Source organism: Microtus pennsylvanicus, chromosome 13 (assembly GCF_037038515.1).
Source record: "Microtus pennsylvanicus isolate mMicPen1 chromosome 13, mMicPen1.hap1, whole genome shotgun sequence".
Taxonomy (NCBI): Eukaryota; Metazoa; Chordata; class Mammalia; order Rodentia; family Cricetidae; genus Microtus; species Microtus pennsylvanicus.
In genome coordinates, this window is record NC_134591.1 from 53,732,313 (window position 1) to 53,803,815 (window position 71,503).

At 51.1% G+C, this 71,503-nt stretch overlaps 1 protein-coding gene across 1 annotated transcript; it reads right to left on the bottom strand.

Annotated features, from left to right (window-relative positions):
- Window positions 1–13,633: 13,633 nt before the first annotated feature.
- Foxo6 (forkhead box O6) lies at window positions 13,634–34,151 on the bottom strand. The gene is made up of 2 exons (XM_075946175.1): window positions 33,263–34,151; window positions 13,634–15,775 (listed from the first exon to the last, which is right to left on the bottom strand). Exons 1-2 carry the CDS (start codon window positions 33,674–33,676, stop codon window positions 14,510–14,512), a joined length of 1,680 nt encoding a protein of 559 aa, XP_075802290.1. The 5' UTR covers window positions 33,677–34,151; the 3' UTR covers window positions 13,634–14,509.
- Between the last annotated feature and the right edge of the window lie 37,352 nt (window positions 34,152–71,503).

Sequence of the window (71,503 nt, forward strand, 5' to 3'; positions counted from 1 at the left end):
TGCCTTTTTTTCTTAGCCAGTCACTTCCCACAGGAGGCCATTACTCTCTGGGGAGCCCACAGCAGCTGGCTACCAAACATACTGTCTGGTTTTGTCTCAGAAATGTGTCCCCTGCCTTGGCACCGGGACTCTTGGGCTGGGGCCCTGGCTCCTCCCTCCTCAGTCTGGGCGCACAAGGCACTTTCTTTTCCTTTTGCTTTCCTGTCCTCCCACCTCTCTGCTCTGCCCTGGGCTTGGCTGAGCTCCTCTGTCTTTCCCCAGCCTCTGCCTCCATCTCTCCCTCCTCCCCAAATGCTCCAGTACTCAGATTCATTCTCTCTCTCTCTCTCTCTCTCTCTCTCTCTCTCTCTCTCTCTCTCTCCCCACACTTCTGGTCTGGCCATACCCCCACCCCCGGCTCTGAGATGTCCTTACTATGGAGAGGTAGAGGTGAGGCCCCTCCAGGCCCCGGGTCTCTGCAGGTTGAGAGAATAGACAGTTGTTGCGGGTGTTGATTGCAGAAAGGATATCTGGCAGAAATAAGCTGCTTTTTCTGCTTCAGTGACGACTGTTACAATCAAATTGTCCACAGACAATTAGTGGAGTGGGAGAAATAAGAATTAGATTTCTAATTATTTTCCCAGTAAAAGCCTCCCTGGACCTGTGGGTAGAGGGGGAAGGGCTTCTCAGTGAAGCTCACAAGTGCTTTGGGGCCTGGCATCCTTCGAGCTAGGGGCAAGGGCCCAGGTTGGAGTTGGTGGAGCTAAAGGGAGATGGCCCCAGTCAAGCCCTCAGCACCTCAAGGAAGCAGAGAAAGAAAGACCTTTGCCTCATGATCCTCAGGCTACTCGAAAGAGTTGGCAACTGGAGACTTGGCTCCTAACATCAGCCTTGATACCATTTGCTACTGGTTCCCATTTTTGACCCTCATTCCAAAAGTTGCCAGGTCATGGAGTTGTGTCAATGGGGCTAATGAGCTCCTCAGACGAGGAAGATGTCCTGAGGCCCCGGGCCCAGGCTCACACACTGGCACTGTATCTCCTTCCATAGCCCTCTGCCCCCGGATGTCCACCTGTCTCTGTGGAAGGAGGAAGGGACTCAAGGAAAGAGAGCAAAGCCTCACTTCCCCACAGGAGCCTCGGCTCCCACCCCTGTAGACGTCAATGCCAGCATCTCCTGAGGATGGCAGGCAGGAGGACAGCTCCTGACTCCCGGGTCACTTGGAAAGGAAAGGACGGTCTGTCTGGTTTGGCTGATGTTCTCCAGCACCTAAGGCGCGGTTCCTACACGCCCCGTGTTCTCTAGTGCACTGCTGTCCTGGTGAACCTACTGACTCCGGTGTTCTGAGGACAGGAGAGATAGGAAAGGGGTGTCTCTAAGAAACAGCTTTAGGAAGCTGAAGGGAGGGATGGGCAAGCATTTAGCAATCTCAGCTGTGCCCAAGAGCTCTGGGCTGAATGGCCAGGCCCACCAGACCCATGCTTCATCAGGACACCCCTCCCGCTGAGACAGACAAGCTAGCAGGAGAACATGGAAAGAGGACAGGCTCAGGTTTGGGTCTGGGCTGTGCCCTTTCACGCCACTTAGAACACTTCTACTCCCCACCATCTCACTGGCACTCAGCTTTCCTCTCTGTAGGATGGGAAGAGGCAGTGGCAGCTTTCTGGAATCATCTTGCAGCATGGTTTTGTGACCATGCTTTGCACCTGGTGACATGCTTTTGAGTCTAACAATTATTGTCCCAACCCCTTTGACACGGACACCAGCCCCCCAACACACACACACACACAAGTCCTGATCCTAATTTAGAGTCTTCAGACAGGAGTGCCCGGCCGTCTCAGCACCTTCAGGCCTGACTCCATTTTGATAGGGAGTGTAGGCCTAGCAGGCTACTGTCCTGAGTGTCCAGTGACCATTCACACACTTGCACACAGGTCTCATACAAGTGATTCCTGTGGTCACCCACAGTCACCCACACACACCCTTCCTGGGCCAGCTCCCTCCTGTATCCAGGAAGAAGCAACCAGGCGACTGCTGTCCCTAAGGGAAATGAGGGGAAGCTTGAGTCCCATCCACCAGGGCTGTGCAAGCCAGCTGTGGATCTGGATTGGGTGAGGGTAGCTACTTTCAGCTACACCTCCGCTGTATCTCACCATCCTACCTCTGGGATGAGCTGTGTGGGCTCAGCAGGGAGGAAGTCACCTGCCTGGGATGACAAGCCCCTCTACCTGTATTGATTTACTTGCTAGTTGGCCTTCTTTGATAGGGACAGGGGCGCTTCCCCCACCACCCATCTCTTTCCCCCCCCATCTCAGTTTCTCCTCCTGTCTCCCTGGATCCCAGGTCTCTGAAGCTCTGGGCCTGGGTCTCCCACACCCTGTCTGAGCTATGTAAATGTGGTATTTCCCTCTCATCACCCCGGCTGCCTGCCTGGCTCACATTTAATTTGATCCACAGAGGCGCCTCTACAGAGTCACTCATCAAAGCTTGAAGACAATTAGGTGAATGTCAGGGTGGCCTGGGCTCCACCGGGGCAACCAGAGTCTGGAGCTGGGCTGTGGAGGGTGGGGGTCGGAGGTCGAGTAGGAATCTTGGCCACCCATAGGGTTTGCCCAGGCCCAGTGGTCTCCTGCTGGGGGACCAGAAGTCTGAACTGCCCTGTATTAGCAGGCCTGTCCTGCCCGGAATCCTACTTTGAAGCATGTGTGGTGCCCCTACAGTGGAGGACTCCTCTTCCCGTCCCCACCCAAGGCACAGAATGCAAGAACTAAGGTTCGGTGGATCTGAGTTCCATATTGGGTCAAGGTCCCCTGAGAAAACCACACATTCTTTTCTCAGACACTCCCTGGCCCTGCCCATGTCTGCTCCCACAGGGTCTGTCTGCTAAGCTAAAGTCCAACCTTTTAACCCTCCTCCTTGCCTGTCTGCCTCTCCAGGGTTTCTTTGTAGCTATGATCATTTTGTGCTGTTTCTCCCCGGTTCCCACCGCCTTCCTTCATCCTCAGACCTCTTATCTTGGTCCCTCCTCGGCCCCCAGCCTCCCGTAGCCTAAGCCACTTCACTCTAATTTGCCATCTCCACCTCTACCGCTGCTGCTAATGCTGCTCTAAGGGACCATCCCTCTGGATGCCTCTCCACTGCCCCCTAGCTGGCCCCACCTCTCTCATCGACCCTTCTGGTTATTTCTCTCCCACACTGTTCCTACCAGGCAGGCTGTCAACACATTTTCTCTTCCCCCTTTTAATAAACGATACTAATAAAATAATTTATTTTTGGTTCTTTTGTATGTGTGGTGTATGCCTACACGCGGAGGCCATGTGTGCCCACATGCACATGTGCGGAAGCACGAGGAAGACACTGGGTACCCTTCTCTATCACTCTCTGCTTTATTTCTTTGAGACAGAATCTCTCATGGAAGCAGGAGCTCAGTTTTTCCAGCAAAGATGGCAGCCAGCAAGCTCCAGCAACCCTTGTCCCCCAACCCCTAGCACTAGGGTTACACGTATATACAGTCATGCCTGGCTCTTTACATAGGTGCTTGGGATTTTAACTCAGGCCCTCAGCTTGAGTAGCAGGCACGCTTATCCACGGAGCCATCTTCCTAACCTTTAAAATACCTTTAAAAACTACTTTCTCTTAATAGCCCAACTTCTATCCTATTCTTCACTCCACAGAGAAGCTTCTAGAGAGCTGTCTACATGAGATGTTTATCCTCTCCGGTGTTCCTTGGCCCACTCCAGTGGAAACACCCTTGCCAAGGTCACTGGTAACTTTCCTCTCTCTGTTCCTGGTCATGCCTCAACTGGATGCCAAGATATCCATGGGCACTGCTGACCTTGCCTTTCCTGTTGGCCCTTAGTGCCCTCATGATGCCTCCTGGAGTCCCCCACCCATTCTTTCAGGGACATTTCTAATGCCTCCTCTCCTTGCCTCACAGGGCTCCAGCCCAGGCCCTGCTCATCCTTCCCAGGACCCGGGTCATATACTTCAGCCCAAGGCTTCAGAAACCTTCCAAATGCCCATGGCCTGGGGTCCCTGGTTCTGGAACAGGGCCGTTTTATGAGCTAGGGACCTGACCACCCACCTATAGCTCATGGCACTGCCAAACTCTTCAAAATTCTCACCAAACCTTCCTTCTTACCTCTTCTCCTGGCTCCCCCAACTTAACGATTGAATGAACTACCAACTCTGAGTCTCCCCAGACAGAGCCTCCTTCTCCCACCCTTCCATTTGGGGTGTTGAGGAACTGTCTCTGAGACTGCTCTTCCTGTCTGCTTAGGCCTCAGAGTTCCCATGGTGCCCTGAGGCACCATAAACTGTCTACCTTTGGGTGTTTATCATCCTGTTCCCCCCATGGAATGACATTTTCTTTCTTGCTTGTCCAAATCCATAAATCCCTCCTTCCCCCCTTCTTCAAAGTTAATCTCCAACCCTTCCCCGGGAAGCCCCCAGTTTCGGCCCCAGATGGCCTGACTGACTCTCACCCAAGCTGGGCATTCAGGAGTCACCTCCACTCTCCTCCACGGTCAGACTCCATGGGATTGCCCAGGTTACCAGTTCACCAGTGGGCCATGTGATTACCCCTAACCAATGAGCTGTGGACAGGGGTAAAATGATACCTACCTGGCCAGCCCACAGACGAGCAGGTATCTGGTCTTCTTGCTGTGATAAATCTTCAAGACCATGCAGCCAAGAACACCAAGTTACCCCAAAAGGAAAACAACGAGAGAGAGAGAGAGAGAGAGAGAGAGAGAGAGAGAGAGAGAGAGAGAGAGAGAGAGCGCCCTGTTCTGCTGCAGGCTTGGCCTGAACAAATAACAAGCTTGTATTCATATGCTAAGATGGGGGAGAGTTGTTTGTTTCCTCAGTCTTGTAACAGGCTACTTTCCCTGTGGGTAGCCAAGGGATGATCCTCAGCTCCTCACCAGGTGGGTTAAAAGTCTTACACTCTCTGACCGCCTACTGAGTGCCAGACTCATTGTGTATCACCCAACTAGAAGACCTTCCAACACAGCAGGGCTGTGTTCAGAGAGAAAAAGACAACTCTACTCAGCTGCTGGGCTTCTGGGCTCTGGCAAAGTCTGTAGTGGGAGTCACTTGCCTGGAGCTGTGAGTTGTAGTTTTTTTGTTTTGTTTTGTTTTGTTTTGGTTTTTTGAGACAGGGTTTCTCTGTATCTTTTGGAGCCTGTCCTGGAACTAGCTCTTGTAGACCAGGCTGGCCTCAAACTCACAGAGATCTGCCTGATTCCGCCTCCTGAGTGCTGGGATCAAAGAAATGCGCCACCACCGCCCAGCAGTAGTAGCTCAATTCTGTCCAGGTATAAATGTTGAGAATTTAATTAGTCCCTAGAGAAGGAAGAATTGGGGCTTTGGAAAGGGGAACCATGACTGTAATATACTAGTGTTAATATCGTAACTGTGACCTCAGAGACATTCATGTACACACATGTGTGTGTCAAGCACTAAACCGACCACACTCCCCAGATACCCATTTGTTTCTCTCAGCAGCAGTCTATGAGGTAGACATCCTCACTCACAAACTACAGACAAGGGTGTGGAGGCAGGGTGGAGGTAAGGAAGTCACTAAGAACAGCAAAGCCAGGGCTCGAAACTAGGATTTGGCTTCAGTATTGTGTTTCTCACCCCCATAACAGGGGTTCCTGGGACAGGGGAAATGTTGCTGGATTTGAGCTGTCAGGGCTAAGGTGAGGATAGAAGTTGATAAAACTGGTTTTCTGTCTGTGTACAGCTCTTGAAGGGGAGGGCAGGCACGAAGGCCAAGCCTCCCTCCCTCTTCTGCTACAACCTTTGCCTTGATGCATGCCCTAGACTGTTCTGACACCCAAAAATAGCATAAGAACGAAGCCAGAGGCCATCCCTTCTTGTGACACAGGTGGGAGAGACAGATGTGGTGTGTGTGTGGCGTGGGGGGGGGGGGGTTGACTTCCGATAGCGTGCTCGGGGAGAGTAGTGTGTAAAGGGGTCTTTGGAGAAAAAAGAGAGGATGGAGAAACAGGTATAGATGCCATGGGATACTCACCCGCCACTGCCAGAAGCCTGCTCGTATTGGGTGTTCCTGGTAACGAGAGTCCAAGGCTGTGCTGTGAGGATGTGGGTGCGGAGGTTCCTCAGCTCCATGACACCTCATTCCAAAGACAGAGCTCAATTAATCTCATATCACCCTACTTTGCAAATGAGGAGGCTAAGGGTCTGAGGAGCTGACTGCCCAAGGTCACTCCACCAATGAGCAGCAGCAGCAGTCCTGGCAGAGTCCCCATTCAAGCACTGCGCCCAGCTCCAGCTGTTCCCAGCAGTGCCAGTCTTGATGAGAGAATTCCCCGCGTCCCCAAGGAGACCTCCTACAGTGGGATCAGGTTACCTGGGCCTCCTGCAGCCAGGGTGAGCCCTTGCCTCACACGCCCACCCGTGTGCTAGGGACAGAAGGGAGACTTTATGTGCAATCTGCCAGACTCTCCAGAAAGCACTTAGGTTTACGATGGGCATGAAATTGATCGCCAGTTGGCGCGGCCCCCGCTCACTCAGTGCCAGCCTCTCGCTGGCAGGAGGCTATCCCCACCCCCACTTTCAAGGAGCATCAAAGCCGCCTGCCAAGGCCCCTTGTGAGGGTCCTTCTCCAGGAACAAGTGCAGAATGGAGGGAGGAATTCTGCCCAGAGGCCTTTCCACTGTGCACACCCCCCTCATTCGCCCCGTGAGAGTTAAATAGCTACGTGTTTTATGCCAATTGCAGCCTCTTCGGCTTCCTCTCTAACGAGCCGATGCTTTCAAAGGCCCCACTAATTGGTGTTTGTGCCTCACACGCCACGACACTTTGATAGTCACTTAGGACGATGGTCCATCTATCACAGCCCTGGTAGAAGGAACCTGCTCACCTTGCCGCACCAGGGTTCCCAGCCTGTGTGCCCTGGTGCATGCACACAAGTATGGGTGTGTGTCAGTGTGCAACGTGAGGACACACAGTTGTCTTCTTCCCTGTAAACAGGCCATCTCTGTCTGGGCACACCCCGTGCACATGTGCACAAACACTCCTTGGAGAGTAGCTCTTGTGTACCTGTGTTTGTATGTGAGTGTGAGGGTACATGGGGATGTGATTCTGCATATGTGCTCAGTTTCCTGGGCAGAAGGATCTGTGTGCACATGCAGCGGTGTATGTGTGTTCGTACATGTACATGTTGGGGTGGGGGATGTCTCCCTATGGGCATGTCCATGAGAATACTTGCAAGTCTACTAAAGAGGTAGTTCATGTCCAGTTGCACATGTGGATATGCAGGCTTGTGTCCCTGTGTCCCTTAAGCACAGGGGAAGATGTAAATGCCATGGAGGGCGTGCAGGCAGGGTGCTGAGCAAGTCTGGTTCCCTGTGTGCCTCAGTGCCTCTGTGTGCCTAGGCGAGTGTGTATGTAGCCTCTGTGGATGGTACACAGAGGCAGGTGGAACACCAGGCCAGACCCAAGGCTTAAGGCTTTGCTCTGCCATTTTCTAGCTCCACCGTGTTGGTTACTTGCAAAACCTCTAGATTTGGGGTTTCTCATTTGGAAAATGGAGGTAATAGAAATATTTACCCCATCCTGTCATGCAGACCAAATGGGAAGCGCTGGTGACTGTGTGAGAAACAGGACCTAAGATATATCTGTGTACCAGCCTGTGTGGGGCCGGTGGGTGGCGCACACCTTTAATCCCAGCACTCAGGAGGCAGAGGTAGGTGGATCTCTTTGAGTTCGAGGCCAGCCTGGTCTACAGAGTGAGTTCCAGGACAGTCCGTTAACACAGAAAAACCCTGTCTCAAAAAGCAAAACAAAACAAAAGTTGTGCCTGTGTATAGGGCAGCTAGGACAGGCTCTCCCTCTTTGGTTTGTTCTTCCTCCCTCAGGCATAGACCTTCCTGGGGGCTTGCTATGCAGCCAAGGGAGCTGCCTGGATACTTGGGGAAAGAACTAGAAGAGTGATGGTGAAGGCCGGCCGGGCCTGGAGCCATCGTTGGCACCTCTGAGATCTTAGTCACTTTCAAAGTGAGCTTATGCTTCTATTACCTACCTATTGCACATGGGAAACTGAGGTACAGAAGTAGGTGGGAACCAGAGAGAGCAGGCTTTGTTCTCAAAAGCCACTGGCTGTACCTCTGATTCAGGAGGGAGATGAAACATGCACGCTGTCTCACACCCTACACATAGCCCTGTACGTCCAGAACAAGGGTTTCTTCATTGAACCTTGGCCTGGGGTGCATGCCTTGGACTGTGAGGACAACCTGTCCAGGAGCCAAGCCCTGTGCTTCTCTATAAGCAATTGTAAACAGCTCTGCTCTCACCCCATCAGGTACTCACAAAGAAACCTACCCAGAAAGGACGAGGACAGGAAAAAGGCTAAGGCAGAGCCCCTTGTGCCCTAGAATATAGTTCCTACCTTCTTGTTTCCCTTGTTTACCACGCTGTCCCTTAATTGGTTGTACCTGCCAGGTGGGTCATGGCAAAGATGGGATCTACCCATAGGCAGGTCACAGGTTCTTTATATCCACCTAGTGATCAGTTAGGTGATCTATTGTGCTACCAAATGAAAGAATGGCCCCAGATCTGGGCCACACTGCCTGAGATTGTAGCTAGTATATGTCCCTGTTTTAGTATGTGCATATTTTTTTTGTTTTTTTTTTTTGCTTATATTTTTCAGAGTAGCTTTTCTAAAAAATTATTTTACAATTGAGAATTAAGACTTTAAAATCTCACCCATCTACAGCCCTGTCAATTGGCATTGCCATCATTAACACCCCAAACTTCGAAAGTCTTCACCTGCTCCAGTATTAGGGATGACCGCGCCCACTCCCACCAATCCCTATCCTTCACTGCCCCCCTTCCCTAAATGTCTCTGGCATGTCCCTAAAACAAAGCAGAACTGATCCTCCACTGTGTAACCTTCACTTCAATCCCCTTGCCTCATGCTGTTCCAGACTCATTCTGGCAGCATAGGACACAAACTCTCCCTGGATTAGGATCCCTCCCCTACTACCAACAGCCAGACAGAGCCTGCCCTGAAGGACCCTTGTGTTGGGCCTGGGCCCTGAAGTCTTCACGGAGGCTGGCAGCCAGCAAGGGGAGCAAAAGGGACCCAAGGGGCTAGTGGCCCTGTCCTCCTCGGGCCTGCCGCCCCACCCTCCCAGCCGGTGGCCTGTCTGCCTTCCTGAGCTCATTAACTGCAGGTCACCGTTCAGCAGGAAAGACAAGGCGTGGGTTCTGCAGGCGTTCATTAGCCGTGAGAGGAACAGTGTGTGTGAAATTAGCAGTCACCTGAGGACCTCGATAATTTCATAATTAGGAGGCCTAATGGCTCCAGCTCTGGATGCCAAATGACTTAACCCCTCGCCTGCTGGGCCCCCAGCCCCCAGCCCAAGGCTGCAGGGGAGGGCCTGCAGGAGCCCTTCTGTTCCAGCTCCCTTCCCTAGTGCCAATCCTGTTCGTTTGTGTCACCCAACATCCAGCACAAAGGCTGGCAAAGACACAGGGTTCGCAAGGGCAAGGTTTATGAGGTGAATGAATGAATGCATGAATGAATGAACAGGTGTCTAGGTGGGGAAGGCACTGCAGCCCCTGATGCTGCAGGTGCTCAGAGAGGAATGCTGGGGGTGGGGGTGGGGAGCGAAAAGAAGGGTGCTCCATCTGCATAGGAAGTGGGTGACTGAGTGCAGGCGTGTGTGTGTGTGTGTGCGTGTGCGTGTGTGTGTGTGTGTGCGTGTGTGTGTGTGTGTGTAGACACGTGCGTGCAAGCATGAGGTCACACACATGTGGATCTAGGATGTCAGCTTCTAAGAACCTTGTGTGTGGCCGTGCCCAGGCTGCCATCTGGGAGCATGTTCTGCTGCCTCCTGTCTCTGTGGCAGGACCCAGGTGCCTTTCTCCATGCCAGCCCCTCTTGGCACCACCTGAATGACCACATCCAGAATGTCTATACAGGGAGCTTGGGGCATTCTTGGCCAGGAAAGGAGTCCTAGGGGGTTTGCTTTCAATCTTCATTTGCATTCCAAGTGCAATGTTTTCACTTAGAGAGAATATTTATTTGGAATTCTGAGAAGCCTATGCTAATACTGGGGGACTAAAGTCACAGTCCTTAGCTCACAGGGAGTTAGGACAATTTCCTGTGACCCTTCACCTTTCCCAACCTGTCCTCATTTTGCCGGACCTTCCCATGGCCCTGAAGAGGCAGGCACTGGTGGAGGGATGGTGTCCTGCCTTATTCCCTGAATGGTGGAAAGGAAGCAGCATACTGGAACTGAGTAAGACCAAAGGGAAGGAGACCGGAGAAGGGAGCACAGATGAGAACAATGAAGGACTACAGAAGACAGGGGGGATCAGGAAGAAAGGGGAGGAGGAGAGAGGATAGGAAGTCTGAAGGAGGTGAGAGAGGGGAGGAAGGGGAGGGAGGCTGAGAGCATTATCGGCACTTAAAAAGCGAGCAGCTCAGTTCTTCTTTGGCACAAATAATGGCTTTTTATGAATAAATCATGTGTCAGACGCCTCCCAGGGAGTGAGCATGGAGGGGGGCGCGTCTGCTGGGCTCCAAGGCTGGTGGGGAGGGCCAGTGACAGACCCCCAGCTGTAGGGGTGTTGCTCCCTCTCCTGATGGGGCCCAGAAGGACAGGAGCTGTCTCTGAACTGTCTCTTGAGCTAGCCCAAGCTGGGCAGAGCTCAGTTATCACTCTGAGGTGGTAGCCTGGCTCCCTGCTCATGATTTGGGCTGGATCCCAGGGCTGGAGTGTCCCTCTGCCCTTCTGCTCCCACAGACGGCAGAACAATCCAGAAGATGTTTCTGGCAGGGGAACACCAGCCTGGTGCTCCCGAGAGAGAAGGATGTGCCAAGTCAGGCAGACACACCCAGAGAGCAAAGCACGCGGTGCACATGTGGAGATGCAGGCAGGGCCTCCACACATGTGGGCACACTCAGAGGTGGATCTGCTATAATTCACGCACTTGCATGCACATATACACACTCGGCAATATGTATTCAATAGAGACCTCAACCCCCACCCAAGTTGTTCACTAACACACACACACACACACACACACATACAGAGAGAGAGGCAGGCCCACACAGACAGATGCATACGGAGCTACATGGACACACACAGACCTGCACATGCACACCAGCAGCAACCCTCCGTCAGCCCAGGGTGAGGGTAGCTCTGCAGCCCATCTGGAATCCAGACTCAGTTGGGTTGTGTCTGAGTCTTAGAGTTGGGTGGAGCTGGGACATTACCCCAGCAGTAGAGGCCTTCCAGTGTCTATGGGCTCCCCACTGAGCAAAGACCCCAGCACAATAGTAAGGTCTCAGCTCCTCCGCTCTGAACCTGAACCTATGTGCTGCCGGTCTGGAGCCCCTTCACTCTTCTGGCCTCAGCCATGTCCTGAGGTGGAGGTACTATAGGGAACCTGGGCATTAGAGGCGTGAAATCAGGGCAGAGACTGGCCCTATCCTTTGCTGGTCGTGTCACCTCAATAAAGCCAAGCTTCTTTGCCACCCAAACAAACCTACAAGACAAGCACTGTTGCCTTCCAGATAAAAAAGTTGGGGGGGGGTGCTCCTGGTGATGAGAGGATAGGGTATTCTTTCTAGGACCTGCCAGTCTTTCATAAACAGCAAGGACCTCTCTGTCTCAGCCTCCTCCCCACTCCATTGCTTAGCGGGTCTTCTCCGCTGATGCCAAAGGAGTTCTAACCCGAGTGCCTCAGAATGCAGTCAGACGCCAGAGATTTTTGGTCTATCCCACTCAGCAATGCCCCCCAAGCTTCCCAGCACCCCACAACAATCTCTTTGCTTCTGATTCTCTGAACTCCCTCTCCCTTTCAGCTGTCTTCCTGGGCTCTGACCTCCCCCTATTCAGAAAGATATCTGCAGCCTGACATGATGCCCAAAGCCTGCGAATGCCATTCACAGGGTGAAAGCATCCTGAACTTCCCTCTTCCAGATCCTCACAGGCAGTTCCCCCCAGGGTTGCTCCTGTCCCCGCGATCCCCATCTCAGGGAACAACTTTCTAGTCAGGTACCCGGCATCACTGAGTCATCCATCCCCTTACTCCACATGCACCCCACAACCAAGTCACAGACATTCCACATGCAAAAACACGCTTAATCCCTTCAGGTCACTGCCCTCCCCAAAGCCCTGGCAGTCACAATGGGCACCTATGTTCATGCTGACTGTTTTCCTCGACTGCCTGCTGGAGACTCTGCCACCAGCAGCTTTTCCATTTCTAAGTTCTAGCCCAACTCAATTGCTTTTGTTTCTGGAATTCATGAACTTCTTGACTCTGGTTATGCCATTTCCTGTCTAAATCTCTTCCTCTCCCAAGGCCAACCATCCTTCAAGGGTCAGTGGTGAAAGCACTCCACAGCATCACCCCCCTCTCCCATTCATTACAGCCTTGATCATCTATTGTCACTTCACCCCTCCCAATACCCAGGAGCCTCCAAATGTCCCCAAGGCAGAGATAATGTGCTACTCTCGGTACAAGAGCTGGCTTGGAATGGGTTCTCACTACCTTCCTTCCAGACAAATGACCAGTGCAGGATCTGGCTACTTCACATCTTCTCCCATTTACCTGTGATGGGAGGTAGATGCTATAGTACAGGCCAGGCCAACAAGGCTACAGAGGGTGAGCTGAGCTTGGGACAGTTAATCATCGTCAACTTGATTGGAATTAAAAATCACCCAGGAGACACACCCAGAGGCGTGTAGATGAGGCTGTTTCCAAAGGGGTTTGACTGGGAAGGGAAGATTCACCCCAAAGAATGTGGACAACAACTGTCCTCACAAGCTAGAACCTCAGCTGACTAAAAAAGGAAGCAGCTCAGTGGGTAGAGGGGCTTGCCACCAAACCTGAGGGCTGCAGTTTGATCCCCCGAACCTACATGGTGGAAGGAGAGCCACCTCGGCAAACTCGTTCTGACCTCCACATGTGTACTGCGGTGTGCAAGTGCTTGTGTGGAAAGAGGAAAGTTTGATTTGGGCACCAGCATCCTTCCAGCTGCCTCTGCTTCCTGACTGGAGATGCACTGTGAGCAGCTGCCTCGTGCTTCTGCCGCCTTGCTTTCCTTGCTATGATGGGCTTCGCCGTCCAAGTGTGAGCCCACATAAACCCTCCCCTCCTCCCTCCCATCAGTCAGTTTTGTCTGGGGCTTTGCTACAAACTAACATATTGCCCTAGAAAGGAAACTGGACTAATTCCTGCAAACGCCTGTACTCCCAAGGCTTTTTTCTTTAACCACTCCTGACCTTTGGAGAATTATTTTCTCTCTCTGACCTTGTGTTCTCATCTGTGTAATGGGAATAAAACTCAGGCTAATACAGTTAGCTGGCAGTTGCAGATTCTCAGTAAACACCTGCGCCAGGCTCCCAAACCCTAAGGCTTGATTCAGGAATTTCTCCAGGCAGGAAACGTTCTGCTTGCACGTGTTCACAAAAAAACAGGTGCAGAGCTCCACAAAGACTATTTCCAGCATCAGGAACTCAGTAGGCGCTTAACCAATGTGCAGCTAAGTAGATCTCTGGCCATGTATCCAGACAAAAAGCACCAGCAGCAACAACAGGGACCCTGGCATCACCCCCTAAAAATCCCTTTCATCACTACCCCCACCCCTAACCCAAGGCGCGGAAAATATTTAAAACAATTTTATTCATGAAAATATGCTGTACAATGCACTCTACACGGCCTCGACACGGCACACACGCACACGCACACGCTGACGGCACAGCCACAGTACACTGCCTACGATACGCACCGGGGACGCCGCACCCACCGCCCGCCCCGACCGGACACTTATAAATATGGGAGAGAGGGGCCAGAACTGGCACGGAGAAAGGGGTGTCGGATTTGGGGGCTGGATCCGGAACTGAGGCCTGCTGGAGAGGCTGTGACCTGTACTGCAGGAGTGTGGGGTTTACTGACAGGATAGAGGAAATGCCAGGACCGGTAAAGATGGGAGACACTGAACCATAGGGTAGCTGAGGACCGGAGGACTGAGCAGAATGGATGACCAAGATAGGTGTGAACGAGAGGGTTGCTGGCTTCGTGTGGTGGTCCTATGGCCAGTGAGGGAAAGTGTCATTTGAGAACCAGGTTGGCGTTGGGTGGGCTATGCGGCACATTACTGCAAAGGCCCAGCAATGGGAACTGAAGATCCAGAATCGCCCCTGCCCCACTTCCTAGGTGGCTTCAGGTATCAGCATCCACAGAGGGCCATCCGCCTGGATCTTTCCCACTCTCACCTAGCTGGACCTCAGCTACCTCTCCCAGGCTTCCGGCCCCAGCAGGAGGTCTTAGGAGTTCGAACAGGATTAGCCAGGTGTACCAGCCGTTCCCTCCCACCGCCCTCTGCGCTCAGCTCCGAGGGGATGTCTCCAGCTGGGCTGGGATTGCCTCCTGGTTCCTCCCGTGGAGCTGGGTCGGGGGAGTGGGGACCCGGGGATCGGGATGGGAAGACAGAGGCCCCTTGGGGACGGGACTGGGGCACCCAAGTTGGGTAAGGAGGCCCTCAGCCCGGCACCCAGCTCTGGTTAGGGGGCGGCGCCCCGGCCAGGCCAGGGGGCGGCGGAGGCAGGGCTGAGTCGAAGTTGAAGTCCATTTCGTCGCTGTCCATGAAGTCGTTGAGGATAATGGACTCGACGTCACACTCGAGGCTTCCGCTGAACATGTCGAGGTCCAGGTCCGCCGGGAAGCGGTCGGGTCCGGCACCCAGCGGCCCGGCTGCAGCAGCCGCATAGGGCCCGGGTAGCGCGTCCAGTAGGAGGCCACCGGGCGGACCCCCGAAGGCTGCGGCATGAGCCGGTGGGGCCAGACCGGCGGCGCCCGCCTCGCCGGGCAGCGTCATAAGGCTGATGGGGTGGGCTAAGGCACTGCGCGAGGGCGCCGGCGGCGCGTAGGGGGCCGCTCCCTTGCCGGGATAAGCGGCCGCCGAGCCAGCCAGCGCCAGCTCCCCGGGCGCCCCCAACATCGGGCCGGGTCTCGGTGCGGGCGGCGGCGGTGGCAGCAGCGCGGGCAGCGCCCCGGGGCGAAAGGGCGTGGCGGCGGGAGCGAAGCTGGCTTGCTTGTTCTCCTGGATTGTCTGCATGGGCAGACGGCGCAGCGCACCCAGTGGCGGTGGCCCGAAGCCCCCGCCCCCGCCGTAGGCGCCCGCCTTGCAGCCGCCGAAGTAAGCGGGAGTCCCGGCGCGTGCCCGCGGCCCGTACGCGTCCTGCGCGCCGTCCAGCAGGGCGTCCGGCAGCCCCGCGACGCCGCCACCGTGCAGACCCATCGGGCCTCCCAGCTCGGCCAGACGTGGTATCTCGCCCGGGCAGCGCGCACCCAGAGCTGGCGACAGCGCGCTTGCGGGACTCGGGTACATGAGTGGCGAGGACGGTGCCAGGGCCTCCAGGGCCTCGTCGTCCTCCAGCTCGGCCGCCTCCCCGAGCAGGGGTCTCCCGCTGCCGCGGAAGTCGGCCCACGCCTCATAGTCGTCGCTGGCATGTGAGGCCGGGCTGGTGGCCCACTTGGCTGAGGCCGATAGGGGCCCTGGAACCGGTGCGCCAGGAGGGCTGTCGTCTGGGCTCCGCTCCGGCAGGTGCAGCTGCTTCTTCTTGCTCGCTTTGCCCTTGATGCGCAGGAACTTGGCCCCGTTGTCCATGGACACGGCCCGGCGCCGCGGGGTCTTGCCAGTCTTTCCGCCCTCAGGGTTCAGCATCCACCACGAACTTTTACCAGTGCCCTCGTTCTGTACACGGATGAACCGGGTGTGCAGCGACAGGTTGTGCCGGATAGAGTTCTGTGGTCCGAGACAGGGGCATGGGTGGCAGAAAGAGGAAAGTGAGGAAGTCAAAGGGATCAAGGGGAAAGTGGTGGGAAGATGGGAAGAAAAAAATAAGGGGCGGGGGGGGGGTCAGAGGAGGATGGGAGGAAATAGAAGGATTAATGGAGGGTAAAGGGGGGGTAGAAGAAGAGAGTGCAGGTGTAAGTACCATGTTGGACAAACCCAGAATATCTACCCGTTACATCTGTCCTCAAAGATGCCCTCGTCCTGCCCTGTCCCACCCGTGTAGATACTGCCAGAGGACAGGGCTGGGGCTTAAGGGCTATGGCCCACTTTGAGCTCTACTTTGAACCTGTGCCACCCCTCAGCAGGGGAGTAGGACCCCATCTCCCAAACTCAGCCAAGCCTCTGGAGGGGCTGGCTAGACTGTGAGGTCCCCCCCCCAGTAGATTATGTAAGGGCTCATGCCACCGCCGCGGCTCATTTGTCCGCCCCCCTCCCTTCCCAGCCTGGCATGGAGCCAGGAGCCCGAAAACCCAGGGCTCCAGAAATCAATCTCGCGGTGACTGATTAAGCCCTGTTTAGAACTAATTGCTCTTTCGTGTGTGGGGAGAATAAATTACCTGCTTTAATTTCGTGTCTTTAAAATGCAACTGCAGGTAGAGAGGACTGTTAACCCTTTGTGGGAAGGCCTGGCCAGAGAAAGCGGAACAGGCTGCGGGGGGGGGGGGGGGTCCCTGGACAGGTAAAAGCCTATAAGCCTGAGACTTTTTGGAAATTGACCCCCAATTCCTCTAAGTGCCTGTAAACTCCAGAGGCCCAGGACTGACCAAGGAGACCTCAGAGCTATTCATGTTCAAGAGGCTGCCTGTCCCTCTGACCCATCCGGCTCTGCTCTGCTCTCAAAGCCCCTTTCTCTTGAGACCGTTATACAATTTCCCACACATTCCCCATTTACAGACAGCTTCAAACACGCAAAGAAGCTTGCTTAAATAAGGCTCCACAGAGCCTGTCTGCTCTCCCTCAGTACCTCCTGGCCTTTACCTCTGCCACCCTGCCTATACCCTCATCTGAATCTCTATTGTGTCAATTGGGAGTGCCCTTGGGGTCATCATGTGTATTGGACAGCCTTGTCCAGAGTTCCGAGGTGAACACGCAGCTCCACCAGTCCAACTTCCACAAAAATCTGGCGTAGAATCTCTGCTGGGTTCCCTGTCCGGTAGCCTTGGCCTTCCTGATCAGTCACTGATTGTTGTGCAGACAGCATGGGCTTGGGTAGCCGAGGACGGGGCAGGATGCCTGGCTATCTGGCCACCTGGCTGTGTAACCATGGCTATGCATCAGTCTCTGAGCTACTCTGAAATACATGTTGTAGTCATCACCATCTCTTAAGGCTATTAGATCATTCCCTGAGCTAATGGGTGTGGTTTGGTGTTGTGAACGCTCCAGGTACTCCTAAGCCTCTGTCTGGTCAGTACTTACCCCTAGACTCAACAGACCTGCTTGGTCACCATCTCCTGAACACCAAGACTTAAGTGCAGTTGTGCTGGGCATCAACCACTTGGGGAGGCCAGAATTACCCTCTTTCATCTATCACATGACAGAGGTCCAGAGGCATGATGTAATTTGCCCACAGCCCCACAGCTGGGCAGCGACACCAGGCAACACTCCAGCTCTGCTCGGGTCATTGGACCTGCTCTTAATTTGCTAACCCACCTAGGCACACCCTAACCACTAATCTTCCAGGATTCTCCCTCTTGCCTCCTGTCCCCCAGTCTCCAGAGATCCTTTTTCCTATCCATTATTATCTCCATCATCCCAGCTCCACCAGGCTGGCTGTCCATCATCTCTGCTCCACCAAGCTGGCTGTCTCTGGCACTTTATGGACTTGGGAGGCAACAGCTGGAGCTTGGCAGCCTTGCCCTGCCTGGCTTCTCCTGGGGCTCTGTGAGGAGGGGAGCTGGACCCCCAGGGAGTGATGTTCCCTCAGGTAGATACTCCCTTCCCTGGCCCGCCCATGCACCTGGCTCCCTGCCCCTCCCCCACACCTGTGTTCAACTCCTAGGAGGCCTCAGTTCTCTTCCCCTAGGACTATTGGTCTTGCCAGAAGCTCCACCTCCCACCTTCCGAGTCCTTCTGGAATGGAAGTTCATCAGGCAACACTGTTTTATGTAGCTCAAGTGCTGCGAGGGAGAGAGAAAAAACACTGCCAGGTAATTGCACCTAGATGTACCAGTCCATTTGGCCCTGGGATCCCTAAGTACTTATCTCTCGTAATCATTATGCCAAACCCTATAGGGTCAGGATTGGGATCCTTAGTTCCAAACAAGGAGGGTGTGGCTCAGAGACTGTGAGTTGCCAAGATCACGCAGCTTGTCTGGCACAGAGCCAAATATGATTTCAGGTTGGTCTTTGTGGAGGACATTCCATTCTGCGATAGGCTAGGGAAGGTCAAAGAGTTTGCAAAGACTCTTAGCCGGTGCTCACATGTTCCTCAATCTTCCCATGCAGCTCATGTCCAAGAGCTGCCCGTGTGGAAGGCTGGGTGTGGGCTGCAAGGTCAAGACTGTCTACAAGTTCTGTGCTTCCTTCTTAGCACTTTGCAAGTGCTTCAAACAAGGTCCTATTCTTTTTAACCTTATAAAGGCCCGTGAGGAATTGTAGCTTTCTCCCCTTGCCTTCACCCTGGACTCAGACAGGAGCTGGGAGTTCAAGCCCCGGTCTCATGTCATGGCTCTCAGAGCCCAGGGAAAAAAAGAGTTTATCCAAGGTGGCCCAGGACCTGGTGTCACGGGTTATGCCACCCAGGCCTCCCTAACCCCAGCTTGGAACTCCTCCTACCCACTCCACAAAGTCTGACCTAGGAGAAGTCTATCCTTCGCTCCAGGGCTGTCTCTTTACACACCCTGATGACCTGGGCCAGCTGCGCTCTGTGGAGTTTTCCAGTTTGACACTGAACAGTTTGTGAAACGGTCTCATCTAGAAGTCTGCAACTTTTCTCCCCCCCTTAAAATAGGATTCTCTTTTCCTAAATGAAATCTGATGTAAATCTGAATCATCAGACACTCAAGTCCTCAGCATGGGGAAGCCCCGCCCACTCAGCACCTTCACTCTCTATGAATGAGGCCCCATGGAAGGGTTCTGCAAGCCAGATGGATGGGGCAGCTGAGCTCAGCGGGGTGCCAGGCTTTGCTCAGGTTTACCCAGAGAGGTGGCTTGGAGCTGGCTTGGGGTGGGGTGGAAACTTAGGCCCCTGAGTGCTAAACTGAGCTCTGTTCTAGATGTGCACCAGAGCTGTGCCCCTGAGAGAAGCCCACAGCCTGCATCCCAGCCTATCTCCTTAGGGCCTAGACACCTGGTGCCAATCAGAGCTCCCAGCCAAGAGCCAGTGGCAAGCACTGATGACAACTCTGGTTTGCCCACAAGGCCTCCTGGGAGGCCAGAGGCCATGAAGGAGGTGGTGAGGGAGGTAGAAGAGGGAGATGCCTCTGCCAGGCAGCAGTAACCAGGGCTCCCTCTTGGAGTCGCTTAGCAACCCACCACCACAGCTACAGCCCAGGCATGCCCAAGTTCCCCTGATGCCCAGGGCTGGGCTCAGCTTCTGGGGCCTCCCACATCCCACATGTACGTCTAGGTTTGGCACGATCTCTTCGGGAAGATAGGACCTCCCTGATTTGGAGCCCCAGGGAAATGATGTAGGGGCAGAAGAAAGGACAGTAGATTATATTCATGCCTACCCCATTCTTCCTTAGAACCTGGGCCTGGGTGAATACCCTACTGGGGCCCACCCACTAGGGAGAGAAGCCTGACAAGAATGGCGTATGGCCAAGTGCATGGGCTCTGGCACTCCAGATGCCAGTTTCAGCTCCAACACACACAAGTGGTTCAACCCTGGGGCGAGGTACTGTGACGCTCCAGTTCAACAGCTATGGCTGCCACCTTTGGTCCCCTGCAGCATCTTCACAGCGATGCTCAAACACCTGAGGTCCCTCCCTGCCCATTGCTTCCGTGAACCAAGGCCAAGTCACAACCCACACAGCCTCCGTGACCTCTCAGATGTCACCCTGCACATGCCATCCTTTGCCTCCAACCTGCCAGGCCAGGTGCCCTTCCCCCAGATGCTCACAGAGATCTCTCTTCACGTCTCTATCCCAAGCACCTTACACTTGGGGCCCACTCCAACAATTCTCTTAAAACGTGTCCCTCTTCCTTGCTATGTCTTCGTCCCCTTTCCCCAGCCTGGCTTTTTCTAAAGCTATCCCCTTCTCGGTGAATACATGTTGAACTGAATACTAACTCGAAAATCCGGTATCTGACGAGCTCCAAAATCTGCCCACTTTTAAGTTACAGCTTTCAGATTTGTGTCTTAGGAATGCTAAAAGTCTATACAAATATCCCGAAATCCACAGGGATTTTGTAATCAGAAACAGATCTGTGGCCAAGCATTTTGGATAAGGGATACTCAGCCTCTGGGTAATTTATTGACCATGTTTTACTTACTGTCTGATTGCCTTATAATAGAACTTTTGTAAGGGCAGTGATTTCTATCCCCACCCCAGTTTTTACTGTACTCCGTGTATCTGGCATATACTAGGCACTTAAAAGTTTGTTCAGTAAAGGAATGAGAGACAAACATACAGGATACTGGATCATAGAAGGATCTGATTGAACCAGCCCTGGCCGGCATACAACAGGGACTTTTCCAAACTGCATTTGGAAACAAACCCAGAATAGGATGTGAAGCAAGCGGGGATGTGGGAAAAGTCAAGCCCACCATGGCGAAGGAAGGACAGGCTTCTCAGCACGCTAAAGAAGGGCTCATGGGCACTTGCTGCTCTCCCAGGCCTCCACCTGCCCCTAGATTGCCCCAAGTTGGCTCACACCCAGACCTCCCACTGCAACATGCCCCTAGGCTAGAAGACTCTCCAAAAGCTCCAGGGGGTCAGAATGACCTCGACCTTGGTGCCTCCCACACAGATAGGGTCTGATCCATCTGGTGGTGACAGCTCATCTATCCATCGGGACACCCTCATCTATTCCCAGGACACCCTTCGCCCACGAGCAGTAATGCATTCATCTGACAGCACAACCCCATTTATCCAGCACACCAGTCCCATTTATCCAGCAAGTACAACCTCATTTGCTAACAGCACTCCATTCACCTGACGGGGCCCCTCATTTATCCAGCAGGACACCCTCATTTATCCTCCAGGTCGGACACGCTCCTTCCTCCTGTGGTGTGGCTGTGTTCTCCGATGGTGCAACCCAGCCGATCCAGCAGGACGTCATCTCTCCTACAAGTACACTCCATCCCCCTGACAGTACAACCTCATTTATCTAATAATGCACCTTACCTTGCCTCCCAGTACCACCTCATTCCCTGACAGTACCACCTCGTTTATCTTCCGGTACAACCTCATTTCTCCTCCGCGCACAGCTTCATTCCCCAACAGCTCAACCTCATCCAATCTTACTTCTCCAGCCAGACCCTGCCAAGTTTTGGTGGAGGGGTGGGGACGACTGAGTGGAAAGAAGAGAGAACTGCCCCCTCGTTTGGTGTTCCTGCCTGTAAGGGGCTGCACGATACTTCAACTATATGCAATTTTTTTTTCAGACTAAAAAGGGGCTATGGACTTTGCCTTTTAAATTGCTTGGCCTAACCAGAGAGCTCCACCACCGTCTCAACTCTTCATTCTGTCCCCACTAGGACTAGAGAGGGCCCACAGAGTGTGATCTGGGATGTGGACTTCTATGATCTCTGCTGTGGTCCTGTGATCCTGGGAAGGGGGCATGGAAGGCTACCCTCTCTGGGGCGCATTCAGTGGTAAATGTTTAACAACCAGCTCTCCAGGAGGGGGAAAAGCCAGCAGATTGATTTGTAGCTGTTGCTGCCGTGTGGAATAGATCTTCCTATCATAGCCCAGTGAAGCTGCCAGTGTAAAGTCAGAGACTGAAGAACCGAGAAGTGTGCACAGTTGCTCTCATGGGCCAGCTCTGCACAAGCACGCTGTTGGCGTGTGCTTCTAGTACTAGGCAGGAGAAAGGCACCACCTGCTGCATGCCAGGTGTAGGCAGGGTTCTCTTATCTCGACGATCATCCCACAAGAATGGGCCACTAGTTTATGAGGGGGGAAATTGAGGCTCCCGTGAGTTTAATGACTCCCGGGTTGAAGCCCCAAGGCTGGAAGTGAAGAAGCCAGGTTCAGGTCTTGTGTTATTAGATTCCAAAGCCTAGGTTCGGCCTATCCTGCCCCCACGGTGGCAGGAGACTCTGTTCTGCTGTCCATCCCTGTCTTGGTTCACAAGCTCAGGCTTTCCTGGCTTTCATCAGAGACAGGATGTGCAAACTCTGTACCCACTGCCGGCCACCAACCTAGCATTATCTTCTGGTCATCCTGGTCCCTGGGGGGTGGGGTGGGAGAATTCCAAGATGGTGAGTTCAGTCCTGGGTCTTCCATTCTCCCACCCAACACTATCAGGTGTGGATAGATGCCTCTACAGGATCCATCACAGGCAAAACTCTCAGCCCACGCTAACCTTGTCTAGATGGTGGTAAACAATGACCCAGCTGCAGCCTCAGTGTTAGAGACCACAGGTGGGTCTCTGACCTCCCTGCTACAACTCCAGCACTCACCGAGACGGTTCCCCAGATCCAGCTGCTCATCCTTCTGGTTCAGAGCCCCAGGAGTAGCCCCAACCCTGTTCCTAACTCCTCAGTCTATTCCTAGCACCAGTCTTTCCAGGAGCACACATCTGAGTCAGACAGACTCACAGTCTGGCACGCGAGTGCACGGGATGGGGGTGGTGCTTGCCCTCTTGTCTGGGCTGGAGTTGGGGTGTTCAGTCCAGGCAGGCTTCCTGGTAGATGATGTCAGAATCTAGAAGTCATGTGTAAATCCTGGGTACTAAGGTCTGCATTGGAGGAGGGGTAAATGGCTGGGCAGATGAGGGCAAAGAGCCACAGGTGCCCATGAGTGAGCTGAGCGTCATCAGTGGAACAGTCTGGGCAGCGAGGGTCCAGGAGGAATCAAATACTGAAGCAAGACATAAAGTCGGGTCAGGGTCAGATCACAAAACCCTCTTCCTCTCTCCCCTCCCTTCCCCTCCACACAAAAGAGCTCATATAACCAGCCAGGGCAAACAACAAACCGGCAACAAGGACCCAAGCTTGGGTACAACTCCAGATGGACACTTGAGAGCCTTTTTAAGTATCTGAAGTCTGTCCAGCCACATTCCCCAAACCAGAAGACCTGTCTGGGCTTCCAACCACCATAAATGTCCACCTCTGGTGCCTATGTGTACTTTGTTCCCATGTCCTTGTCCCTCCCTCTCTGCCCCACAGGTTCTATTTCCCCATCCAGGCCTGTGCTGAGCCCCTTCCACAAGCCATGGACACAGCTGACTGCCCCCACCACAGCACTGACAACAGACTGAGTTCAACTGAGTCTGTCTCTTCCACTAAAGTCTGCGGGGCTCACAGGAAGTGTGGAGGAAGGAGGGGCCCCTCAGCAGTGTCTGACTGTGCATGCTTGGTGCATGAGCAACCCTTAGGACCCTGCCACTGGCTACCAGGGTCCTCTTGAGCCTCCCCTTTGGCTTCCCCCAGGGGCTTCTGCTACCATGACCTCCTGCCTTCCTCGGTGCTTCCTGGCTCCTAGGGAGAATTCAGCATAATTAGGGGGAAAGACTACTTTTTTCTTTTCTTGAAGAAGGGTCTTACTATATTATATAGCCTGGAAGCACATAGTCTTCTTGCCTCAGTTTCCCCAGTGCTAGGATTATCATGCCTGGGTAAGATCACCATATATTAAATATTGTCATTTTTTCATAATATCTTATAACTACATCGCCAAGTCTTTGAGCCAACCTTCTGAGCTTAGTACCCTCATTTTAGCAGATGCCAATCCAGAGAGCTCTTGCTCTGAGATGTTGCTAAGGCAGTGGTTCTCAACCTGTGGGTGGCGACCCCTTTGCGGATTTGCATATCACATGTCTACACTATGATTCATAACAGTAGCAAAATTACAGTTATGAAGTAGCAACGATATACTTTTGTGTTTGGGGGTCACTACAACATAAGGGTCAGAGCATTAGAAAGGTTGAGAACCACAGCGCTAAGGAGAAGCCTAGGCCAGGCAGAAGCTCTTAGGTTGTCCTGGATCAGAAGTGGGACTGACCGACTGGCTCAGCTGCCCCTCCCCAGAACCCCTAACTATGAAGTCATTCAGACTTGGCTCGGAATCCCTCTAGTCTGATCACCTCCCTTATCTGCAGGCAGCTCCTCCCTGCTCTCCTGCCCAGGCCCTGGGAGCAGCTGCAGTGACCTCACCCAGCCCTGCCCTGGGCCCAGCTCTGGGGAAGGCCTAGCAGCTGTGCCCGAGCCCTGCAGGCAGGCTCCTGGGGGAGAAAGAGGAGGAGCAGGCATGGTGCCAAGAGAACCATCTGCTCTCCCAAGGGCACAGCCACCCGCACAGACACTGGCCTTGCCCCCAGGGACTTCCCTTGGCCCTCTATTTCGACGATAAGGGGCTCCAAGAGCCCAGGGCAGCCCACTCCGACCAGGGCAGCAACCTCATTTGCCATCTGTCTGCTCCGGAAGCCTCGGAGGTCCTTCAGGACGTACCGGAGCACCACAAACGTCCACTGCAGAAATGAACAAGTGCTTGGGTGAGGTCCAGGGCCAGAGGCCAGAGGCCAGGCTGGGTGTGCTGAGTGTGGCTTCCCCACTGTCGGACTAGCTGACTTTAAGTTCTCACTCTCCCTGCTGGGGCCTCCATCTCCACATCTGCTTAGCTGGCAGGTGCCTCTGGCAAAGGGCACGCCCCTCCTCCTCAAGGCCCAGCTCAGGTTACAAGAGGAGGTGGTGGCAAGGCCAGCTGAGGACAGAGGAGGGGTCAGGAGGGAGGAGGAGGCCTCAGAGTTTCCCAGATTGTTCATGGAGGAGAACCGGGAGGCAGAGAGAGAAGGGTCTTGCTCAAAGTCACACAGCCTGGCAGTGGGGCAAAGAGAACCCAATATGCCAGAAACAGGCAGCCCTGGGCTTGAGGATTACCTTGAACAAGTGAGGATCCCTGGGGCTGAGGATCCCTCTTAACGGGAAAGTGTTTCTGCAGGAGCACTAGGCCCTGAGCTCAGAGGAACCAGGAGTGGAAGCACCCAGCACAACTACTGTGCTTGGGCTCAGAGGCAAGTAGATCCTTGGTGCTCACTAGTGGGACAGTCTAGCAAAACGGCAAGCTCCAAATTCACTAAGAGACCTGGTGTCAAAAAATAAGGCTGGGAGCAATAGAGAAAGGCACAGCAACACCTGGCCTCCACATAGACGGTGCACACACACACACACACACACACACACACACACACACACCAAGCCTTAAATCCGTATGACTCCCAAGGCCACAGGGAAAGTTCTGGAGACTCAAAAGTCAAACTAAGAGCCGCAGAAGAGATTGGACTGCCCACATTCTCATAGGTTGCATTGTTGCATTCAGGGAACAGAATAGAGAGGGATTCCTCTAACACACACACACACCCTTCAGGGACATGCATAGGGAGTCCTACCCTATATACTGGCTACTGGCAGGTAGCTCCTTCACAGAGCAATGAATAACAGTAGTGACCTCTGATAGGACTTCTTAAGGACTTTAAAGGTGCTTTTCCTGAAATTCTAAGAAAGCTTGGCCATAGACCTGCCATCCCATATATAGAGGAGAAAACTAAGACAGAAGCTTCCCGGACTGCACAGAAAGTGAGCATAGGGAGGCTCTGCCGGTGCCATTGTGTCCCCAAGCCCCTTCTACACACAGCCCAGCCAGTCTCATCACCAGTCTTAAGGCATGGCGGGATGGCTGCAGAGACCTCAGCCTGACATCTGGAACCTAACTCAGGCTCATCCACTAGTCTTGCCCCGCTGTGCCCTTGTCACATCAGGCCACTCTTGAGTGACTTGTCTGCTGGTGTCATCCCATCTCCCACTCCCGGGGGAGTGCCAGCTCCCAAGCCCGAGCTTGCCTGCCACCCCAAGCCACGCTTGCTTTTCCAGCTTCCCCAAGGAGTCCCAGGGGTTGGACCTCCTTGCCTCCAAACACCCACACCTGATGATCTGACCTTCTGTCCTGTCCTGACTGTGTCTGTCCACAACCAGACTCTTTGTGTCTTCATCACCCAAGCTTGATCTCCCAGCCCTTCAAAATCAGGTACAGTCCTGACAATACTGCACAGCAGGTGCCCAATGGTGTAGCCTTGGATGACAGAGCCCTCAACCCTGCGTCTGTTAGCCAGGGGAATAGGAAACTGGCCTGCCCCTGCCTCTGGGACACTGCCTGTCTGGGAAAGGCAGACTGGAATAAGGGCCCATTGCTCATGCTAGAAGCTCTGAGGTCAAACTTCAAGGGAGAGCATAAAGACAGTCGCAGGAGCAGAAAGGCAGCTTGGAATGGCCTGGCCAGAGGGCTGGCGCAGGGTGAAGCCAGCCCTGGGGCATTCCAGTGCTGCCAACATAGCTGAAGCCTCTTGATTTCTTTTACTCTTCGTTTCCTCATCTGCCAGTGGGATAAATAACAATAACAGTATCATGGAGCATCCGTGAAAATTGAGAGAACACAGTAGGTGTTGGCACATGGCAGATGGAATCCTGAGCAAGAACTTTAAAGTGGCTAAAGCAAGTGTCAGAGAACTCAAGGGGGAGGAAAGGTTGACAAGGTTGGGGACTGGGCGTGGAGTATCCCATGAGGCTCCCCAAGGATGGACAGATACTGCTGGGCTGTCCATATGTTTGCTCTCCCATCAGTGGGGAACTAGCTAGGACAGGGGCTGTGACTTCACTTTCTTCACACTCCAGGCCCAGAGAGTCTCACCCTCCAACACCTCCCTCTGTCCCGCATCAAAGGCTGGTAGGAGCAGCATGTGCTGGCTCTGGCTCCCTTCTCTCCAACTATGTCTTATACAGTGTGGAGTGGATACATGGGCTAGATGTAGGTGCTGGGGCAGGAGCTCGGTCTCCTGAAACTGATGGCATTAGTTCCAAATCTCTAGGGCAGGAGGAGGGAAAAGGAGCATGGACTCAGCTAGGAAGCAGCTTAGAGAAGCAGCTGAGCCACAGTGAGTGTGCAGGGTGAGTGGGGAGGCTGGGAGGCCAACATCTAAGGGTTGACTTCTGGAAGACTGGTCACCCAGCATACCGGTTAAAATATAGATTTCAGACCTCATGTCCAAAATATCGAGATGGGGGTTGGAAAGAGTGCTGGCAAAAAGCTTCTGGGCACTCTCGGATTACAGGCCGTGGACAGATAAGGATATAGGCAAAGATCCTCAAGGAGACACGTTGGCTTCCAGAACCACCTGGATGGTGGTGGCTTCAATCAAAATACCCAAGCACCCCGGCTATTTTCTCTGAAGGGTGTCCCAAGGGATCAACCAAGGAGAGCTATCTTGGTAGGGTGGAGGCGGAGAACTTCAGCGTCAGTGGCGAAGGTGCCTGAGTGGAGAGGTGTCAGGAGACACAGGAGGTGGGGCCTGGACAAGCCCGACAGAAGGCCCAGGGATCCGGAGTAGTGTGGGCTTGGTTGGCTCCCAGGGGAAACTGAGGTGCCTTAGAGTTGTAAAACAGATCTTGAAGCTCTGGGAGCAGGAAGGATCGCTACTATGTTGGAGTGAGGGGAGCACTGGCCACGGGAGATGGGAGGAACAGGGTAGAAACAGAGAGGGCTGCGTCTAGATCTAGGCTCTGCCTTCTCCCAGATAGGCCTTGATCTCCTCAACTGCAAAATGGGACCACAAATGCATAGCTGGCCGGAGTTGAAAAGGATGAAATGGGAGACCATGTGCAAATGAGCAGGACAGACTGCCTTGCATCCAGACTCTCGCCTCATTCCCTTCCCACTGGAGGCAGCCCCCTTAGAGACCCGGAAGGTTTCTCTTAGTAAAGAGGGAGGCCCTGGGGGTAGGGTGTGGGAGGCCCCACCCCCACGCACCACCTGGCCCCCTCCCACCTCCACATATGGGTTGGGGGGTGGGGAAAGGCAGCAAACAGCTAAACCCTCCCAAACAGGAGTGGGTTTCCATGGTAACCGGGGTGCCAGGAGAAGGGGGGTGCTCCAGATCCAGCTGTCCCCCTGAGCACCCTCCTCAGGCCCTAGAGCCCAAGCTGATGCCCACCCAACAGCCTAAGCCCCCCATCTGCCTGCTCTGGGGCCAGCTGGGGCTGTCATGAACACTCCCTTGTGCTAGCAGAATGGTTGCCACCTGGGTACTGCCATGGGTAGGGCAGGCATCTTTAAGTAGGAGGCTCAGATTCAAGACTATCCACACCCCTACGCACAGGTGTTCACAGTGAGAATTCCTTTCAGGACCATGATCTCCTGAGTGCTTAGCGCCAAAATGTTTGTAAGTCACAGTCCTGAAGGTCCTGGAGATTAGGTTAAGGTCCTCTGGACCTACAGAACACCAAGGACTTCAGCTCACACATTGAATCACGTTCCCCACAGGGGTTCCGTCCACCCTTAACTGGCCCTGACTCCAAGTGACCACAAAGGGTTACACCTGGACAGCAGTGGGTGATGCTTCAGGGCACTGCCCAACAGAAGAAAAGAGTCTTTCCAGGCTAAGACGATGTATCTTGCCACTGAATGGCAGTCCAGAGGGGAATGGGTTAGAGGGGGCTAAGCGTGACCAGCATCCAAGCCTTATACTCTTTAACTTCTCCAATGATCCAAAATGTGACGTGGGGGTATACAGGGCTCTTATAGGGAGGTGTCAGCCCCATCCTCCTCTGTTTCCCAGTCGCTCGGCCCTGAAGTGGGTGATAGGGCCAAGGCAGGTATAGGGAGGAGCTGATAAGTCTGCTAAGAGGTCAGGGAAGCACCTTTACCCCAGAGGCTCACTGCCAGTTCCTGACTACCCTCAAACCTCAGATGATGGCCATCACCAGCTGCCACTCAAACACAGGAGAAGGTGCACTCCAACCCTTTCCACATCCAAACCCTTCCCAACAACAGCTAAGGAACCCCCGGACCTACGTAATGGTACAGAAAATGCTGGAGTCTGAGGGTTAGAATTGGGTTCCAACACTTATGACTAGTATATGCTAGGTATGCGATCTCAGGACAAATCACTTCCACATCTGGAAAGACGGTAGTGGAGAGAATCCGGTGGGACCTGTGTTTGGTGCATGGGTCTCACTAGTCCGGTACTCTGTCAGGGCCTCCCTGCTTCTCAGTTCCTCGGTTCCCTTCAATACTGCACCCGAGTAAGTCCGGAGGCTGGAGCCCTCAAGGTCTGCAGAGAGCCCCCCACCCGCACTAAGTGGGGGCTGGAGGGCGATGAACTTTCGAACCCACAAACCCCCCGCGCCGTTCATTACCTTAACGCGAGTTAAAAATAACCGTCTCATCTCTTTAAATTAGTCTGTCTGCAATTACCGCCTGGCACGGCGCTGCCCGCCATCGTCCCGCTGGAGCGGCGCCAGGTGGCAGGCGGGGCCCTCACCCTGTCTGTCGGTCTGTCTGCTGCCTCCCGACTCCCCTTCCCCCGAGGAGCGGCAACCCCTGAGGCCCCCGGAAGCCCCGCCCCGAGACTCCCCAACTTGCGTGGGGTGGGGACCTGGGGTCGCCTAGGGCCAGCCTAGTGAGGAACTAAAAATTGGGGAGGGGGCTCCGGGCACGGCGTCGGGGGAGGGGCGCCGGGAGGCCCGGGAAGCCGGAAGGGCCCGCAGCGCGCCAGCGCTCGTGGGTGGGTGTGAGCAGGTGGCCGTGGGAGTCTGCCGGGCGTGCCAGCAACTGTGCCAGGAGCGGCTGGCACGGGCTCGTGCCCAGGAGGCGGGCAGCTGCCAGCCCCTCGCTCGTGCAGTGAGGGGGGTGAGGACACCCCCCCCAATCGGGGCTCACACCGCCTCCTCTCGCACCCCCACAAGCCCTTGGGGCTGGGGATCCCCGAGGACAAAGGAGGGGGAAGGCGCCCTGGTGGAGCGGGCTGAGGAGAGGGGGCACTACTCTCCAAATCACTGCTCAGGTCTAAGAGCAGGACCCTGCTGCTGGACTCTGAGATCAGCCCCTCATTCAAGCCCCCGCCCCACCTGGAACTTACAGGGCCAGGCCTAGGCCAGATGGGGCTAGCACCCGCTTTCTGATCCCACCCCTCAGCAGCAAGGCTGCTTCAGCCCCTGAGGGAGAGGGGAAGTCCCCATCCACTGGGCTCCTCCCCTCTGGGCCTAGGGACAGAAATGGGAGGCGCCCAGGCCTGGCCTGGGAGCTCCCCAAGGACTGGCAGCCAGGAAACACAAAAGGAGTTGAACAACTCCAGAGGCGTTCAGTGGAAGGAACGGCAGGACCGTGCAGCCAGGAAGGCTTCCTGTAAGAGGCCAGGGCCAAGGGAACGTGGATTTTTATGGAGCAGCTGGGCGGGAATGGGAGGCTCTACTCTGAGAACCACAATTCTTGGTCCACTACACTCCTGGCCAAGCCCTGAGCCCAGGCTCCATTCTCTCTGTCCCCAGAGGACCCCGATCAGCCCTTATGATGGAGCCCTAAGTAGTCCTAACTCTCCAGGTCTCTGTCTGGTTTGGGTGGTCTGAGCCTGATGCTGTCTTCTGCAGCACTGGGACCCCTTCTTCTCATCCTCCACCTTTCCAGAACCACTTTTCTGCCAGCCTGAGAGCCCTAGGTCTCAGTCTGCAACTGCAGAGCACCCCAAATCCAGCAGGCACAGTTCCTACTCAATGCCTCTGAACATAGTCATTTCACCTCTCACAAAACTATCGCCCCAATTTTCCCTAACCAAGAAGACAGCCCAGATCAAGTGGAACCTCCTCTGTGAGGGAACGTCAGACTCCCTAGAATATGGAACCCACTTTCCCCAGTCCTTGCCCCACCCACCAGCCTTTCCTGTCTCAAGACACAGGGTCTGGATGTGGAAGCTGCTCAGAGCAATGCTTCCTGAAGACAGTTCCCTTAAGGAGTCATAGTGAACGTCCCCACCCCCATGGACTCAAGGTTTGGTACCCCTCAAGGTTTCAAGGACAACACTTTCGTGGGGGGATGAAAGGGATGCAGGAATAATGGATCCTTGGTCCTGGCACCTGAGGTGTACCCAGCCTTGGTCAAGCTGAGACCAGTTGAGAGCTGGAGATAGCGCCTCCTCCAGGCCTCTGCAGGAACTGACTTGTGTGCCAGAAGGGCTTCAAGGGCAGGAAGCTCCAGGAATGAGAAGAAAAGGAGGCACCCTGGGGGAGTAAAGGAGGACAAGGGGGATAGCCATGCAAGAGACAGCCTCAGTTAGATTCCCTCCAGAGTTTGGGTGCTTTCTGCCAGGACCAAGAACAGGAGTCCAAGCTTAGGGATGCTCACCCAGTACGCCAGTCCAGGACCGGGAGTGAGGCACAGAGAGGGCCAGTGTGTCTCCAGCAGTGTGGTGCAATGGGAATTGCATTCAGGGCCTGCTGCTTCCTGACACCCTCAGGAGAGAGAGTCCTATCACCCCACAGGGCCTCAGTCTCACAGTCTGAGAAATGAATTCATGGGGCTCAATTGTCTCCAAGCACACTGCCATCACATTCTACAATTTATATCTGCCCCTGCTCTCACACCAGTGCCAGCAAGACTGTTCCAGAGGCTTGGTGGGGCCTGGAGAGGTGACACACCCGGGCTGGAATCCAACTTGCCCATTTTCTACCTGTGGGCAAGTTGACTTTCGTGCTCGGGACCTCAGAGCCCTCCCCTCTAAACGGTTATAGTAACACTCAGCGCACGGGTTACTGAGCACTTTAAAGATATAAGGAGAGCTTGGCCCCAACATGCTTGCTCAGCGAGCTGCAGCTGTCTCCTGGCTCCTAGTTTCAAGTGCTTGCTTCCGTCTTTCCCTGGTCTCCATCATCCATCCAAACCTGCTGGAGCTCTGCCTCTTCCAGGAAGCCCTCCTGATCTACTCTGGTCCTGGTATTCTTTCCCAGTCCACAGCCTCTGAACCACCCACTCATATCTTTGCTCTCACTACACACACACTGATGGCGTCTTGGGCCAGCCTCTCTATTAGGTGCCGTGGGTACAGAACAACCCTGACATTGGCTTTCAAAGGCGTAGGAGGGAGGGAGAGCGAAGCAAGACACACATGGTTGATCCACAATGCATGCCTCAGGGCCAGAAAAAAAAATGGGGAGTCCTGAGCTAGCTACCGTGGGTTAGGGAAGGCTTCCCGGAGGAGGCACTGGGACTCTGTAACCCTGAGGATGGGGGCTGCATCTCCAGAAAGGAGAGGAAGGTGGACTCAGGAAATATGGGAAGCAAGTCCAAGGGCAGGACATACTTGAGAGGAAGTTGTATTCTGGTGGGAACTGAGCTACGGGGGACTGGAGAATTGATGGGATGAGACTCAGGTCTACTTTTCTGTCCTGGGTCCCTGCCCCATAATGGCCAAGGGGAGACGAAGAAGATGCCAGCACACCACCATCCAAGAGCTGTGGGCTCCCAGGACAGCCAGAGGCATCTAGAGCGGTCCATGGCCACAGCCCCTGCCCTTCTCCTCGGACCCTGCTGCCAGTCAACACCCTGCATAGCCTCATCTCCAGACACAGACATGTCTTCCTCATAGTGGTCCTCCTGTCCCACAAGGGGTTCCCTAAAGTCTCATCACTCCCAAATGCATAAGCTAGTCCCATTTCCCAACAAGATGGCCAGAAGAAGAGCTGGGTCTAGAAGCTAAAACCCAGTGAAGACCCCCATCGAAGTCTTCTCCCAAGATGGCTCTCCCCTTTCCACTGCCCGTCACTGAGGATCCCCCAGGGTACCCCACTCCTTAAGTGCATCTGGGCCCAGGAAGCCAAGGAGGTGGGAGATAAGTTGCCTAGAGTGGGCAGGGATAGACGCCCAGGCCTCAATGCCCTTTCCTCAAGTACCAGCAGGAATCACCAAGCAGCCTCCACCCCATGCTGTGCCGGGAAAGGGGCAACACCTGCCCGATGAAGTACTCATCTCAGGTGACCTGCCATGCTTTTTACCCCGTCTAGTTGGTGCTCCAAGATGAACTCTTGACACCATAGTAAGAACTGAGGACTCATGGTCTGTTAGCACCTTCATCATGGGGCCAGCTCCAGGAAAGGCAAGGGAGATTTGGGAGGGAAAGCAGACATGAGCCCCAGGTCACGACTCCAGCTCTTTAAAGTCCAGCTCTTTAAAGCGGGTGCCCTGATGAAGAGGGTAAAACAAGTCACAAAAAGCGAAGGGGGCTCCCCCGTGTCTGTGGCCTGGACATGGGTTATGCTGCTATGCCCTCAAGGACAGGCTAGGGATATTCTTCTGGGAAATCTGAAAAAGGTAATCCCTTGTTACCCTACCAGACCTCCAATCCCGCGCATCCTTCCTAGGGAACATAAATGAATACAGCTACAGCTAGTACGCCCCTCCTCCGCCCGTCAACTGACCTGCCCCACGCCCTGGGCGCTTACTCCAAGACCCCTAGAGGTGTTCCAGAGCCTCCCTCCCCGTGGCCTGCCCAGAGCCCGGACGCCCCCACCTTCCAGCCGGCTGAGCTGTTGCTGTCGCCTTTATCCTTGAAGTAGGGCACGTAGCGGACCATCCAGTCGTAGATCTGCGAGAGCGTGAGTCTCTTGTCCGGGGCGCTCTCGATGGCTTTGGTGATGAGGTCGGCGTAGGAAAGGTTCCCCCACGCGTTCCGTCGGGAGCTCTTAGCTTTCCGCAACGGTCCGACCTCCGCGCCCAGAGGCGGCGCCGGGGCCATTGCCGGGGCCGTCGCCCTGCGTTCTGGCCCGCAGTCTTCGGAGCCTTCAGCCACTCCTGCGCCCAGCGCCCGGTCCTCGTCGCCGGCCAAGTCGGGCTGCGGCAGGGGCCAGGTACAAGAGCGCGGCCGGCTCTGCGGCGCGAAGTCCGGGTCCACGTCCACCTGATGCGCTCGCAGCTTCGCAGCCATGGTCCCGCCCGGCTCGGGCGAGGCAGGGAGGGAGGCTCCGCGGAGGGTGGGCGCGCGGCTCTGGGATCTGCGCGCCCCGGGGAGGCCCGCGGGAGGGGTCCCTGGCGGCTCAACCGCGGGGCGCCATGGACCGGGGCACGGAGGCAGGGGGTTGGACGCACTGGCGAGCACCGAGGGAGGGAAAGACCCAGGCAGTGAGGGGGCGGTGGCCCGGGAGCCCAGCGGGCACACACCTCGCCCAGCCCGGCTTCTAGCACCTGCCGCCTGTCTGTGCTTGCAGCCACCACAGCCACCGCCGCTGCCTCCGCTCCGCGGGCGCCGGTCCCGCGCGCGGGCCCCGCTCTCCCGGGACGAGGCTGGCTTGCACCATGCCGGAGCCCGAGCCCGTGCCAGAGCCCGCACCGCCGCCTCCCGGTGAATGCCGCCGCCGCCGCCGCTCCTGCTCCAGCGCCAGCTCCCGCGCCTGCCGCGCTCAGCGCCGGCTGCACCTCGGGAGGGGCGGGGGACGGGGACGGGGCGGGCCCGGCGCAGAAGGAGGCGGGGCGTGCTCACCCGGGGCCGCGGAATCCTTGCTTACTGGGCGCCCCGCCTGCAGACTGTGGGGGGCGCGGAGCTCCCGCTAAGGCGACCCCGCCAAAGCCCCGCACGCCACAGCGCCCTCTAGGGAGCAGGCGAGAAGCAGCTGGCGCGGCCCCGCCCCCTGCCAGGCCCTCGGGGGAGGGCGACGTGGGGGCGGATCCCGAGTGCTCCCATTGGTGCACAGCGGGATTGCCCCGCCCACAGGCTGCAAAGGATCCCTCCCAGGAGCGCGTCAGCGGGTTATTGTTACAACCCGGGGTTTCCCGGGGCAACAGGAATGGGGCGGGGCTCAAAACACTGGTCCCTCCCTTCTTCTACCACCCTCAGAAATGCCCCGCCCTCTGTTTCTAGACCCCTGACGTTTCCAAGTCTTCTTTGCAACAGACAGACCAAGCGTTGATCTAACTCTCCTCTCTCTTCTTTGTGCCATGGACCGGTCTAGGGAAAAGGAATGGTTTAATAATTTCTGGATTGTAGACCAGGCGTTGCCACAGCCCTACCTGTTCCGTGTGCAGATGGGCATCCTAGGTTTTTATTGCGCTTCCAAGCACAATTTTAGAGCTTTGATTTTCAAAGTTCAACTTGTGGCCGGGTTTATCCTGCATACTATTTTAAAAGATCCTTGGACCCCGACCCTCGAGTTTCTGGTGGTGGGACTGTGTTGGGGCGGGGACAAACTCTCAGCACTAAGGACCCCACTTCACAAATCACTGTCTTCCAGTATGTGGAAGCTTCCCAAATGGACTTTTAAAACAAGTGCCCACCCCCAAAGTTCAGAATGTTTGGGGAAGGAATTCATTCATTTAATGGGTATTTATTTATTGAGCGTCCTCGTTGTTCCTGTCTCCTTTCAGGGCCCTATGGCAAGAACAGCAAACGGATACAAATGAGATCCCTACTGTATAGACGACTAGTGGAGGACTCAGATGTTAATCCCATCGTCACGTGACCCGAAAGGGAGCAGCTCCTGAGAGGATATGCAGTCCATTACCTCATCCCAAAGGGTACAGGAGGCTAAGTCTCCAGACACCCCTCCATCTGCCAGCCTTTGCTCAGGCTATGCCGTATGCCCAGAATCACCCATTCCCATCCACAAGGCCCCCACCAAAACTCAGCTTAAACGTCAGCCTAAATCTGACACCTCTTCTAAGTCCAACCCCTGCACATGCCTGACTATTCCCTGCTTGCTCAGACCACTTGATGCCCTTTGGCACAGTATCCTGTTTTGCCAAGAGGAAACTGAGGCCCAGAGGGTTTGCAACCTACCCAAATCTGCAAGGCCAGCACTAGAATTCCAAGTTTTAACCCCTTCCTGGCCGGTACCTGGTAGAGTTCTCTGGGTAGTGGAAAAACTGTGTTCTCACTAAGTGAGACGGGCCTCCTCTCCAAAAGCTTTCTTCCCTCAGATTAAAACTCAGGAGAGGATGAGTGTCAAGGGTGAAAGAAAGGCTTGGATTGCAAGACTGGAGCCTCAGCCCCTGCCGCCCGGGTTTGGAGCAGATGACTGGCATGACATCAGCCTGAGTCACATGCCAAAGGCAAGGGTGGGCATGGGAACTGTGGGCTACCCCTTACATATATACATGCTTCAGGGGGCTCTGTTTGGAGCATACAGGGCTGAGCCCCCACAGTTCACAGATGCCCTTCTTGCCTGGGGAGTTGACCCAGAGGCCAGGCAAGCTTCCTGCCATCCTTGAGGTCAGGCACGGCTCTGAGTGTGACATGGGAACTTGCTGGGGACCATGCTAGGGTGGGAAGAAACTCAGCTGGGGGCTCTGGCACAGGCTCCCACTGCAGAGTTGAGACACCAGGTTGGCAGAAATGCCCAGGGGCTGACTCAGGCTCTGCTTTGCCCCTGCCTGCCTAGTGACCACAGCTGCTGCCTGACCTCTCCTCTGGGGCCGATGTCTGGCACCGTCAATGCTCTAACACACCCACTAGGGCACACTGACTTTCCTTTTCATTCACAGGCCGGTCCCTGCTTACACACTCATCAGAGCAGTCTCACGGACAGTTAAAAGGAGTATGGCAAGTCATTGACTGTTTGAAGCCCCATTCCCTGCCCTGTCAGCAGGTATCACCATGGTACATCTGAAGTATGAAAGAAGATTCTGAACAATAGGCTCAGAATCAGTCCAGCAATGCTGTCTTAATTATTATTGCTCGCGTGTATTTTCCCTTCCTATTTTTCTTTTCTCAACTCATATACTCTTCTCAACTTCTCTCATGATGAGCACACACCTCAGCTCACACTCACGGGCTCACTCATGTACACACTTGCCGCATGCCCTACACTTAAATCTAGTTGCATAGCACTTATCTTCCCATCGTTTTTTTGACCATTGGCTCCCTAGTTCCCTCCCCCACACGAGCTCTCCAGCTCCGCCTTCTTTCACTGCCATTTACTCCCACATCCGGTCTGCTCTCAGACAAGTTCCTACCTGCTTACCTTCCTATGTTTCCTTCCACACACAGGCACACTTGCTTTCACACCTTCCTCATTAGGAACTTGCACGTGCATTTTGATGCGCGCACATTTGTTCACTTATGTATGTCTGTCATGTGCTTGCCCATGCTTGCCCATACAACTCTATAACTAACACTTGAGCATATGTACCCAAACAATGCCAGCAGCCTCCTCGGGACCTCAGCTGGTCCACCCCTGCCCAGGCCAAACATATACCACACAACTGTCCCCATGCACCCACCACTGCTTCCTCTCCTGTTACAGACCTTCCCACCTCTCAGAATAGCCCCTGCCACCACGGCTGCTACCACCGCTGAGCTGTCAGGGCCCGCCAGAGCCTGCGCCCTCTGCTCTGTGCCAGCTTCCTTGGCTCGCTCAGGGGTAAGTGAGGACAGGAGGGAGGATTCTCTGAGGACAGATGTGTGTACCCAGCTCTGTACTCCAGCACCTCGCTTTCAGAGTCCACCTGGACCACCCTGCCAGGGGCTCCTGACCATCACCCTTCTCACCCTGTGAAAGCAGAGAGGCCACCTTCCCTCCATAGGCTCAGAAGAGGAAAAGGTTTTGCTTGGACAGAGGTAGACCACAGTAAAAACCCATCTGGCCCTCCTAGGCTCCTCAAGAGGACCCTTTCCTAAGTCACAGATTTCAAATAAAACAAATAAAAAAATAAACCCTTCTGATGCCAAGCATAACCTGCTTGATATTTGATGCCCAGTGGCAGGGAAAAGAATAGTACAGGGGTGATGTCTGCAGACACCTCTGGAATGTGGGGGAGGGGCTGGTGTCCAGAAGAGGCCTCCAGGTTGGAAGGGGGAGTGTCTGTAGAAGACAGAGGGGACATCAGGACAGCTGGGAGCACCTCCAGAACAGGCTCATGCCTGGCTCAGGCTGGGACAGTGCCCGGAAATGGGTGGAGCTGAGCTGAAGAGGCAAGGCCAAAGGGACAGGGCAGCATGGAGGGCCCCTTGAGAAGAACCAAGGCCCCTTTAGTTGCTTCCACAAACATGCTGGGGCACAGGGTTTGCTGATTTGGGGAAGCAGCTCAAGCAGCCCCTGAGAAGTTCTTGCCAACATGGGGACCAGGCCCAAAGGACCTGGTGCTCTCTTTTGATCAGAGAACTGTCCACCAGAGAATCAATGCCAGAGTGGGTCCTTCTTACCCCTTTCCAGCCTCCCTTAGTATGCCCTCAGTTCCACCGAGCATGCTCATAGAGTACCAAACTCTGTGGAGTTCCTGACTGAGATCTATCTCCTTGGGGACAAGAGCTTGGCCCATTCAGTCCAAGGCTCTGTCCTCAGGGCCTCGAGGAGAGACTGGCACCGAGGAAAGAAAGTATGGCAAATGAAAGCATGAGCTCACGCTATTCTCGCAAGCCCCTGAGAGGCAGGTACGCTTCCTTTCTGAATGGTGGAAAAGGGGCTCAGAGAAGGAAAGTGAGCCTCCTGCCTCCCCGAGATTCAAACTGTGTATCAGGGCCTGCTCTGTGTGTGTAGGCATGCATGCGTGTGAACAGGGCATGTGAGGGCTAGGATGTGCGTGTGTATGGAGGCCTGAAGACAATTTCTGGTGTCAGTGCTTGCCTTCTACCCCGAGGCTCAGACTTCCTTTGGTTGCTCACTGATGGCTGTGCTGGGCTAGCTGGCTTGTGGGTTCCCAGGGGTTCTCCCAGCTCCTCTTCCCATCTTGCCTTAGAGCATTGGGGTCTGATTTTATGTGGGTTCTGGGGATTCAAATTCAGGTCCCCACACTTGTGTGTCGAGCATTTTAGTCACTGAGCCATCATTCCAGCCTTGGGTTAGCTTCTTGCGGCTCCAAGGGTATGCTTCTGGTATGGGAAATGAGCTTAGAGAAGGGAAATCCCTTTGCTTTCCCTGAGCCTCTGTTTCCTTATTGTGCAATGAGAATGGCTGCCCTTAACTGCGGTGTGATCAAGATGCCTAGCCAGAGGGTAGAAATGTGGCATAGTTGGTAAACTGCTTGACAAGAAAGCACTAAGTAAGCCCTAGGCGTGGTCTGTAGCACTGCATAGACAGCATGGGATGGGCCACACCTGTCAGCACTAGAGGGGTAGAAGCAGGAGGATCGGAAGTTCAAGACCATCCCAACTACACAAGGAATTTGAGGCCAGCTTAGAATATAGAAGGCACAATCTCAAAAGTAAAATAAAAGCCATGCCTAGATCCCACCTTGAAATAAATGTCAAACAAACGTACCTGCCTCTTGCCTTTCTTCTTTGCCCTGAGTTTACCTGGAAGCCCCAGCCCTGCAAGTCACTCCTCCTTCTCCACCGTGGGAAAAGGCACACTCATTCTAGGGCCACCGTAACAAAGCACCACGGATGGAGTGGCTTGAAACAACAGGGATTTGTTGTTGCACGGTGATGGAGGCTGGAAGTCCCGAAGTCAAGGTGGTGCCAGGGCTGTGCAGCTTCTGAAGGCTCTGGTGGCCGTGTCAGGGCTCTGAGGCCTTATCTTGAAGGCATGGTACTCCAGTCTCTTTGTCTCTGGTCCCTAACATGGTGTACTTCCCTGTCTGTCTTCCCAAGAGCATCTCCCGTTGTCTGTCTCTCTGTCTCATCTTCCTATAAAGGATACGGGGCTCCTGCTATTCCAGTATTCCTCTTCTTACTTCATTACATGAGTTGAGAGTTTTATTTCCTAATGAGTATCACATGGTAGGGTTCTGGGAAGGGCTCACATTTTAAGGAATGCCAGTGAACGCAGAAGCCGAGGCGTCACAGAAACTAGGTGGAATGTGAGGCAGGCCGCTCTGCATTTCAGTTCCACCTTCCTCACCAAGTTGTCTGACTGCGCTTCCGAGGCGTGTGTCTCACCAGTCTCCCGTGGTGGTGGTGGTGGCAAGAGGAACATGGTGTAGGGAAGATAGACTAAGGATGGGTGTGTTCCATGGCCTCATTGCCAGAGGGGAGCTCATAAAGAAGGGCTGCCTGCCCCCCATGCTTCAGAGACGAGTAACTTAGCCATGAACGTTTGTCTCTGAAGCCTAGATAGTACTGTTGAATCAACCACCTCAGTTTTCCCATCTTCAAGTTAGATCCAGACAGCTCGTCGTCCCAAACTGGGTGCAGAAAAGGGAGGAGTTAAAATAACTGAAAAGGAACTGTGTGGATTTTGTAAAACTGTAATTTCTCTGGCCAATAGCTTGACCTTGCCCTGTGTACTCCAAGGCTCATGGAAAGAAAGCCTCACTACCTCCTGGGATAACTGTGAATCTCAGGGCCCTGTGGTAAGAGGTTTCTCAGAATGGAAGCCAAGGCCTCTGGTGAACTTGGTAGTCAAAGCAAGCAGCCTAATGGAGGTGGCAAGAGGAGTGGGGAGAAGGCCTCTCCTGTGTCAGGCATGTGCTGTGGGTTCCCAAAGTCATGATCTGGATTCTATTCCCATTCTGTAGACGGGGAAACTGGGGGCAATGTCTGAGGAACGGAACATCTCAGTCCCCTTCCGAACTCTTACATTGAAATCCTCACCACATGGCCATGTGGGAGGTGACCTGTGGGAGGCCATGGGGATGAAAACCTCACCAGAAGAAAGCCAGAGTTTGCCAGTGCCTTGATCTTAGACTAGTTACCAGTTATACCCACCCAAACTACAAACTCCCCTGGCTGAGATTTTGCTGCATTAGTCCTCATGGATGATGCCAATGACGAAGGCACTAACATTTACTGAGTGCTGCAGGCACTGTGCTGAGCAACTCCTCATTTCTCACTTGATCCTTAATTGAACTTGAGACTCTGACAATATTTTAGAGGGATAGCAGAGGCTCAGAGACAGACTAATGTTCCTCGGGTCACAGAGCCAGGCTCCAAGCCAGGGTTTTCCCACTGCAAAGTCCAAGCTTTCCCCACTGCGGTTGTTTTTTTTTTTTTCAACCCGGCTGCTACCTATACAGGTGGGTGATGCCAAACATGGGTGGAACAGTCTGTCCATACCAAACATGCATGAAACGGGGGGCTTGCCAGCTTCTACCCTGAGCATTGTCTGAAACCACATGCTTTTTAACCTCACTTCTTAAACATTGCAAGGTAAAACGGGCTGGACAGAGTGAGGCTGAGTCATGGACAAGGCCCACCCCTACCTGCCTGGCAGCCTCTTTTATACTCCTCCTCCTCTTTTTTTTTTTTTTCGAGACAGGGTTTCTCTGTAGCTTTGGTGCCCGTCCTGGAACTAGCTCTTTTAGACCAGGCTGGCCTCGAACTCCCAGAGATCTGCCTGCCTCTGCCTCCCGAGTGCTGGGATTAAAGGCGTGCGCCACCACCCCCCGGCTATACTCCTCCTCTTATATGTACTAAGTATAGCTTGTATCTGCCCAACCATGAGGAATACAACCTTAGCTACAGGGCCCTGGGTCACATAACCATTCATGTTTTGTCTTCAGCTACCATTCAACGGCACCTCTCTCAGCAAAGGGACCTTGGCCCTATACATACACCCTAAGCCTGACTACCTCTGCTTGCTTGTCCTCAGCCATCATATTTTCTCCCAGCCTCTATGTCAAATTGTGGAGAGAGCACAGGAATTGTGCCCAATGACCCTTGGCTATAATCTTAGCTCCAATTTAATGCCATTAGACATGTCACCTTCCTGAGCCATCGTCCTTAGCAAGGAGGCATCATTGACAACACCTTCTCCATGAGACTGTGGTGAGGATGATGGGAGGAAATATAATAGCAATGCCATTTCTGGAGGGCTGATAGCGTGTAGCCTTCCACCTGGGACGTCTGAAGGTGTTTGTCTGGCTCTGAGACACCATCTTGGCAAGTCCATCATCTGGCCTGGCTGTTTTTCCTGAGACATCTCATCCTCAGCTCGCCCTCCTGGTAAGTAAGTTGTGCTGGAACCAGTGGGTATAGGACTCTGGGGTAACCGGATACTATTTGGCCACCTTCTTCAGCACCTGTTTATGCCCATACATGTCACAGAAGGGGGCAGTTGGGAAGGAGTGGCACAGAGTAGGTGCTCCAAAACTCCTGACTTCCAAGCCCTTTCTTACAACTTCATTGTATGAATAAGATGTAATACTAAATTAATTCTGCACACCGACCAGCTGTTAGTCAGCTTTCCATTATTATGACAATATACCCGAGCTAATTAGTTTATGAGGAAGAAAGGTTTATCTTGGCTCTTGATTCCAGAGGTTTCTATCCATGATCACTGATACATTGCTCATGGGCTCATGGCAAAGCAGCACAGCATGGCAGAAAGGATGTGTTAGAGGAGGCTTCTTGGTGCAGCTGGACAGTGAAGAAAGGAAGCAGAGGCCACAGTCCTCTAGCTTCTAGAACCAGGGATGAGGGGAGGGCTCCTCAGGAAAGTGCTTGCCTTCCAAGCACAGGGACCTGAGTTTGACTTTCAGCACCCAGGTAAAAATGCCAGACATGGTGGCATGCACTTAAAATTCCAGTGCTGAGGAGGAAGAGACAGAAGGGGCCCTGGGGCCACTGGCCAGTCAGTCTAGCGTAACTGGTAAGCTCCAGGCCCACGAGAGACCCTATCTCAAAGAAAATGGACACCATTCCTGGAGACAACACATAAAGTTGTCCTCTGACCTAAACACATGTATATGCACCCCCTACACATGTGCAACTTCACACATGAGCACACACATATGAAAAGAACATGACATTCAAGTGACCTAACCTCTTAAGTTTCTGCACACACACACACACACACACACACACACACACACACACACATGCACACACCTAATACCACAGGCTGGAGACCAAACCACCACCACATGGTCCCCAAGGCACAAATAACAGCACCAGACACACTTGCAAGAGTGCCAGAAACACATGAGAAAAAGGTCACTTGAGAGCAGTGGGTGACTGTGGGGTGTGCTGGCAATCCCGTCTCTTTGTCACCACCATACAGTAGGTACAATAATGCTACCTTGCTGCCTGCTGGGAAGTGTGGAGCTAAATCTTGTTTTTGACTGCGGTAACTATCCTCAGTTTAAGCTTATGGCTCATTCCCTCTGCTCATTTCGTTCTAAAGCCCTTACTCCTTTCCCCACTGAATGGGCCTATTGTTATTGTATGTGTCATTTTATAAAAATTAGAGTCTCCCCCAAATCCTTTTTAGGAAGCAAATGTGGCAAGAATGATGAACGAGGAAAAGAAACCCAGATGCAGGAAGCAAGTCACATGTGGTGTAAAGGCACTGGCAAGGCATCTCCCTCGTGCCCATCTTGGGACTCAGTGTAGCTGTCGTCTCCTCTAGGAAGCGTTCCTGGGACTGATCCCTTTGGACATCGCATTCATAAGAGTTCATCAGCAAACAGAACCAATAAGAGACAGACAACAGTGGTAGCTAGAAGCAGACAAAAGATAGGCAGATCTAGAGAGAAGACAGCTGAGAGACAGACAATAGATAACAGACAGAGGTAGAGAAAAGATAGGTAGATAGAGAGAAAAGATAGATATTGAAAGCCAGGGCTGTGGTTCAGTGGTAGAGCATTTGACTAGCATGTGGGAGGCCCTAGGTTCAATCTCTAGCGTTATTTCTGGTTAAAGCCCCCAAAATAGATATAAATAGAAAATAAATATATGTAGACAGTAGATAGATAGATAGATAGATAGATAGATAGATAGATAGATATTAAAGATTAAAGGTGGACAGTTAGAAGATAGATAGACATAGATGGATAGACAACTAGATGATAGATATATAGATGGAAGATAGATAGATAGATAGATAGATAGATAGATAGATAGATAGATAGATAGATAGATGACACATAGCAATTGATTCGTAATTATGGAGGCTGAGGAATCCTATAAGCTCTTTTTTCAAGCTAGAGACTAGGTAGATAGATGAGAAATTGATATAGGTAGATTAGATAGATAGATAGATAGATAGATAGATAGATAGATAGATGATAGATAGATAGAAAGAAAGATAGAAAGAAAGATAGATAGATAGATAGATAGATAGATAGATAGATAGATAGATAGATAGATAGATGGCTAGATGATAGGCAGGCAGACAGACAGACAGATAGCTAAGCAGCACATAGTGCTCAACTGGCTCATGCAATTGTGGAGACTGAGAAACCTCACAATCTGCAATTCTCAATCTGGAGATGTAAGTTATCAGTGGTGTAGTTCTAGTTAAAGTCTGAAGGCCAGGCGAGCCAAGGATGAAAATCCTAGTCCAAGGGCAGGAAGATGGCCAACAGCCCATTTCCAGCAGGGAGGCAGGTTCAACTTGGATAGAGCCCCCACACACTACAGAGTCTAACCTCCTTCCCCAATTTCACAAACTCAAAGGCTGATCCCCTCTGGAGTCACCCACCTTCCCAGACACCAGAAATAACATTTCATCTGGGCACTCCTGGACCTAGTCAGGTACACACAAAATTAAGCCCTCGGATGCAGCAGCGACTCTTCCTTTGTTTGTTGGGCATGTTGCTTCCAGATTCTCTGCTGTAATTCTTCATTTCCACACCCAACTACTCATCTGTGGGTTTCTGCTGAACAGGACCATTGTCTTCCTCATTTCTCTCTCAAGCCAGCACAGGGTCAGTGTGAACAGAGGAGACGGAGATGGGGAGACATGGGTCTCCCAATGAACTCAAGCTATGGCTTATAGAAGACTCTCAGAAGAAGTATGGCCTGTAGTTGTTTGAATAGGAATGGCCCCCATAGATTCATGTGTGTGAATGCTACACCCATAGGGAACAGCACTATTCGGGAGTGTGGTCTTGTTGTAGGAGGTGTGTCACTGTGGAGGCAGGCTTTGAAGTTCACTTCCTGCTGCTTTCAGATCAAGATGTAGAATTCTCAGCTCCTTCTACAGCACCATGTCTGCCTGCATGCTGCCATGAAGATAATGACCTAAACCCCTGAAAGTGTAAGCCAGCTCCAATTAATGTTTTCCATTGTAAGTATTGCCGTGGTCACGGTGTCCCTTCACAGCAATAGAAAGCCTAACTAAGACAGTGCCTTTAGCAACCATAGTGTGGAATGGTGCAGAGGGCCAAGGTCTCAGCCATGCAGATTCAAGGTGAATACTACATTACCCCTTTCTGGCTTTGCAACTTCAAATATGTTACTGTGTTCTCTAGGCCTCAGTGCCCACCACCACTGCCACCACTAAAAGGATATGTGTGTCTGTTCCTAGTGTTTCAAGACATATTAAACTTCAGACATCACAGCACCCAGGGCCACCTCTCTTCATCTGTGTCCTGTGACCACCATTCAGGCCCTGATCTTAGAAGTCCCTGTCCTATTACCTTAATTGCCAACTTGGCACAACCTAGAATTATTGAGAAAGTGGTCTCAGTTGAGAGATTATCCATATCAAATCAGATTGTGAGCATGTCTGTCGGATATTGTCCTGATTGTTCATTGATGTAGGAGGGCGAAGCCCATCATGGGCAGCATCACTCCCTGGGCAGAGGGTTCTCGGCTGTATAAGAAATCTAGTTAAGTATGAGCAGGAACAAGCCAGTGAGCAGCATTCCCTCATGGTCTCTGATTCAAGACTGGTTGGGTTCCTGCTCTGACTTCCCTCAGTGATGAGCTGAGACCTGCCAGTGCAAGCCAAAGAAATTCTTTCGTCCTCTAAGTTACTTTTGGGTGAGATGCTTCTTCCAGCAACAGGAAAGCAGCCTAGAACACCTCCTCAGTTGCCTGAACAGATTTCTCCTTAATCCACACACTTCTCAGTAGCGTGATCATGAGCAAGCCTTTTTGACGTGACTAACAAATGATACTGTTACTTCTGGTGAAATAATTATTAAGATAGGAACTATTTTATAGTAGCCATGAAAATGAAGAGCATCCTGTGGGTGTGAAGAGTGCATCCCACAAAGTTCTCTACTTTAAGGCCTGGGTCCCAACTCAGAGCGCTATGACAAGGGCGGCAGCCTCTCGCTGTCCACAGCCTAACCTGCTCTTATCACTCTTTTTGTTCAGTCCCACAGAGGACTAAACACGGGGCTTGACGTCTCGAGGACTTGGCTGCCCACCCTCAGGCACCATCTGTCACCTGCGGGACTCTGAGCACATTGCTGCTCTCTTGGCTGCATCTTCTTTTCCATGTCTGGGATCTGGGAAAATCCCCTTAGAGGGAGTAACAAGAGAATACCTGTGAGTGAGTCTTGCCAGGTGTCTGCGGAATCTGAAAGCTTTGAGTGACATTGACATGTGGCTTGTGGCTGGCATTTTCTGAGTCTTTTCTCTTTTGTTGATACCTACATTTCACATGACATTTTTGTACGTTCGTGTGTGTGTGTGTGTGTGTGTGCGCGCGCGCACGTGCGTGCATGCATGTCTTATGTGGGGTGTAGGCATTCACATGCATGTGGAGGGTTGATGTCATGTTTTCCTCAATTACTTCTCCAGTTTAATTTTTTAAAGACTGGGTCTTTCACTGAATTTAGAGCTCACTGATTGGCTAGACTAGCTGTCCAGCAAGCCCCGGTATCCTCCCATCTCTTCCTCTCTAACACTTGGATGACTGTGGGTGCTGAAGATCCGAACTCAGGTCTCCACGCTTGTGCAGTAAGTGCATCACTGACTGACCCATCCCTCTAGCCCTTGTCTGGCCCTTTTAGAAATTTTTTAATTCCCCTAAATCAGTCGCCTTGGCATTTGATTTGGAAGTAGAGTGTCAGCTGATGAGGCCAGCATCCCTGTTTTAACCTGACTTGAGCACGTTGCTAGGTCTCTCAGAGATCCAGTTCTCTCTCTCTCTCTCTCTCTCTCTCTCTCTCTCTCTCTCTCTCTCTCTCTTCTCTCTCTCTTTCTTATTTTTAGCTGTAAGGTGGCACTTGGAATACTCACTTCACAAGGGGTCCAGATCTGGCTTTCCATTAACTGCTGTGTTGGAACAGCTCCGTGGTGACAGGCCACGCGCCCGGCAGGTGCGAGTATTCCCGCTAGCTCGCCACCTCCTGTTCCCACACCTCAAGCTCTGCCCTCTCCTATCCCTAAGCTGTTACTTGAAGAAATACAGTGAGGGAGGAGGCAGGCCCAGAGCCTCTCTCATGGTTAGGCTTCCACAGACTCAAGGAACCAGCCTGAGCCATCAGTTTGCCAAGTGGAGTCTCAGAGCCAGCTGGACACCCAGAGTTGTCCCTGGTGAGAAGAGCTAACTGTGGACTCAGGTTCAGATTGCTCACAGATTTAATCTGTGACTCTAGACAATAGAGAAACCAACAGGCATAGAAGGAACCAGCCTAGTCAGTTGTCTGCTGTGCACCAGGAACCTCTAACATGTCTTCTTCCGAGATGTGGGGATGGCAGCAAGGTCTAGGGCTACGTAGGGACCAGATGACAGTCACGGATCACTGGCTGTAGAGGCTTCACTGCTTAGCCATGGGGTGGCAGGGAGGGATATTTGGGGAGACTCCAATCCCAGAACTGGCAGAAGCACTAAGGGAAGACGCTAGGTTTGGCCTGGGGTGGCGGGGGTGTTGGAATAGCCAGGGGCGTGTTCAGGCAGGCAGGCTGCTGACCTATGTTACGGAGTTCGGGGAAGAGGTCTAGATGGGAGATGTGGACGACAGGTCCTTGGTACAGAAATGGTGGAACTGAAGGGGCAGCCAATCCCCGAGAGTGATTGTGGGGTGAGATGGCAAAAGAACAGAGTTGAAGGGAGACTCTGCAAGAAACCAGGATGTTCCAGGGATTCATATAAGTACTCCTGTCAGCCAGGGACCTTTGCATGCCCTCAAGAGGCTATGGGAGGAAGGAAGAGGGAGTTCTTCAAAGGACTATGGTAGGTCTGTAAACACCTCTGAGTCTCAATTTCCTCATTTGTGAAAAGGGGATACCATGCCGACTTTGGTCAGGGTTGTATGAGACCTGGATGACCTCGTCTGACAAGACACCCAGAACAGAGAGGGCCCTGAGAAAGCAAGCGTGAGTGCTCCCCCCTCTTCATCATAGCATGGAGTTGTATACCCATCAGTGGTCCCGAATCTTCCAGACGGCACTGTCAGATCAACTAGCCTCATTCTGGAAAAACAAGGGAGGGTAAAATATACTCTAGATTCTCAGCAAAAATCATGGCTGTCTTGTTTTAAAAGATCACTGGCCTTGGTGATGAGTATACCAAGGCAGGGCTACCAAGTTCTCCTCCAGCTCTGTTCCTCTGGCTGTTCCTGGAGTGAAGTGACTACCTGCAGCTGACCTCTCTGCCCAGAGATCTGGAAGGCTGGCAAGGGCTGAGTGCAGCTAGAGCAAAGCCGAGTTGTCCTAAAAGAAACTTCTGAAGCTGCAGCCACAGTGATCACACAGAGCATAGAGCAAGACACAGCCATCCATCCTACCCTGTCGATGGCCACCATGCCAGCTTCAGAGGCAGTGGAATTGTTCCCTGTGTTTCATGTGGAAAGGGGTTCTGTCAAGGGTCACGTTCTGTTCACAGGTGGCTCTTCTTAGGACTAGAAGGAAGTCTGTGATCACGAACAGGTAGTCAGCTGAGTCTGGGGAAGTAGTGGGGAATACAGGAGAGGGCAGGGGCCTGGGGAAGTGCTCTGTTTGTGTCCCAGTTGAGCAGGAACAGGTGCAGGGAGGAACTGAGACCTGGTCTCACAGCTAGCCTGCTGCTGGGCCAGCTCTGGAGGGACAGACAAAATGCCAGGTAGATGGGGGCATTTCCATGTAGCAGACCACCGGCAAAGTCTCCTCAGGACATGCCACCACCTGTGCTTTGCTTGCTCATCATGAAAGAAGCCATGGAAAGGAAAGGACAGAATTGGGGCTACATATTGGTATCCATGGTGGCCAAAGAGGCAAAAGCTCCCAACTCACCAGCTGTATAATCTGCATCCCTGGAGTGAGTGTTAAGGTCAAGGCTGTAAGAAAACACACAACATGGGCTTTCTCGAGAAACATGCTAGAACACACAAGACTACAACAGGTCCCCAGCACCGAGGGGATTCCTGCCACCTTATTTGCCAGATGCGGAAATGGACCCAGAAGGAGGCAGGGATTTTTCATGCATGTAGTGTTCCCATTTGTCTAAGACATGTCCTTCCCAAAAGGCTCATGTAACGGAGGCTTGGTCCACAGCCAGCAGTGATGTTTTGGGGGTGATGGAAGCATCACCAGTTGGGGTCCAGCAGATAGAAGTAAGTCACTGAGAGGTAAATCCGTGGGATAATTTGTCCCTGCCCCTGCTTTGCTCTCTTTCATGGCTGCCATGTTCTCCACCATACCCTCTTCGCCTGGAAGGACTGACGGCTCTGAAACCATAAGTCCAAACAAATCAGTTGTTTCTGTCAAATGTTTAATCACAGGGACAAGAAAACCAAGGACTGTGTGTGGTGAACTCAGGATGGAGGCCAGACTGGACCCCAGAACTCCTCACAGCCAGTGCCCTAACCCTCAGGCCCATGACGGTTCTTTCCCCCTAGGTTGGTGCTATGTTAGCCGCAGCCCTCAGCCAGTTCAGGCCGCTTTCAGAGGTACCATGTAGAGCTGTGCTCCATCCCCATTGCCCCTTTAGTGAATGGCTACGAGGGCTGGGATAACGGCCCGTGCACAGTGTGGTGAGCTATGAGTGTGTAACTCCTTATTTGAATTTGGGGGTCCACACATGCGTGTGCATGCATATAGGGCTAGCACATGAAGGCTAGCAATTGACGCTGGGTGTCTTCCTCAATCACTCTCCACTTATATGTTGAGGCAGGGTCTTCCACTTGAACCCAGAGCTCACTAATTCAGCTAGTGTAGCTGGCTAGCTTGTTCTAGGATTTCCTGTCTCATCTTCAGAGTGCTGGGATTACAAGCGAGCTGCCACACACATGCGGCATTTAGATGGGCTAAGGGGATTTGAACTTCAGTCCTCGGTCTTGCATAGCAAGCATTTGACCCTGAGCCGTCTTTCCAACCCCAAGAGTTGGAATTTTTACGTGAATAAAAATGCTTTCAAGATCTCCTTAAGGATTTCTGATGCTGATCCAATGCCAAAATGACACTCTTTTAAGTAAATTAGGTTTAATAAAAAATATTTTTAAGTGGCTGTTACCTATTCGCTTTCACTTTTACTAAGTTGGCTACTAGGAAATGTGAAACGGCACATGTGCTTCCCCTGATGTCACCACTGAAGAGCACAGGCCTTCACAGGACAGGAGACTTGGTGGAATACAGGTCTGCGCATGTCAGGAGGTGTCCAGGCACAAGGCAGCCTGTCCAGAGAGGGCAATGACGACCGCAGGCCTCAGAACGAGGATGTATTATTGGGTAATCTCAGGAGCCATGTCAGATAAGGGACAGTTGAAGGAACTGGACATGACCCACTTGGAGAGGAAGTACCTTAAAATAGCAAAGAATTGTCACAGGACAGTGGCAACAGCTTCTCTGTGTGGCTGAGACAGGAGAGCTGGGACTCAGAGGGAGCCAGCTGGCTTTCAGTGTCAGGGAGGCTAGGGCTGCCTGCGGGTGACGTGGGTGCCCAGCCAGGGTGCAGTAACGAGCAAAGCCTGGCATTTCCTGGTTACAGAAATGCTGTCAGGTTACTTTGGTGGAACAATCTTCATTCTTTAACCTCATGGGCCACCTGTAGGCTGGGTGGCTGGTCTGGGAGTTCAGGACAGAGGGACTCTCTGAGGTGTCTGCCTAATAATAGCAATGCTACAAACCAGGAGCCTAAGATGCTAACAGTGAGCCTCCTCACGCACCCTGGTGAGGTAGATAAGGAATCTGAGGCTCAGAGGGTGCCTTGTTCAAAGCTGCACAGTCTAGGCAGACGGGGATTTGAACTCTTCCTAGCAGACACGGGTGCCCACGGATGCGGGGTGTTCTCCTACGGGAGTCAGGAGGGCGAGGGCCGGCTTGAGTCCTGGGGGATCTAGACTGGTTCTTCCCGGGAAGCCAGGGCCCCACTGGGCTCTCCAATTAGCAGGAGCAGAGAAATCAGAGGCAGCAACAAGCTCTGCTAATGAGCTGCCACATTAAACAATGAGTCACACTTCCATACGGTGCCGCTCCAGCCCTAACCCGGAACAAACAAGCTGTGAGAAACAGTTTACAAAACAGCGAGGTGTGACTGTTCCCTGCTGCCACTGCTGCTGCCACCACCAACGCCACCACCACTAGCCCATCGCCCGCACCACTACCACCACCACCACCCACATTAACACCATCACCACCACCAACTCTATCACCACCACCACCCACATTAACACCATCACCACCACCAACTCTATCACCACCACCAGTACCATCACCACCACCAACTCTATCACCACCACCACCCACATTAACACCATCACCACCACCAACTCTATCACCACCACCACCCACATTAACACCATCACCACCACCAACTCTATCACCACCACCACCCACATTAACACCATCACCACCACCAACTCTATCACCACCACCACCCACATTAACACCATCACCACCACCAACTCTATCACCACCACCACCCACATTAACACCATCACCAACAACAACAACACTATCACCACCAACGCCACCACCACTAGCCCATCGCCCGCACCACTACCACCACCACCACCCACATTAACACCATCACCACCACCAACTTTATCACCACCACCACCCACATTAACACCATCACCACCACCAGTACCATCACCACCACCACCCACATTAACACCATCACCACCACCAGTACCATCACCACTACCACCCACATTAACACCATCACCACCACCACCACCACCACCAACAACAACACCATCACCACTACCACCCACATTAACACCATCACCAACAACAACAACACCATCACCACCACCAGTACCATCACCACCACCACCCACATTAACACCCACCACTGTAATGACAACCATTCTTACCGCCCTCACCACACCCACCCTCACCTCCCCCACCACCCTCACCACACCCACTACCTTCATCATCATCAGTATCAAGACTACCACCAATAACACCCTCACCACCACCATTATTGCCACCACTACCACTACCCTCGCCACCAACACTGTCACCATTAACACCAACCCTTGTACCACCACCGCCACCACTATCAATACAACCCATGCCGCTCCCACTGCTCCTCCTACCACTGTCCCTGACATTAACAGCAACACCGCTGCCGCCATTGTCCCTCCCGCTCTCCCAATCGCCACCACCACTGTTGCCACCACTAGAAATACCAACAGCCACCAACACTCTGCCCAGAGCCTGTATGTAGGTGTGGACAGAAGGGCAGACCTGGGAAGGGCTCCTAACTTATCTCTGACTTCTGAGCTCAGGTGAGCCTCCATCTACAAAAGCAACCCCAGAACAGCGCCCCTCCCCAACCTGCAATACCTACTGCCTTTTTAGCCACGTCCTAGGGCCCATCTGTCATCTGGTGAACTAGTGCAGGTGACTTTATCTCGCTGATCCCAAAGCCCCTTATTTAGTTGCAGAAACAACAATACTGTCCAGCACATTCTTTCATTCTGACTCACTGAGGTCACGAACCATGGGAGCTGCTACCGCAGGAGATCCTGCACAGAGCCACCTCCTTTTCCATGTACAGAGATGGGGGCCAGCTGCCTTCCCTTCCTTGAACCATACCACACTTGTGCCACTGGCTCACACAACACTGTATTGGGGCCAGGCGGTGGTGGCGCACGCCTTTAATCCCAGTACTTGGGAGGCAGAGGCAGGAGGATCTCTGTCAGTTCGAGGCCAGCCTGGTCTACAAGAGCTAGTTCCAGGACAGGCTTCAAAGCTACAGAGAAACCCTATCTCGAAAAACAAAAATGAAAACGAACACTGTATTGGGGACTTGGGGTCAGAGATGACCTTACTTTACGTCTTAATTAGGATTTCTGTTGCTGCGAAGAGACACTATGACCAACTCTTATAAAGGAAAACATTTAACTGGGGCTGGCTCACAGTTCAGAGGTTTAGGCCATTATCATCACGGCAGGAAGCATGGTGGCATGCAGGCAGACATGGTGCTGGAGAAGGAACTGAGAGCTCTACAGGCAGATCCAAAGGCAGCAGGAAGAGTGAATGACACTGGGCGTGGCTTGAGCATCTGAAATCTCAAAGCCCAACCCCAGTGACACATTTCCTCCCACAAGGCCACACTCCCTAATAGTGCTGTTTCTTAAGGACCCATGGGGGCCGTTTTCATTCAAACCACCACACCTTATCACTCCAAACCCAGCGTGGGGAGTCAGATTGTGCAGTGGGAAGAGACAGATTTGGGGGACAGCAGCTGTAGATTCAGATCACTTCCTACCAACCTTCATCTCTGGGGTCCTGAGCATCTATGGTAACAAGCCAGTTATGAACCCTGTCCTGGGCCAGACTGTGTGTCAATGTTTAACGCACTTCCTATGACCTCCAGTCTCTCAGTGAACCCAAGGAGAAGCATTTCTATCCAGCCCTGGAGAAAAGAACATGGACTCGGGGCGGCCAGGTCTGGGCAACTCCAGAATCAGTTAGCTAAGGCTGACTGAACCCTATCTCCCAGAATCCTTCTGTATGTCTCAGGTCGGAATCTCTGCTTCGCTAACCCAGCCTTGGCTGACAGGTGGCTGCAGTTCCACACTGAGTTAACGATGGAGCGAGGGTTCAAGTGGGCCGCCCATCACTGTGCCTTAGATGCTCAACTGGTCTGCTCTGGTAACAACAGTTAGTACATAGTTCTTACGTGCCACTTACGTGGCACCTCTGCCGTTTCCTCCACCAACCCTTTCAGTTCATTTCTGAATGAACTACCGTCCCAAATGTCATGGACGAGAAAACCAAGTAGAGTGGGGTTACGATTACACAGCTAGTACCTGAGAGTCAGATCTAGATTGCGAGCACAGTCCACCTTCTCACCTGATACCTTCTCTCGGTTCCACTGTACTACAATTTCATCTCTAAATCTCAGATGTTTTCACCTATAAAACAAACTGCCCTACCTAAAATATAAAACTATTGGGATAACTCATAGTGAATATGTAGTTACCGGGCGTCTGGGAATATAAAATAGGATGCCAATTTATTCTGTGTCCTACAATCACTGAGAAGTTTCCAGACATTGAACACCAGGCAGCACGAAACAGCGGTCCCTGAGAGAGGAGAGACTAATGAGGCGAGCCCTAGCATGGCCGGCTTCCACCTGGGGAGAGTTTCCAGCCTGCGCTCAGGGCCTCAAGGCAAGGGGATCACAGCTTCCTCTGGAGTTGAGGAGACAGACCTGGGAGCCTGAGCAGCAACACTGCAGGAGTTCACAGGGCAGACACCTGGAGAGAAGAGAGCCCAGAGAGGAGGGGAGCTTCAAAGACCCGCAGGGCTCCCCACAGGCCTGAACATGGCAGCACTAGTGCGTGAGAGGACTGCCCAAGCGGGAGGAAGGACCGTCCGAAAGGAGGCCAGAAAATAATTCCCAGAGTTCACGCAGGCCTGGTTCCTGTCACATGCCTAGCAGCCCGAGTGCAAACCCTCTTAACTCCCAGCACATTAAGCAGTTTTCTTAGAAGGGTATTGCTTCTGTGCTAGAGAGGAAAGAGCAGTTCTGCCTGAGAAGGCGGCTAAGCAGGCCTCAGAAGAACGCTCTTTTCAAGTGACTTCGCCGCTTCCCACAACAAAGCTCAAGAATATTTATCAGAATACTAAAACGATCGGCTCACACCCGAGGTGAAATTCACAATGTCTCTCACCCAACCAGTGACTTCCAGGCCTTGGAAGACGCAACCTCCGGGAGGATTCAACAAATGGCTAGACGTGGACTCCCAAATAGCACAGCAGACAGAATTAGGGCACAAGACATTAAACAATTACACTAACTACGGCCCACAGATTCTGAAATCTAGGGCAATGATTGATCATGCTGACTAGTAAGAAAGGAAAAACAAACAAACCAACAACACAAAACCAAATTGAACCTCTGGATGTAGGGGTGGGGAACCAGTATTTAGGCTAGAAAGAGCATGCTGGATGAAAGGGGCAAACGGAAGAAAGGATTAGTAAATTGTCCTCACACACACTCCCCACTGATAATAAGTTAAACATAAAGGTATAGCAATAGCCTGTGAAGGCCAGTGAAGAAAGACACTCAGCAAGCACAGGCACTTCCCATGCAAGTCTGACCACCTGAGTATGGTCCCCAGAACACATAAAGTTGGAAGAAGAGAAATGACTCCACAAAGTTGTCCTCTGACACCCTCCCCCACTCCCCACTGATAATAAGTTAAAAATAAAGTTGCAATACCAGACAGTGGTTGCTTGCGTTTTTAATCCCAGCACTCAGGAAGCAGAGTCAGGCAGATCTCTGAGTTCAAGAACAGCCTGGTCTACTGAGAGAGTTCCAGGACATCCAGGGCTACACAGAGAAATCTGGTCTAGGAAAAAAAAAAGTGTGTGTGTGTAGCAATGTAAACTATCCAAAATTAAATACAAGAATAAAAACATTTCTAAAAAATTAATATTGAACTATAAGACAACATGCAACAGCTAATATATGTGTGATTATTAGAGTTCCTAAGAACAGGGGCTTGGGGAGGGGCAGGGAAGCTGAAGAGATGGCGGCTCAATGGTTAAGAGCACTGGCTGCAGTCAACGAGGACCCAGGCTCAATTTCCAGTGGTTATATGAGAGCTCACAATTGTAACTCTAGTCTTAGGAACTATGACACCCCCTCTGGCCTCTGAGGGCAATGCATGCATGCGGTGAGCAGACATACAAACAGGCAAATATCCATACACATATAAATAAATAAATAATATTTTTGAAAAGAAGGAGCAAATCCAGAGAATTTTTTTTTAATTTTTAATTATGTGTAAGAACATACAGAGGTTCTGGCCTAGAGCTAGAGTTACAGATATCTGACATGTTGCTGGAAATTGAACTTAGAAGGAGGAAGGAGAGAGAGAAGGGAGAAGGGGAGGGAGGGAGGAGAAGAACATGAGGGAACAGGAAGGTCAAGATGGGGGAAGAACAGAGAGGGAGAGGAAGGAAAGAGATATCTTGATTGTGGGAACCATTATGGGGCTAGTGAGAAACCTGGAACCAGGGAAATTCTCAGGAATCCACAAGGAAGACCTTAGCTAAGACCCTAAGCAATAGTGGAGAAGGTGCCTGAACTGGCCTTCCCCTGTAATCAGATTGATGACTACCTCAGTTGTAATCATAGAACCTTCATCCAGCAACTGATGGAAGCAGATACAGAGATCCACACCTAAGCACTGCCTCAGTCTTCCAGAGACCAGTTGAGGAGCAATAATATGAGCAAAGGGGTCAAGACCATGATGGTGATTCCCACAGAAACAGCTGACTTGAGCTAGTGGGAGCTCATTAACTTCAGACTGATAGCAGGGGAACCAGCATAGGACCAAACTAGGCCCTCTGAATGTGAATGACAGTTATGCGGCTTGGGTAGTTGCTATGAGACAACTGTATTGTACCCTGTCAATTGTATCGGTTTAATAAAATGCTGATTGCTCAGTAGCCAGGCAGGGAATATAGGCAGGATGACCAGAACAGGAGAATTCTGGGGAAAGAAAAGGCTCAGTCTGGTGTAGGAGGTTCTTCTCTCTATGTGTTGCTTTCATTGGTTGAATGAACTGCCTTGGCCTTTTGATAGGGCAGCACTTAGGTAGGCGGAGTAGACAGGACTGAATGCTGGGAAGAAGGGCAAACAGAGAATGCCATGAATCTCCTGCCTGGGACGGATGCTGGTTAGAATCTTGCCAGTAAGCCTCGATTATGTGGCAATACACAGATTAACAGGAATGGATTAAATTAAAATGTAAGAATTAGTCAATAAGAGGCTAGAGCTAATGTGCCAGGCAGTGACTTAATTAATACAATTTCTGTGTGATTATTTCGGGTGTAAGCTAGCAGGGTGGCCGGGACCAAAAGCAGGCCCTCTCTCCTTGAATCATCAGTCTGCAGTTCTCACCCAGACACAGAGGAAGCAAGAAGAGAATACCTCACTGATAAAAGGTACCAAGCCACGTGACTAACACAGACACGAATTGTGGGCTAATAATGTAAGATGTAAAAATTAGTTAATAAGAAAGCCTGAGCTAATAGGCCAACCAGTTTATAACTAATGTAAAAGCCTCTCTGTGTTTCTTTGGGACTGAATGACTGTGAGACTGAGCAGGACAGAAACCTCTGTCAACAAATGGTGCCAACATGGACAACTGTATCCACATAAAACCTGAAAGAGCTTGGGAAGTAATTCTAGACACAAAAGAACAGAGTTAATCTTGATAGCAGCATTTTCTCAGGTGGGTCTGTTTGCTAGAAGCAAGCACATCTCATTTGAGAGAGGCTTCCTGACTCAGCTTTAGCAACAAAACCCTTGCAGCCCTTTTAAGAGGCTCTGCCACAAAGCACTTAAATTGTGTTTATAAAGAGCTGACAGCCTGCTTCTTGTTGGCGGCAGGGACCTTGAAACCAGAAATAGGGTTGTGGCAATAAACATGGCTCCCACCAGTACCTCTGCCAGGAAGCTAAACTCTCGGAAAGCTAAGGAATGCGGTGGATCCAGCTGTCAAAGTTATGGCTTTAATCCTAGCCATATCACTTAGCAAATTAAAGGCTCGTGCGGTCAGAAAAAGAGATATACAGTAAAGACAGATTCAGATGAAGAAAACCTCTAAATGGTTTATGGTGTGTTTAAAAATATATGTAGGCTTGGGAGAGAAAAGAAAAATTTTAAAATCCTGAAAGAAACGAAGAGAGAGAGAGAGAGAGAGAGAGAGAGAGAGAGAGAGAGAGAGAAGTTGGGTATGGTGGCACACACCTTTAATCCCAGCACTTGGGAGGCAGAGACAGGCAGATCTCTGTGAGGTCAAGGAGAATCTGGTCCATAGAGTGATTTCTAGGACAGTCAAAGATACACAGGGAAACCTTGTCTCAAAAAAAAATTAAAATAAAAATTAAAGAAATAGAGTTTAAAATAAAGCCACATAAAGATGGAAACTACACAGAGAATCTGGATACTGTATGTAGTATGATGGCTGAGGAAGGACATCAACTTTGGACCTCCCCATGCATATGCATATATATGCATGCCCACACATGTGAACATTCATACACTCATGAACAACTCATACATACATACACTAATAAAGATAATTTCTTGGATGAAACAAACTTTATTTTGGTTTTGTGATATACAGAGTATAAAATACATCACCAGCATAAAGGTTGACAAGGAATTCTGTAAGCAGAAGTTTCTGTTCCACCTGGTCCTACAGCCGTTCAGTCCCAAAGAAACACAGAGAGGCTTATATTAATTATAAACTGTTTGACCTCTTAGCTCAGGCTTTTTATTAACTAGCTCTTACAACTTAAATTAACCCGTGATTCTTGTCTATGTTCAGCCACGTGGCTTGGTACCTTCTCTAGTATAGTATGACATTCTCATCTTGCATCTTTTGCATCTGACTGATGGCCACATCTCTGCCTTTTCTCTTTCCAGAATTCTCTTAGTCTAGTTTAGTTGCCCTGCCTATACTTCCTGCCTGGCTACTGGCCAATCATCATTTTATTAAACTAATACAAGTGACAAATCTTTAAAGTGTACAAGAGCGTTATCCCATAACAGAATTCGTGGAAATTCACCATTAGATGGTTCTCTCTGTGAGTATGTGGGTGGGTGTTTGTGTGCATGTATTTGAATGTGGTTGTAGGTCAGAGGACAAAGTTGAGTGCCTTCCTCAATTACTCTGTACCAGGAACTCACTAGCAAGCCTCAGAGATCCTCCTGTCTCTACCTCCCCAGTTCTGGGGGTCCAGGTGTGTGCTGCTACACTTAGCTTTTACCATGGTGTGCTGGGGATCCGAACTCAAGTCCTTATGATTTCATGGCCAGCACTTTACCTTCTCTTCAACCCCTGGCAGGTATTTGAAGGTGCTCCTGGATAAATTTAAAGATATACACCATCATTTCAAAAGTTATCACTTAAACCAATAAAAGAAATAAGATATAAAATTATTCAAGCCAAAGAAAAAGAGGAAAAGGAGCCACCACACAGGGTATATAGAAAATAAATAGAAAGATGACAGATTCGAAACTCTTTCATATTGATGACTGCATTAGATGTAAATGGTCTAAACACCACAGTTAAAAAGTCAAGATTGCCAATTGGTTTATAAAGAGCAATATATAGTCCCATATTGCATGCAAATATAATGATAGAAATAGATGAAAAGTAAAGCAAACAAAATATCCCACTCTTACAATAATCAACCCCAAACTGAAATGGCTACATTAATACAAGACAAAATAGATTTCAAGTAAACAATATTATCAGAGGCAGAGTTGTTTCACAATGATAAAGAGATTAATTCACCAAGAAGAGATAATAATCCCAAGTATTTATATTCCTAGTTGCAGAACATCAAAATACATTAAACAAAAACTGATAGACCTACAATGATAAATGGATGCATTTCCAATTAGAGTTGGAGATATTTCAATTTCCTTTTCTCGATGCCTAGCAGAACAAGAAAAGCAGAAAATCAGCAAGGGTACATAGTTGTTAGGTGGCTTTTCCTGGTGGGGAGACATGAACAAACAGCTCCCACCTCATGTTTAACCGAAGACATACCAAATAAATTGCTCTGCCCAAGTCTAGCCTGGCGAACTGATGATTGGCTAAAGCCATTTACAGGAGTGGAGATGACACAAAAGCAGCTGCATCATTGAAAAATCCATCACTAGTATGGTTGGTGACTCATAAAAGCTACACCCCCCAGAGATCCCTACAAAACTTCTAGGTAGGTTTATGGAGAGGGTTCTTCTTCTCATCAGCTGTTACTGCTTACATAACCTCAGGAAAGGACCTTCTGAATCCTGTAATTTTCAGGAAGCTCCTGAGCCTTGTGTGTTTCATATACATTGGAGTTTTGTAAACTTCCCTCCTCCAGGAGGAGATTTTTCAACTAGGAGGAGCTGCAGGGTAGTAATAAACTTGAAGAATGCTATCAACCTGCTTACCTAACTTGATCTTTATAAAATACTTCCCACAACAACAGAAGAAATGCTTCCAAGTGGACATAAAATTGTTACCCAAACAGATAATATTTTTACCATAAAACCAGGTGCAGTAAGTTTACAATGGGCCAAAGTTTGTTCTCTAATAATAGAATCACAAATCAATAACAAGAAGATATCTGGAACTCTCCCACCCATTACTCTCAACATTTGAAGGAGAAGTAACATGAGTTAATAATAGAAGCAAAAAGGACATTGGAAGGTATTTTGAGTGGAGTGAGGGAAATGGCTCAGTCAGTACAAAGCGCTTGCCTCCCAAGTGTGAGGTCTGAGTATGCTCTCCAGAACCCACATTAAAAAGCTCGGCATGCTGGTACATGCGAATAATCCCAGTACTGAGAAGAGGAGGCAGGAGGATCCTGGGTGTCCACTGGCCAGTCAAGCTGGACAATTGGGAGCTGCAGTTTTATTTAGAGACTCTGTTACAGAAAATAAGGTGGCGAGCAAAGGAGGAGGACGCCCAGCGTTGTTGACTCTGGCTTCTGCATGCGGATGTAAGGGTATCTCTGAGCACACACAAATTAAAAATTGAGAAAATATAACAAAACTAGGAAAACTCCAATATATTTTGTGTACATAGTCATACATGAAATAAAGTATAAAAACATATAATGAGGCCAGGTCTAGTGGTGCACGCCTTTAATCCCAGAACTCAGAAGCCATAGGCAGGAGGATCTCTGAGTTCGAGGCCACCCTGGTCTACAGAGCTAGTTCCAGGACAGCTAGAGAAACCCTGTCTCCCAAAACAAGCAAGCAAACAAAAAACTAAAAGAAAAGAAAACCACACAATGTCAGCTTCGTGGTTAAGGAGAGGCGATGGGAAAGGATGAAGGGTTGGACTTCGACTATGTCTTCAATATTTTATTTCCTACAAAATGGGAAGTTGTTGGGGGCTGGAGAGATGGCTCAGAGGTTAAGAGCATTGCCTGCTCTTCCAAAGGTCCTGAGTTCAATTCCCAGCAACCACATGGTGGCTCACAACCATCTGTAACGAGATCTTGTGCCCTCTTCTGGCCTGCAGGCATACACACATACAGAATATTGTATTCATAATAAATAAATATTAAAAAAAAAGGGAAGTTGTGAGGTAAACACGGTAAAATATCACACTGTTCTTAAATGAGGTGCATGGGCTCCACAGAGGCCAATGATACTTCCTTGTAGCTTTTCATATCACTTTCATATAAGTGAATTAATGAAAATAGAAAAGGAAGAGGAAGAAACCCGAGTTCCCCTTCTCGGGTGCTGAGTGACATACAGATGTCGACAGCCAGTGCCAGACACCACACCAGTCAGCACCCAGACCCTGGGCTCTCCAGCCTCCGGGGACTGATTGGGCCAAAGCCACTTAGGCCAGTCCGAGAAGAGCAGACTAAGACAGAACAAGCACCCCAGTGGGTGGGATGCAAAATGGCATGGTGACTTTGATTGGTGCTTCCCTAACAACTGGTAGTCGTGTGTTCTTCATCAGCAGTCACTTGGTTCAGGTCTCTGAAGACACATCTGTCAATACGCTCTGGTTGGTCGGTTTGTTTCCTGATTGGTTTAGATTCCTAAGTCTACAGAGACCATTGCACTCGTGTGAAACAACGCACACAGAGCTGGTTTACCATAGCATTATTTATTATATCAGACAGACTGGGATTAACCCTGGCACTCATCACGATGAGCTGTGGAGTTCGTCCACACACGGAACAGGAAAGAGCCAGCCACAGAGAACTTTCTGGAAAGCACGGTAGAATGCGTTATTAAATGAAAATGTTAAAAAAGGACACAGAATAGATAGGGTATAATCTATTTTTTAGAGGAAAGAATAAACGTGTTTATATTTTCGTACAGAACCAATTAAAGTGATCTACAAGAAGTTCTAATTAACTAACTAATTAAAATCAGTTAATTAGCGTGTGGGAGGAGGTCAGAGGACAGCTTGCGGGAGTCAGGTCTCTCCTTGTATCATGTGGGTCTCAGGGATTGATCTCTGGTCCTCAGGGTTAAAAGCAGGCTTTTTTACCAGCTGATTCGTCTCACAGGCCTCCATAGAAGATTTTAGAAACGGTTGCCAGGCTGGGCATGGCGACACATAGCTGTAATCCCTGAACTCTGGTGGCAGAAGCAGGGGGATTCCCCAGATTGGAGGCAGCGTGGTCTACAAAGTGAGTTCTAGGAGAATGAAGGTTATATAATAAGATATCATTTCAACAAACAGCTGAACAAATAAACAAAAGAAGTTGACTGTCTAAGTAATGAGACCGGGGTTGGTAAGGACAATGATTAAACCAGAACTCCTTATTGTATAGCCAACCGCATCATTTTTTTGAACCGTTTAACCATGTTTCTCACTCAACACACACACATATACCTTAAACTTTAGGCACGGTGGTTGGCCCTGAGCAGGTGCCTTAACCTGGAAGTCTCATAAGGCCCCAGCCAGGCCTGTTATCATCACTCTTAGTGCAGCAGAGAAAACTGGAGCGCAGAGAGGTTTGCCTAAGCTCATCCATGCCCAGCAGACTGAGGCTACAGCCATGCAAAGTGCCGGGCTTGCATCATTGTGCATCCCAGAGGAAGGAGAGGCCTCTTCTCACCCAGTATTCACAGAGGACAGACTCAGGGGAGGACTCTGATTGGCTCTACTCAAGTCATGTGATCGCTCCTGTGCTAAGAAGCAGGAGCTACAACTGAATGCATCCTCAGAACCACAGGAGCAAAGGAGGGAGGAGGGCCACTTCTTCACAGGAAGGAAGGGGTGGTGATTAGGGAGCAAAAGGGGTCCTATATAGGTCATAACAGGTATCAAAAATGGCAACTGTTTATGCCGTATGTGCCATGATACAGATCTGTGTGTGCTGGCTATGGGGACCCAGAGGAGGCAGAAGACAGCAAGGAAAGCTTCTGGGAGGCAGGAAGTTCTGGGAGAGTTTTAATTGACAAACAGCAGGTCTTTACAGCAATGCTGCTGGCAGTGAGGGCCATGACATCAACAGTGACCCAAACAAGGAAGGGAACAGAGAACTCACATGCTGGAGTCCTAGCCCTCACTACTTCAGAACGTGGCTGCATTTAAAGAGATAGTGATTAAGTTGAAAGGAAGCCAATTGGTGTCTTTATCCCAAGAGTGGATTGCCAAAGAAGCTCAGAGGTTCGAAGACTGTGTGAGGACTCAGGCCACCTGCAAGCCAAGGACCCCTTGTACCCCTGTGTTTCTGGGACTGGCCTCTGAGTCATGTGAGACCTTACTCCCTCTGTGTGGGTTTTGCAGCGTGGGGACCAGGTTGAACCAACAGGCATTTCCCTTTGTCAGCTAGCCTTGCCTCTGCGAATGGCCTCTTGAGAGCTGGGCAGTATACTAAGCACACCTTAGAGAAGAAAAGAACTGAGTTTTGGGAAAGGAAGGGAGGTGGGCCTGGAACAGGGCCAGAGCCCATTCCTTCCTCCAGCCAGGACCCACACAGAGCGGGCTCATGAGTCTATTCCCCATCCCGAGGCCCCGTTCAAACCCACAAGGGCAGCCGTTAGCGCGGAGCAAGGGATACACTTTAGAGGGGAGGGCCCCCAGCTCCAGCCAGTGACTGCTCACCCTCGTCACCCTGCTTCTCTCACCCTCTCGCACACTGTCACACTCATTAAATGAGATAATCTGAGTAAAGCTGTTAGCACCTCGCCTGGGTATCAGTGAGCTCTTGATAAACGGCTCCCAAACACACATACTCAGAGGAAGCCTCCACCACACCACACACACCTTCTTGCCACTTCTTCCACACTGCTATCTCTCCCTGGCAGAATCTTGGGTAAGCGCCAAGAGGCTGGGAGGGCAGGGCAGTGTGGTGGGATAAGCTTGCTGCCCATGAGCCAGCCCCTCCTCAGAGCTCAAATCTGGAGAAGCCCCAGGAAAGGAGCTGAGACTGATGAGAGCAAGCGTGGCAAAGACAGCAAGAAATGAAGGCTTTGGGTTTCAGTCCCCAACCTGTTCACAGGGCTGCCGAGCCGCTCATACCAGGGATGAGTCTCAGAAAGAGAGATTTGGCAAAAGTCAGAGAGGGAGGAGGTCCCAGATCCATTCTCTGACAGAACCAAGCCAGTCTGGGAACAGGATTGTGTGAGGACTGTTCCTGATCTACGAGGTCTTCCCGAACCTCAGGTAAGAATCACAATTCTAACCCTGAGAACCAAAGGCTGATACATGCCTGGTGGGGGGTGGGAGGAGGGGACTAGAGGGAACTGATAGGGGCTTTACCTCCCTATCCCCTACACCGTCGCCTACTTATGAGATCCTTGGTTCTTGATCAGATATTGATAAGTAAGGAGAAAAAGAAGTCATAAAAGTACACGGGAACTGTAGCCTGACCCCCAGAAGCCTGGGAAGAAGAGAGGTCCAGCCTGGACTCCATTACCATCAATGCCATCAGCACCCTCCCGATGTGGAGCCCTGTTCAGATACATGGACACATCCAGCTCACATCAGACATCGTCAGCACACACTCAAGTTGGATTTCCTGTGTAGATACATAAACATACACATCACACACTTGATACTGTCAGCACACACTCAACCTACTCCTAACTGTAGACGCACACAGCTCACACTACCGTCAACACACAGCGTGGACTTCCTGAACAGAGTCATATACTTACACAGCACAGATTCAACACCATCAGCACACACTTGACCTGAGTTCTCTATCTACACAAATATGTAAGCAAGATGCATACAGAAACAGGAATGGGGCACCTTCCCAACAGGCACGTATGAAGCACTCTAGCCAACACTGAGAACACACCCCAGTACCACCAGCAGATTGCACCCAGGGACAGGCACATGCTTGAATGTGTTTGCACATGTAGGCATACAATCTCGTACGTCAGGACATGCAGGAACTGTACATAGAGAATGCTGGGTTTTCCTTCCTGTACTCCCCACTTCCTGTCTGCTTCTCTGTGTATCTCCTCAGTAATTATGAAGCCAGGTCAGGTCTATTCTTTTAAGACTTTATTATTTTAAAACTGTGTGTGTGTGTGTGTGTGTGTGTGTGTGTGTGTGTGTGTGTGTGTGTATATGTATATTATATCCAGGTTTGTAGATACAGACAGCTGTGAGCCACCATGTGGGTGCTGACAACTGAACCTGGGTTCTCCAGAAGAGCAGTCAATGTTCTTAACCATCTTTCCATCCCCCAAAACCTGTCTGTTCTTAATGATTTGCTGTTCCTCACTTCCTTCCTCAACAGAGATTCATGCATGCACACATGTGTACACTTATGGAGGATCCCTAGGGAGCAGTCATATCCCCCCCCCCCAAGAGAGGTCTCACCACTACTTTGGGTTACTGGGAGGCAGAGGGTAGGGACTTTAACAGGGTGACCACTCTAACCCAACAACGTGGCTCCCTGGTTCCTAGTTTAGATCCACTTCAGTCCGTGTGTGCTTGCTGCTGGTTGGCAGTTCCAGGGCACACCGTGCTGCTCTCTAACCCAGACGTCTTCCAGCTCCAGCTGCCTGCAGTTCTCACATCTGAATTTCATGAACTCGTTACAACTTCAAGGAGAAGTTCGGATGCTGATAGAAGGTCATCAAATTTTCCTTTCGTTGGTAAGGGTGTTTACAAAACAGAAACCATCCTCTACCCACAACCATTTTCTGGGAAAGATGCCTTGATGCCAACAAAGTAGGAAAGACATAAAACATTAAACACGGTTAGCTTCATGCAAATTCCTTTGCATGTCCTTTTCTTCATTTGGTCCCGTGGACACTGAAAGGTCTCAGATCTGCATTCAGAACCACTGAGTCCTTGGCTCCCATCACACTTCTTCCAGGAAGCCTGCCTCAAACTCTCAGGCCCCAACTGCATTCTTCCCAGCATGGGTCTCCTTGTCCATGAGACTGAGCTGTGCATTGCACACGCAGTCGCAGCCGCTGTTCCCCCTCAAGGGCCTGCCCAGTTAAGCACTGCCAGGTGCTTAACTCGGATTATCCCATTTTATCCTCATAAGCCTGAAAGGTGAACATTTTGCAGATGGGAAACTCTTAAGTGGCTCCCCAAATCCTGTGCCCTTTGCTGGAGACATGGACAGGGAGTGGTAGAAGGTACTCAGAGACAAGTCTCGCTGCTGATCTGGGATCCTCTTTGGGCTCTATGACCAGTCTGAACCTGGGTTTTATTATTTACAGAACAGGAATGATAATGCACACTTTAGAGTGCTGTCCAGGGGCGGTGTAAGTAAGTCCTTTGAAAACAGTGTGTGGTGCAGAGAAGATACCGGATGTGTGAACCAGCTCTGTGTACCTGTTATAGGTCTCTCTTTGTGGTTTTATTTATGATGTCACTGTCATTGGTTCAGGGGGACCTAGAAAAAAAAAGAACTTGTAAAACAACTGATAGCCTATGAGGGTTATGGATCTCTGTGGTTTGCTACGAAATCACATATCCATGTGCACACTCAGCTTTGCAGACCTTTGTGTTTTGGTTTTGTGATGGTATCTCACTATGTGGCCCAAGCTGATCTCCAATTCACAGTCTCAAGTGATCCTCCTGCCTCAGCATCCCCAGTCACAGGGTCCAAAGGTGTGTGTGTGCCTAGTTTTACCTTTGCAGATTTTAAGCATGAGGCACATTCCTGATCTTTGTGGCACATGTGGGATTTTAGGATCATATCACTGGTAAAGGTAGGGCATGAGAAGATGAAAGGCTGAGAAGTGGGATTTTGCCGTTGGTCTCTTCTTTCAAATGAAACAGTAACTTTTAAAAAGCCCTATCTTTGGATCAGGTGGTGTGGGGCTTTTGGCTTTATCATTTTCAAAACTACCTAGTTCCTTTGAATATTTGCATAATTTTGGAATGAGTTTGTCATTTTAACAACAACAACAACAACAAAAAGGCCTACTGGGACATTGGCTGCAGTCTACAGCTTATAGACATAGTGGACATCTTAGTTGTACTGCATCTCCCAGCTCATGAAGGTAATCTTTGGTGGATTTGTTTAAGTCTTCTTTAGTTCAACAGGGTTTCTAATTTTCTGTACAGAGATCTTACATGTTTTTACTAAGTCTGTTTCAAAGTACGTAATGTTTCTATGTTATTTTATTTAAGTTTTGAAGTTTCTCTTTTCCAATTGCTTACTGGTAATATAGAAAATACCGTTTATTAAAAAATAAGATTTATTAACTTACTTATGTGTATGAGTGTCTGTCTCTGTGTGTAGCCACGCATACATGCAGATCCAGGGAAAGGCCAAAAGAGAGTGTCAGATTGCCTGGAGCTGGAGTTACTGGCAGTTGTGAGCTGTCATGCGAGTGCTGGGAAAGAACTCCAGTCTTCTGAAAGGGCAGTAAACATTCTTAGGAGCTGAGCCATCTCTGCAGCTCCCTATAGTTGATTTTATGTTTCATATTGACTTTCTATCCTGCAACTATGTTAAATTCCCTCCTTAGCTCTTTAAGTTTCTGAGGAGTTCACATGATCTTCTACATAATTACATAAGCTACAAATGAAAACAGTTTCACTTCATCCTTCCAATCTTTGTTTCTTTGTTCCCTTTTCTTGATGTATCACACTGTCAAAGACTTCTAATGAAACACTGAATAGAAATAAGGAGAGCAAACACCTTTCCTTTGGTCCTTAAGAAGGGGAAAACATTCATTCTTTCACTAGATAGTGAGAGATGAAGTATAGACTTTTTTTTATAGATGTCCTTCACCATGTGGAGGAAGTTCCTTTCTATCTCTGGTTTGCTGAGAACATTTTCGTTTTTTTCAGATTATGAGTGGGCACTGAATCTGTCAGTTTAATACTCTCTCAATGCTTTTTCTCTCCATCTATTGAACTGATCTTAGGGGTTTTCCCTTGATTCTGTCAATGTAGTCATTTAATTAATTGGCTTTTTTAATCGTAAACTTTGCATTCCTAGAATAAACCCACTTAGTAGTCATTCTGGTCTCCCCGGTACCTTGTTCCATGTGTTTACTGGACTGCTTCCTTCCTATTGCATAGATCTCAGCTCATAGATTTAACTACCTCCCAGGGATGTCTTCTTGACCAACAAGTCAAAAATACCCTTTTGTCTGTCACTCATCCATCTAAAATTTCATATCACTTATCACTCTCTGGGATAATCTTTGCTCTTTGTCAACTCATTTATCTCTAGGTATTCTCCACAGCTTTCTAGAATTTTAGGTCTGTGTAAGCAGGGGCCTCATTGGTCTCATTCATTGCTGTCGATCTGGAGCATAGTCCTAAAGGATGCTAAGTGCATATTTACTAAGTTATTGACTTGTTATCCTGGACGCTCTTACCCACACCTTGACCCAATTGTACTCATAGTCTTCTCTGATTGGTCCCCCAGAAGTGGTCAGCATCAGGTTAAAAAGAAAAAAAAAAGAACAGTTTCCAGGGACCATACCAGCTCAGTTCATAGGAATTCTTCTATCTTCTGTCAGGGTGGAACTCCAGTCTGGCTCTCCAGGCCATCACCAGATGCAACAGAGGCAACTCCACGGCCTTTAAAAGACAAGAGCAGGTGCATGCAACTGGTGGGAGAGAAGCTATGGTTACTAATGTAGTTTAGAAGCCCCTCCATCCATGTGTGTCTTTGAGTAAGTCACTCCCCAATCTGTCTCTTATATTGCATAGATCAGTTATGCTTTAATAAAAATCAATCTTGCCTTCTTCTCCCACCTCTCCTCCTCCTTTTCTTTCTCCTCCTTATTTCTCTTTTCCTCTTTCTCTCTTCCTTCTCCTTCCTATTGTTGTCAGAAGTTTCTGTCCTGCCGAGTTCCTGCAGTCATTAAGTCCCAAAGAAACACAGAGGTCTACATTAATTATAAACAGATTGGCCTAGTAGCTCAGGCTTTTTATTAACTCTTATAACTTATATTAGCCCATAATTCTTGTCTGTGTTAGCCACGTGGCTTGGTACCCTTTTCAGCAAGGCAGTCACATCTTGCTTGCTCTGTGTCTAGCTTCCTCTCTGTCTGGTTGATGACTGCAGACTGAAACTTCCCTCTTCCCAGAATTCTCGTTGCCACACCTTTACTTCCTGCCTGGCTACTGGCCAATCAGCGTTTATTTAAAATACAAGTGACAGGATACAGACATTGTCCTACTCCTCTTCCTTCTCCTTTTTCTTTTTTCCTTCTCTTCCTCTCCTCCTTCTTCCTCCCCCTCTTCCTCCTACTCATCATCTCATTTTTTGCAGTGCTGGGGATGAAACTCAGGACCTTGCTAATATTAGGTGGGTACTGTTAGTAAGAGGCCTTCCCACCTCAGGCTAACATTAAACTCACAGACCTTCTGCCTCCACCTCTCCAGTTCTGAGGCTATAGGTGTGCACCACCACATCCAGCTTCACCCCTGCATTTCTATAGATGCAACTTGCCCCAGTACTGATAGCCTAGCCGTAGATGGAGAAACTGGGGCTCAGAGAGGCTCAGTAGTTTAGCCGCCACTGCACAGTAAAGTAGCTGGAAAAGCTGGAGCTCAGATTTTCCCCTCAATTTATGATCCACCAACAAGGGCATCAATTTCAGAGATTAACAGCTGCAAATGATGGCATCAAACTGGCTGCCCCAGCAGCCCTCCGAAGAGCATCTCCAATTCAGGTTTATCTTCATTAAGCAAGTAATTCATTACGGGCGGTAAGCATTCACATCAGAGTGAGAATATTAAAAAAGTAATTATATTTTTCACAGTGCAGCTTTCTGGGTAAATTGTATGCAAATTGCTGTCTAAATCAGGCTGGCAGATCCCGAGCAAGTCTCTGTACTCTTAGGGGAGCTACTCTTGAGGCTGGCTCAGTCACCCCCAGTTCACCTCTGTGTGTGTCCAGCCCAGCGCCTCTCATTCAGTCAGAGAAGGCTCTGAAGCAGTAGCTCTGATGCTATAATTCTAGAGAGCCACAATTTCCTCGCCTTATTGTGGGCTCCTACTTGGAATGGACAGTCTCTGGCATGAGACCTGGTTCCCATGGGTATGGTGGGCAGGTAGGCCACTTTGGACAATGGAAAGCTTGGCCAGGGAAGAACTGCACGTTGTAACAGAGAAGCCTTGGCACCTACAGGCTGAGTGAGGGTGGGATAGCTACCGGAGTGGAGTGCACCCATCTCACGGTTGACCTCAAGTTCATCACTTCTCCCCTCTGCTGGATGTCTAGCTGCATTAAGTCCTGGGTATTGATCAGCTATCGGGCACACTCAGCCTCATGGAGGGAACAAAAAGAACCCAGCTGAGAACAGAAGCAACCCAGAGTCACTCACGGGGCAAGGAGCAGGACTCTAAACCCAGCACTATTGATACCCATTGTCAAACGGGTATCAATAGCTGGGTTTATAGTGCTTTAAGGCCTGCAGGAGAAACAGAAAAAGTAGCTCACTTGTCGGAAACTATTAGCTTTATCCTGGGGTGGGACACGATCCTGGGCTTGGATCTGGGCAGGTTACTTCCCATCTGAACTCCAGTTTCTCTCTTTCTCAAAGGAGGCCCCTTGGCAGTAGAGTCTCTCTGGACCCCTCCCACAGGAGTTGCTAACCAGGTGGTATGTTAACCTCACCCTTCCTGTTCCCCCAGGGGGCAGAATCTGAAAAGAAACCTGGAACTTTTCAACCTAGAGGCAGAAGCATCTAGGCCTGAATTAGGGTGTCTTGGTGCCAGATAGCAACACACCCGGCCCACCATGGGCCACTAACTGAAAGCAATGTGGGCCCCTTGTGATGGGGGGACCTGTTACAGAATCCCGGGGCCAAACTTACCCAGAGACGGGTTTAAACAGGACCGCACAATTTTACACAAATGTACCACACTGGAACAAGGAGGAAGGTTGAGGACCATGGCTATTCCTGCTGCCAGAGTCACTAGCAACCCAACGGTACCCTAAAGCACACGTCAGGGCAGCATGTGCAGCTATACCCATGGTACATGCAAACTGGGCCAGGTATGTCCAGCTAGGACTACATTGGTCGCAGCTGGTCACAAGGGAGCCCTGGGTGGTGACTGCCCCGAGGAAAACTCCACAGTCACACTTGTCCTTGGTTGCACCTGGACACTGGCTCTGCTTGGGGAACAGATGCTTCTCCTTGCCCCAGCTCTTGTCACACACTCTCAGCTCTGCAAGCTCTGAAGAGACTCCTGAAAGCCTGACCAGCACCCCAAGATAATGGGTGCCCAGCCACTCACTTGAACACCTGCTTCTGTGTGTGGCCAGGAGCTCATCACTGGTGCACCTGTACCTCTGAGGCGCTTCTAATTCTTCCGGTCCTACTCAGGCACTATGTTGGAACGCACAGTCATGCACAAGACTCTAGAGACGTCCAGGCACAATGCCTACCTTCTCCTGCCCTGATACCACTGAAAAACAGCCCAGGCCATGAGCTGCAGCAGGCCCGGCCTGTCTATATCCTTTGTTGAGGCTGGGGCTACGTGGTTTAGGGCTAGGAATATATTGTGGTACTTTCTCCACGCTGTAAAATCCCCCCAGGCTTTCAGAGCCTCTTCTGGCTGGCTCTCCCGAAACTTACCTTTCAAGAGGAATCTCAAGGCTCCGGAAGCCTTTCATCACTGTGTCTAGCAGTGCCTTGATCCAGGAGTTCAGAGACTAGAGATGTAATCCTAGCACGGGCCTATCTACTCTCTATGGGCTTCGGTTTCCCCTTACAGTGCAGTAAGCAGAATGGAATAAGAATCACTTTGGATAGAGCTTCAGAGACGCTCCAGCTCCATCCTTCTTTCTTTCTTTCTTTCTTTCTTTCTTTCTTTCTTTCTTTCTTTCTTTCTTTCTCTTTCTTTCTTCCTTCTTTCCTTCCTTCCTTCCTTCCTTCCT

Coding starts and splice junctions, on each gene's coding strand:
- Foxo6 (XM_075946175.1), bottom strand. CDS start 33,676: ATGGCTGCGAAGCTGCGAGCGCATCAGGTGGACGTGGACCCGGACTTC. Junction 15,776..33,262: donor ACAGCTCAGCCGGCTGGAAG/GTGGGGGCGTCC, acceptor CTCGGACCACAG/AACTCTATCCGGCACAACCT.